Genomic DNA, 72,089 nt, shown 5'->3' on the forward strand with positions numbered 1-72,089 from the left:
TAGTGTTGATTGACACCTTGTGATTTTCTTGGTCTGATAGTTTTTGACTATGCCCATTTTGGAATGATTAGATAGTGGCCTCCAAGGGTTTTTCAATTGGCTTGGGTCATAAGTTATCTCTCATTCTGATTCTGTTTGTGAAATGCAATAGGCAAGATAAACGTCGTTCTTGGACCAACAAGAACTCTGAAAGCTTATACCCATGCAACTAGTTAAAAAAAAAAAAAAGGAAGATTTGAAAAAAAAATGATGAAGCTTTGAAAGATAATGGCATGGTTTACAAGAAAAACTAGTCACTAAGTATAAGTCAAAAGTCAAGAAGTAAAAATTAAATAGGAAAGAAAGTTATGTTGGAAACAAATGTCAGCAAGAAAAGAAAGAGAAGAAAAAAAAAGTTTTTAATTTAAATTTAGAATAAACGTTGCTGAATTCATTTCAAGACTATATCAATTTGAAATTGCTGGCTCTGAACTAAAAGTACAGGAAGCCACAATTTTAAAATTATATGAAGAAATGTTCCCTTCTTTGCCTCAAGTTCTGTGGTTATTGTAAGCTCACATCTACCTTTCACCATTACATATATAAGAACCTCCCTGAAAATCTTACACTATTTTATGCTGAAATATGTAAACATGCTAAAATGCATGTAATAATTTAGTGATAAAAATTTACATTATTCTCTACACGGAAAACATAAACCTACTCCTAGGTAAAGACATAATAAATTAAAGGCAGGTAGAAAGGAGATGGCAACCCACTCCAGTATTCTTGCCTGGAGAATCCCATGGACAGAGGAGCCTGACAGGCTACAGTCTACGGGATCTCAAGAGCTGGACACGACTTAGCGACTAAACCACCACCACCACCACCAGAAATTAATATAGCTCGTCGAATGAATTATAACCATTAAATAGAACTGAGCATTAATTTCTGAGCATTAACTTACATATTAAAGTTGTCATTGGAATAAAGAAAAACCACATACTTAGCAATTGCACTTATTATCAAACAGGATCTCAAAATTAAATGTTCCACCACAGGATAACATCTGCTTTTGAATTTCACGAAGATATAATTTCCTTCATTAAACAAAATTGAAATAAGACATTTCTAAAGACACCACAACTTTAAATCTAAGCAATCATAAATAAATATCATCCAAGATTCTATTTCATAATTTGGGAATCAGTTTTCTACAATATACAGTTCATACAAACAGCTGATAGACTGAACAAAGAAATCATGATATGTTCTATTTTACTGTGATAGGCAGATACCAATGTTTGTAACAAAAGACAGAATGACTGTTGTCTTGGTCTTGCAGCTATCAACAATTTTCCAAATGTTTTCTCAGTATTTGAAAGGCCCATCCACTTGAGTAAAATTTTACCAAGACATCTCCAATGACTAGAAGTTATTACAACTATCTGATAATGAAAAAGTCTGAAAAAAGCTTACAAGGGAAAAGCTGAGCTTCTCTTCCTTTAAATTGTTTTCTCCCAAAAGCACACCTAGTTGACATCTAAATCCTTTTCACTGCCCAACGGTGTCTCATTGTGCCCCTATCTGAAAGGAAGGCTAAAAGGAAGCAAACATTTTATAGGGCACACTGGCAACCCCTCCCTAAAAAATGGGTTCTGTTTGTAAGGTAACAGAGAAAAATGAGTATTGGTTGAGTGACTAACAGTGTCTGTTACTCCTGTGGATGTGCACATATGCTTCACAGGATTGTATAGCTGGAGATAAATGGAAAAAGAATTACGGCAATCTGCTAAGATTGATTACACTACAGGAGTGGGGATGGAGGTTAGAAGAGATTAAATTTTAACACCATGTGTATACTATTTCACTTATTACAATAAGATCACATGTCCCTTTTCTTTCTACAAAATGAGTATAGATAATTTAAAAAAATGGATGAAAACATATCATGAAAGAAAAACTGAAAACAATGAAGTGTTTAAGTGTTTAAGTTTCATTAAAGCCTAGAGTGGAATGGATCTATTCAATTTAATATTCTATATGGAATTTAGAAAGATGGTAACGATAACCTTGTATGCGAGACAACAAAAGAGACACAGATGTATAGAACAGTCTTTTGGACTCTGTGGGAGAGGGCGAGGGTGGGATGATTTGGGAGAATGGCATTGAAACAGGTATATTATCATATGTGAAAATAATCACCAGTCCAGGTTCATGATACAGATGCATGATACAGGGTGCTTGGGGCTGGTGCACTGGGATGACCCAGAGGGATGGGATGGGGAGGGAGGTGGGGGGGGATTCAGGATGGGGAACACATGTACACCCATGGCGGATTCATGTCAATGTATGGCAAAATGACTACAATATTGTAAAGTAATTAGCCTCCAATTAAAATAAATAAATTTATATTAAAAAGGTAAAATGTTATACTGGTCATGATCATCAGAAGACTAAAAACAGATATAGTAAAGAGTAGCATTCTCTTGGTGAATGGATAATGAGCAGAAGGAAAAAATAAATATTAATTTAATCTTATATGGTTCCAAACAATTTTTAAAACCACACATGTAATCTGCTATACAAATAATGAAGACTTAAATTGATAATATTAAAAAATGGATATGAGAGAAGGAACAGTGTATGAATAAAAGCTACCAAAGTCTCGGATGCGTTCGGAGTTGGGGAGTACATCAAGAATGATAGTCTGTGAGGGAGCATATAGTGGGGGAGGGGTTGATGGGCCCTGAAAAGCAGCTTTGACTCCTTATGGAGGAATGTGGACCAATCTTGATCTTGCAGTCAGAGAGATTTATGTTGAATTTGAGATAGGGCTGGAATAATGAAAGTCCAATTTTAGGGAAAACAGCTAAAGACAAGGTGCAAGGTGAAGAAGCTGTTCATTTAGTCATACTGAAGTGGAATTTAATGACTATGTGCTCAGGGTGATGCTGTTATATTTATTGACATGTTTTCCCTAAAAAGTGATATTGTTAACACAGGAAGTATTGTGAACAAAGGTTTGGAAGAATAAATGGTCTTGGCCTCTTATGTGAGCTGTAACTATCTCAGTGTGGTTGAATATGGAGTGAAGGAAGGAAGAAGGCTACGGTCAGGTAGAACATTCCCCACTGGTGTCTCAATAGCAAGAGTTTCTAAATTGTGAAAAAGAGACTGGATGCCATGCTGAGGGCAAAAGGAAGCCAGTGAAATTCTTTAAGAGGGAGGTTTTCATTTGATAAAAGTTGCTCTGAAAACAAGTAAAGGGAAGATCAAGGTATGGCAACTCTTTTAAGAGTTTCAGAAGAGGATGATCAGCACTTGAACTACGCAGGTAGCAGAACTAGAGAAAAGATATGACCCCTGCAAAGGAATCATAAGCAAGAGATTCTCCTTATTTCTAAATTGAAACGTCATTAATGTCATTTGCTTCATCTAATGGATAAAAATAGCATGTATTGATAATGAATTTACTTATTTTGAAATAGATTATCATTTTCCCCCCAGTCTTGTAAGTTACATTTACATGTCATGAAACAAATGTGTGAAGAAATCTGTATTACAAGTAATGAACATATGTTTCAACATTTGATAACACTTTCCATGATAAAAACATTGTACATAAGCTATCGTTTCACACCATAAAGCTGATCAATATGCTTCTAGGTAAAGTTTTAACTTAAATATATCTCTCTGAATAATGCATAATATGAGAGTGCATATGTTGTTGTTGAATGTTTCATTCGACCTAATGTTTAAATGTTAAGTAGGTCACAGAGTTAGACATGGTTTAACAACTGAACACAGTAAACACATATACACACACACACAATACCAATATCTTAGACTTTTCAAAACACCCCAAGTAATAGTGTTAATCAGGCAATCTTGTGGTAATAAACGGTGACCTCAATGGCTTAAAACAAACAAATATATACGTGTACTTCTCATTCTGGTTATAAGTCTGTCTCAAGTTTTTCTCACAAGGTGGCCCAGGTAAATGGAGCTTTCTCTCTATGGAATATGCCTAGTCACCCTGGCAGAAGGAAGGAGACACACTATACGTTGTCTCTTAATGACTTTTGCCTGGAAGTTACAAATGCTCTTTGTAGTCATATTTCATTTGTAAAAGCCAACAGTGAGGACATTTTAAAATTCCACATAGAGCCATAAAATCCTACCGTGTGCCCATGAAAACTTGAGTTAAAGGTCAAGCAAACTAATATCTACCACTGTAATACATTAATTTTCTTTTCAATGAGATTTTGATACACAAAAGAAGAATAGAAAATCCAGGAGGAACAATTTCTATTCATGTTCTTAGCATGAGCACATTTGGGGAAAGTATACTCAGTAACAGAGATTTGAATGAACATTCAATTTAAAGTCATCTTGGCTCTACAGAAATTTTAACTAAGTTAGAAATATAGAAGAGAATAGATCTTTTACTTCAAAAGCCTTAAAATAAAGACTTTAATCCTAGTTGCTAGTGATTTCTTACCCAAGTCAATTACATACATGTTTTGTAAAATGAACAAGCATATGTCATATTTTATTATTTTTACTTGATTTCAAAGAAAAAATTACCTCAAATGATTAAATTTTAAATGAAATCTTAACAATAATTTATATAATATTATCTGAAGAAGTTATTTTTGAAGTTTTAGTTACTATGCTTTTATGAGTCTCTGAAATTAGAATGACTGGTGAGAACAAAACTTTACATAATATGGTGCAGAATACAAATAGGCATCTACTTAATTTTCTTTTATGCAGGCCATAAGTAAGGAAATTGCAAAGAAAATAAAAACAGACACTATCCTTTCTGTTAAGTTAATAAATCCTTTTTTCCAAAAGGCAGGCTTCTCTGGTGACTCAGATCATAAAGAATACACCTGTAATGCAGGAGACCCAGGTTCAATCCCTAGGTCAGGAAGATCCCCTAGAGAAGAGAATGGCAACCCACTCCCAGTATTCTTGCTTGAAGAATTCAATGGACTTCACATTCCAAAAGGCAGATGCATTTTTTAGTGTCAAGACTTTTGGAGCCCTCAAATATGATAAATGTAATAATATAATAATAGCAACTATATACTGAATATATTCTGGCTGCCAAGCATGGAAGGCGTTTTACATACTTAAGTTGTTTAATGTTTAGAAAACATCCCCTGGATTAAGTTTCACATTCCAATTTTTTAATAACAGTTTTTTTGAGATATAATTTATATAACGCAAAATTCATTTTTCTGAGTGTGCAATTCAACAGTTTTAGTAGATTGCTATAACTGTGCAACAATCACCACTACCTAATTTTAAAATATTATCATCATCTCTAAAAGACGCTCCAAACCCATTAGCAGTCACTTTCCATTCCTGCCACAGCCTAGCCCCTGGCAATCATCAATCTATTTTTTGTCGCTAAGGGTTTGCCTATTCTGAACACTTCATATAAATGGATTATTTTTTCCTGGGTCCTTTCACTTAGCATGTTTTTAAGGTTCATCTGTGCTGAAGTGTGTAACAGTATTCTATTCTTTTTTATGGTTGAATAATACTCAATTGTATGGGCAGATCACTGTTTTTTATACATTCATCAGTGATAGACATTTGGACTGTTTTCACTTTTTACTTATCATTGATGTTGATGTGAACATATGTGCTTAAGTTCTTACATGAACATTTAAAAATTTTCTTGGTATATGCCTGAGAATAGAATTGCTGGTAACTATATGTTTAACTTTTGAGGGAGGGGACAAACAATTTTCCATATTGTCAGCACCCTTTATATTCCCATCAATAGGGTATGATGGTTCAAATTTCTTCATAACCTTGGCAACAATTATTCTTTGAATTTTTTTTTATTGGAGTATAGTTGATTTGCAATGTTGAGTTAGTTTTGGCTGTACAGCAAAGTGATTTTGGTATCATATATCCACCCTTTTTTTTAGATTTTCTTTTCCCGTAAAAGTCATTAAAGGGTATTAAGTAGAGTTCTCTGTGGTAGGTTCTTATTAGTTATCATTTTTATATATTGCTGCTGTTCCATTGCCAAGTTGTGCCTGACTCTTTGAGACCCCATGGGAGTCCCATTGCAGCATGCCAGGCTCCTCTGTCCTCCACTATCTCTTGGAGTTTGCTCAAACTCATGTCCATTGAGTCAGTGATGTCATCTAACCATCTCATCCTTTGCCACTCCCTTTTCCGTGTGCCTTCAGTCTTTTCCAGCATCAGGGGCTTTTCCAGCTAGTAGGCTCTTCACATCAGATGGCTGAGTATTGGAGCTTCAGTTTCAGCATTAGTTCTTCCAATAAATATTCAGGGTTGATTTCCTTTAGGATTGACTGGTTTGATCTCCTTGCAGTCCAAGGGACTCTCAAGAATTCTTTGGCATTCAGCCTTCTTTATGGTCCAATTCTCACATCCATACATGACTACTGGAAAAACAAGAGCTTTGACTATACTGACCTGTGTTATACTGTCTTTGCCTTTTAATATGCTGTATAGGTTTGTCAAAGATTTCCTAAAGAGCAAGCATATTTTAATTTCATGGTTACAGTCATCCTCTACAGTGACTTTGGAGCCCAAGAAAATAATATCTGTCACTGTTTCCACTTTTTAAATATTTTATATTTTATATATAGTGGTACATATATGTTAATCCAAATCTCTGATTTTATTCCTCCCCTCCTTTCCTTTTGTTGACCATAAGATCATTTTCTATGTCTGTTTCTGTAAATAAGTTCTGTTCTGTTCTGTTCTGAGTTATTTTTGTAAATAAGTTAATTTTTATAAAATTTTAGGTTCTACATATAAGTAATATCATACATTTGTCTGGGGGCTTCCTTTGTGGTTCAGCTGGTAAAGAATCTGCCTGCAATGCGGGAGACCTGGGTTGGGTCCCTGGGTTGGGAAGATCCCCTGGAGAAGGAAACGGCTATCCACTCCAGTATTCTGGCCTGGAGAATTCCATGGAGTGTATAGTCCATAGAGTCGCAAAGAATTGGACACGACTGAGCAACTTTCACTTTCATATTTGTCTGACTTACTTCACCTTATACGACAATCTCTAGGCCCATCCATTTTGTTGCAAATGGCATGATTTCATTATTTTTATGGCTGAGTAATATTCCATTGATATATGGACCACGTCTTCTTTATCCGTTTCGCAGTTGATGGGCATTTAGGTTGCTTCCATGTCCTGGCTATTGTAAATACTACTGCAATGAATATAGGAGTGCCTGTATCTTTTTAAATCATGGCTTCTGCTGGAGTGGGATTGCTGGATCATATGGTAACATTATTTTTAGTTTTTTGTAAGGAATCTCTATGTTGTTCTCCATAGTGTCTGTACCAATTTACAATTCCACCAACAGTGTTAGAAGATTCCTTTTTCTCCAACCTGTCCAGCATTTATTGTCGTTAGATTTTTTTTAATAGTGGAAATACTTATTATATTGTCTTTTTGATTGTAGCCACCCTAGTCAGTGTGAATCTGTATCTCATTGTCATTTGAGTTACATTTTACAAATGAACTTCTTTTCATGTGCATACTGGCCATTTATATACTTTCTTTGGAGGGAATTCTATTCAAATTTTTTGGCCATTATTTAAATTAGGTTGCCTTTTACTTTTGAATTAAAATTGTTTCTTATATATTCTGGATACAAGTTCCCTTATCATATATATGATCTGCAAAAATTTCCTTCCTATTTGTGGGTGAGAGTTTTCCTTTATTGATGCTATCCATTGGAGCACAAGTTTTTATTTTAAAGAAATTCAGTTTATTTCTTCTTCTGCTGCTTGTGCTTTTGCTGTCATACATAAAAAATCATTGTCTAATCCATGGCAAAGATTACCCCTATCTTTCAAGAGTTTTATGGTTTTAGTTATAACATTTAAATATATGAATACTTTAATTATTTTTTATATATAATGTGAGGTGGGGGTCCAACTTAATTATTTTACATGTTTATATCTAGCTGTCGTTTCAAAATTTGTTGAAAAACTTTTCTTTTCCTAGTCAATTGTCATGGTACCCTTTTTGGATCACATTCTAGTTTTTCAGATAGGCAAATAAGGCCAAAATAATTAAATGTAATATCAAGAATATATAATGTCATAAGTGACACAGATATATGTATCACACCTTGAGTCATTACAGCATCTCTGAACCTACATACACACATTTAACACCTATATAACAAGTCAGGGCTCAAATACAATAACAGAGAATTTATAAGAACTTTTGACAGTCAGAGGGAAATTATATATAAATTTATATATATATGACAAATATGTATATACTTATTTTGTAGTTTATAGCATATATACTAGTACAGATATAGATTTGTACAGCTTGTGTGTGTGTGGAAAAAATATATAGATAGGTAGATAGATAGTGCTATACTAAACCACAGTGTTTTATTTTTTAAAGTAATATTTAGAAATTTCAGGAAACTGAATTCTATAGAATGAGACTTTTCCATTTAACATTTACAATCCTGACACTCTTACTCTTCTTCACAGCACTCTCGACATGTTGGGAGACGTCACATAGGCATATGTTTTAATGAAGGATTGTAAATATTCTCAATAATTTAGATGTATAAAATAAATGAATATTTACTGGCATTTGATAGAAAAATAATTGACCTTTTCATCATAAAAATCAATGTTTACTTGACAGATGTTTAGATATATTTTAACTCAAGAACATATTTGCATAAATTTGGATTATTAATTAGGGTAGATTGCCTATGGATCCTAAAACTCATATGCTAATAAGAAAACAGCAAATTATAATGCTTTCTGGAACAAAGTCAGACTCTTGAGATAAATCTCCAAGAAAGCGTGTAAAAAATAAAGATACCAATATATTTTTAGTGGAGTTTTAAAAGTATCTAGCTAAAAGCTAAAAAAAAGAGAAAGATCTCTGTATTTAGGGTATGAAGTACAAAACACAGAAAAGTAAGCTACTGAAATAATATAGATGATATTAAAACATTTTTCTGTTATAAATGCTTATACTCCACTTATATGGAGCATGAGCATAATGACTTTAAGATAGCAAGTTTAATTTTGTATATAGTTTGGTTGACTTTTCCATTCCAGATGTAAGTTAAATGTTGTGCTTCTATCTCTCTTATCTCCTCTTCCCCTCCTCCTCCTTCTTTCCCTCCCTGCTCTCTTTCTCTCCCCTTCTCTCTCATTCCGCCTACCTCCATGACTATGATCAGTTCTCTATTGTCTTTGAATCCTACATTCCCAGGTATAAATTTATATTATTGTTCACTTCAGTATTAATGTGAATATCAATAAGTTTTATATAAGTGAAGATAATTTGAAAACTGTTTATAGCCATTTAAATGGAATTTGTATAGCACCAATGACTTATCTGAAAATTACCTGGTCCATGGATTTTTAAATTATAAATCTCACTACCATTTTTCTCTGGATTACCACTATTGCTTTGAATAGTGACTTGCACTGAGTAGTGATTCAACGACTAACAGGAGTTCTCACAGGTGTATTCAGAAGTACTGACAATTGTACTAAGTACTATTTTTATTGTTGATGTTGAATGTGTTATTATTACTAGGTAAGAGCCTATGACTTCCCTGGTGGCTCAGAGGTTAAAGCGTCTGCCTCCAATGCGGGAAACCTGGGTTCGATCCCTGGGTCGGGAAGATCCCCTGGAGAAGGAAATGGCAAACCACTCCAGTATTCTTGCCTGGAGAATCCCATGGATGGAGGAGCCTGGTAGGCTACAGTCCACGGGGTCGCAAAGAGTCGGACACGACTGAGCGACTTCCCTTTCCTTAAGAGCCTATGAATGGATCCATTGTGCTCACTTTTGAGTCAACTGCATTATCTTATATTTAAATGTCAGCATACTGACATTTTATATATTACAAAAAGAGAGATATGTAGGAAACAGTAACATTTTCATGGTTGTTCCAAGTGAAATAGCTCTTAACTTGGGTACCAAATACTGCATGATGTAGTAACTTGGTCATATAAAAATATTAATAATTTGAATGTTTGATCATAATTGTTAAATCATTTGGTGGCGAATTCTGTTACCATTATTGTTTTTACCATTAATTCCAGGAGCTATAAATAAACTTAAAACCACTCATTTTTGCCCACTTAGATATCTACAGTAGCTCCTGCACAAGCAGGTGATTCATTAATTTAAAAGACTCATTAGACATAATCAACATGACCGTAGTGCTTTCGCTAGCTCTAAAGTCTTAATATTCAAAGTCTCTGGAAGAATCAAGATTAAGAAAGTTATTTAAACTATATTTACTGGTGGAACTATGCAATTTATCACAAGGTAAACACTGATCTTACTTTAGTCATTTAAACAGTTTTAAAGGTATCATTCTCACCTTAATTTCACAACTTTAAAGCAATGTATATTATTCAAATGATAAGGATATGGAACACAATAGATATTAATTTTATTATTTAAATATATTTCAGTACAAAACTCAATTAACCACAAACAAGAACACTGAATGGTGAGTGATAAAAGTGATTTCTCCTAACTGTTGTAAATATTAAAATGCATCAAAACAACAACAAAAAAAATCCTGGAGTTTTCAGCAATAATATCAATTAGACACATTAAATAAAATAAAATGCATATATGAGTGTCAAAATAAAATGTTAATATAAAAACAAAATCTTAAAATAAATCAAAACACTATCTGATACAACACTTTAAATGAACTGACATAGAAAGCAGTAGCTTCATTAAACCTATGCTTTGAAAATACTTAACCAACATTAGGGTTTATGAGACATTACAGGAAAATCTCTGAGCAAGATTATAAAGCTCTTTACATTCCCAATTTAAAAATTACTGATAAGGAACAAGCCATATACAATTGACTAAACAGTTATCTAATGCATAATCATCTGTAAAACAATTAGCACAAATGAATAACAAGTAGGGTGGCTCTAGTGTCAAAGCTGACTGTGTTACAGGCAGCAGGAAAAATTGATGAAGGGACCTACTTCTGCCCTTGACTTTCTGCTGCTTAAAATTAGGTCACTTTAGTTTTGTATCACTTGCTGATTTTTGTCTGAGTCTTATTCTTTATTAAGTTTAGCAGTCACTTTTCTTGTGTAAGAAAATTTATGCACATTTTCCACATAAAATTGTCACTTAATCCTAAGTCCCTGAGTTTTCAATTGCATCAAATATTAAGAGTTTTAATCAACTGGAGAAAAATAGTAAGAGAAGAGGTCTTAACTTTTTGTGCAGAAGTGCAAAGATGATTCCTCTGTGCAGAAGAAATTGATGTTGTATATTTATTTTGTAGCTCTGGAAAATAGAGCTACTTTTGAATTTATGTTAGAGTGCTAAATCTGTGGCACTCTGTGAAGACATCGCAGCTGACCAACAATATACTTTTTCATATTAGTATGCTCCATTTAATGTATTTTTGTTCATGATAGAGAAGCTCTGAAGGCTATTTATAAAATATGATATTTCAAAGTGTGCTCACACTATTCTTATATTTATTATATATTGTCCATATTGTTTCCTGCTAAATCAGATGATGCTATTTAGGTTATGTTAGCATCACAGAATGTACTGTAAGTTGTCATAATTGTATTACTATGGTCTAGCCTGGGCTTCCCATGTGGTATAAGTGGTAAAGAATTCGCCTGTCAATGCTGAGAGACCTAAGAGACACAGATTCGGTCCCTGGGTAGGGAAGATCCCCTGGACGAGGGCACAGCAACCACTCCAGTCTTGCCTGGAGAATCCCATGGACAGAGAAGCCTAGTGGGCTACAGTCTATAGCGTTGCACAGAGTTGAACATGACTGAAGCAACTTAGCGTGCATGCACACACAAACTATTTTAAATAGCATTGGAATTAATCCCTGATTAAGGTTAGCTAGACCTTAATTATAAAATCACTTGATACTCTTGCAATTTTTAATGGTAGGTCTTTTATTTTCCTTTAGGTTTTTTCTGAGATATAATTCATATATAGTCCTATATAAGTTTAAGGTGAACAATATAATGATCTGATTTACACACATGATGAAATGATTACCACAGTTAGCTTAGTTCATATCCATCATCTCATACAGTTACAAAAGAATAGAAAAGAAAAATAAAATATGTTTTCCTTATGAGAACTCTTAGGATTTACTCCTGCAATAACTTTCATACGTAACATACAGCAGTGTTAATGATATTTATCATGTGCATTTTATCTCTTAAATGTTTTTTATCTTATTAACTGAAAGTTTGCATCTTTGACCATTTTCATCCAATTTCCCCTACTCCTATCCCTCGTCTTTGATAAGAGCAAATCTGATCTCTTTTTGTGAGTTTTTCTGTGTGTGTGTGTGTGTATGTGTGTGTGTTTGAAGTATAATTGACCTAAAACACTATGTGAGTTTCTGTTAACAACATCATGTCTTGATATTTCTATACATTTCAAAATGTCCACTACAATAAGTTTAGTCATGATATATCACCATATGATATTATATTACTATTGACTATATTCCCTATATTGTATATTTAATATCCCTGACTCATCTATTTTGCAAATGTAAGTACGTACCTCTTAGTCTCTCTCACCTATTTCTTTCCTCCTTCCATAACCCCTCCCTTTGAGCAGCCACCTGCTCATTTTCTCTATCTATAACCCTGTTTCTGTTTTGTTATATGTTTGTTCATTTGTTTGTTTCCTAGATTCCACATGTAAGTGAAATCATAGCATATTTGTATTTTATGTGTGACTTATTTCACTTAGCAAAATATCCTGCAGGTCTACCCACTTCATTGGAAATGGCAAGATTTCATTGTTTTTTATATCTGAGTAATGCTATATTATGCATAGAATATTATATTACATATGTAATATTTATATTTATATATGTAGATGTATCACATCTTATTTATCTGTATATTGCTTATTGTAAACAATACTGCAGTGAACATACAGATGCACATATCTTTTTAAATTAGTGCTTTTGCCTTCTTCAGAAAAATATCCGGGAGTAGAATTGATGGGTCATATGGTAGCTATACTTTTTAATTTTTTAAGGAGTCTCTGCATTGTTTTCCATAGTGAAAACATGTTTACAACAAAATAAAATTGAAGAAAAGCTCTTAAAAAGGGGAATCTATAAGTGAACTTTTGCTTTTCTACTTAAATCTTTTGTTAATTTACAACCATAATCTATTCAAATTAACTCAAATAAAACTAGATGGGGTGAATAAATATAAAGATCTCAAGGATTATATAGATTTTTCAACAGTGGATGAATAATCCTTCATTTCATAGGTATAAAGTTCTGGGAGACTAGGAGCCTAAGTCATTTTCTTCACATCTCAGAGCCATATGCCCTCCTCTACTGCCACTTCTTTCTGCATGCTTTTTCTCTTGACTGACATCCTCTTGAACCTATTGTGCCCCCATGCAACATGTCCTAAATCTCCCTTTCATATTATGACTTTTAGGGGTGGTTTCTATCTCAGAAAACATAGATGCTTAGTTTTTTAGATTTGAATTGATTGATCTGCATCATCTGTGTAGCAAGTCTGTATGTTGTAAATCAGAAAACAGTTTATGAATTGTGTGTGTCTTCTCCATTCCAGAGTCAACTTCTGGTCCAGTCAGCTGTGGCTGAGGGTGTTAATTATTTGTTTATTCCAAAGGAGCAACAGGCAGAGATTTTCACAGAAAGGGGTTTCCCAGATAATTGACATGGATTTGCAGCTCCAATCAATGGCTTACTATAAATACTTTGCAGATGACTAAGCAATAAAGTAAACTTAAAGCAGAAGTATTTAACTCTAACAGTGATCATGAGGTTGGAAAGGGTATGCCTACAGAAAGAGAATTGCTCCAGTGTTCTAAATGACCTTGAATTTTCAAGGACCATGAGAAAAGGGAATTCCTTTTTCAGAAGATACACATTTCAACAAAATTCTAGGTGATTTAATTCTTCTTCCAAGAAACAAAACATAAGCTATAAGAGATCACCTTTTCCATGATTTAAACCAAATCTGGCTTCAAAGCCTCTATACTTGAGCTGTGACATAAATGTGTCACTGGGTACATGTTCTGTGAATTATTTTAATTAGTCTTAAGCCCTTACTCAAGTCATTCATGACTTTGGGTAAGATCCTTAGATTTAGTTCTAGACTTTACATTTTACTTAGGTAAATACTTTAAAACATACATACTCAGTACCCACAATACCCCCCAAAAATTACCTATGAGGGTAAACAAACTGTTTAAACCAACATTTTATAGCACAGAAAGTTGTGCTATGTTCTCGTCCCACTCTTTCTTACACTTGGTTCCATAGTTTGATATCCTCAAGTTCTTTTCATTTGGGAGAAAGAAGCAAAACAAAGCAGTTGTTAAGGCTCTGAAAGCAAGTCACCAGAGTTGTATCCTGAATCTTGATTAAGTAAATGTGTGAACTTGGACAATTCACTTTAGCTTCCACTCTCCTGGTTTTGTCTGCCATACAAAGGAAATCAGCTCAGTTCAGTTCAGTTGCTCAGTCGTCTCTGACTCTTTGTGACCCCATGAATCGCAGCATGCCAGGCCTTCCTGTCCATCACCACAGTTACTCTATTTTCCCCTTTCTTTCTCCTTTTTTCTTTTTCTAAAACAATGAAAACATTATAATATTCAATAGAAAAATTATGCTATCTTATGAGCCTTCTAAAACAATTATTTACTTGCTTTTTAGTGATAATTATATATTTTGGCTTGTTCTTGGTTAAGCCCAGAATGTATAGTAGTGCAGCTTAGCCTTACTAGCATCTTTTAACAACCAGACTGGCATAATAATAGATTTTGATTGTTAAATATGATTTCTTAGTACTCCTATGTTAGTCATTAACACAAAAAACAAGTATTACTAATTTCCCCCCAATAACTTAGTAAACTGCAATCTCCTCACCACACTACCAAGTGAGGCATGGCCAGATAACTTGTTTTTTCTGGTATGTATTACTTGACACTACAGCTTTATAAGCCAGATGATACACCAGATTCTTTTCTATCAAAGTGACAGTTTCAGTTGATGGGATTGTCTGTAAGCATGGGTCCAAGATTGAGGACAACATTTAACAGGGCCCCAGTCAACCTTGATGGACATGAAGCATGGAAAAAAATAATTTTTTGTTGAGATTTGTGGATTGATTGTTATAACAGCACAACCTAGATTATTCTAACAGATACATTTTCCATTACTAAAACATATAAACATATGATTCTCCAAAGAAAATATCTGCTTTTACAATAGTACCTTCTTAGTAATATTTTGTCTCTGAATATATTACTGTTTCAATAACTTCTGTTGTTATTTAGTTGCTAAGTCATGTCTGACTCTTTTGCCACCTCATGGACTGTAGGTCACCAGGATCCTCTGTCCATGGATTCTCCTGGCAAGAATACTGGAGTGGGTTGCCATTTCCTTCTCCAAGGGGTCTTCCCAACCTGAGGATTGAACCTTTGTCTCCTGCATTAACAGGCAATGCTGAGCCACCAGAGAAGCCCTTTAATAACTTCTAGATACTAACAAAATAACTTTTTGACTTTATAGAAATCAATTTATAAAGTAAAAATATCTTCTTGTAGAACAAAGAGCAAATAACTCAAATAAATTGTTAAAATAGTTTTATGACAATTTTGTTGTTTAGTCACTAAGCTGTGTCTGAATCCAATCCCATGGACTGAAGCATACCAGGCTTCCCTGTCCTTCACTATCTCCCAGAGTTTGCTCAAATTCATGTTCATTGAGTTGGTGATGCTATGTCTGTCACTCTAGTCTATTATTTCTGTCTTTTCGTATTGTAATGTAGTACTAATGCCACACTGATTTGTTATACAGAAAGACAGAGTTGAGAAATTTTCATGTTTTCACTGTTCTACCTTCTTTTTTTTATCAGGTATTTTTTCTTGAAATGGCTTTGTTTGGTGGCATCTTCTGTCCACTGTAAGGGATTCAAGACACAAATTGATGTTTCAAAAACATCTTCATACATTTCCTAAAACCTGTATTAATGTTAGTTGCTTTTATAATAACAGTACTTTACTGTCTTTATTGCTGTCATTTGTTGAAGAAATGAAGCTCAGAGAAATCACTGACTCGGTAGACAATAGTTTATAGACAACCAAATTCAAAGTAGTTTAACTTGTCCATGCCTAAACAAGTGGGAAAAAATGAGCTTTCATTTTATTAGAAAAAAGTCAGATTACGGTCTAAAACTTTGGGAAAGCATTGTTTTACAAATGCTTTATGTTCTTGGCAGAAAACTTGACTCTAAATAGAAGTTCACCCAAGTAGAATTTAAAGTTGCATATTCTAATGCATTGCAGCAATTTCTACTTCACTAAAACTGAAAAATCACTATATCTTTATTTTATATAAGTGGATCTTATGGTACATGCATAACGTTACTGCCCCAAAACTATACAATATGCAATATTATCTACTTACAACACATTAAGATCCTCCATGCTAATCATATGTCAAGTAATATATCAGATTGCACAGTGGTCACAGTTTTCAAGCATTTAATAGAAAACCATACAGATGTTTTAACACATAAGCAGAAAAGAAATGGAGCTGTAGTTCAGCATGATAGTTTTAATATACAGTTTCTTAGTGTTTATATTTGGAATATTATACAAAGAATGAATGGCTATTTCTTCATATGCATCCTATGTTTTCTATCTTTATCTTACTTCTAACTATACTTATAAGTGACTTTGTGACTGTGTCTGAATTCAACCCTTTCTAATAACCATAATGACACCAAATTCATTCTTGCATTAGCATTTGGCCTATGTAAGTTCTGAAAGTATTAACAGTAAGAATAAAATTGGGGTTGAAAAAGAGTCCTAGAATTTCCATTAAAATGATTATTGAATATAAGGTGACTTCAAAAGTTAAAGAAAGTTCCCAGAAGCATCATCATAGCAGAGGGAGAATGGTATGATTTAACATGGATTTACGTTAATAATTGTTATAGTTTTGGTTTAATATGAACCTGTAAGACTTTTTTTTCAGTATGGAGAAGGATGCATGCATGCTTAGTTACTTTAGTCGTGTCCAATTCTTTGCAACTCTATGGACTGTAGCCCTCCAGACTCCTCTGTCCATGGGATTCTCCAGGCAAGAATACTGGAGTGAGTTGCCATGCCCTGCTCCAAGGGATCTTCCTGACCCAGGATCAAACTGCATTTTCTGCGTCTCCTGTAGGTAGATTCTTTACACACTGAGCCACCTGGGAAGCCCAACAAAGAAGGAAAACACGTATTTACAGTATATTCACCAGGTGTTTTTACATAGGCAACAATTTGCCACTGGCTGCCTGAGTAATTTTAACTACTAACAACATAACTGTTACAAAATGTATCTTTAAAAAAGTGATAAGTTTTGCTAAATAAATTATCTTTTCACTTTTAAGCATAACAATCAAGAGACTGTAACTTGACTGTTACTTTGATGATTTTTCAGGTGAATCTCTATCTAATATTTGACATATAATTCAACAAAATCTTTCTAATCTGAATTTTCATGTAAAAATGGTATGTTGGGTGGCCATCAACAATATTACAATAAAATGATAGGACACAAGTGAAATATAACTATTTGAGCACACATAATTCTTCCTGATGCATTTATTTCCTCCCATGCTCAGCTGTTAGGTCTCTTAAATAGTTTAACACCAGAATCTTAGAATATATACTTATTAGTTTAATGGAAAACTCCAAGATTTTCAGAGACAGGTGATATGAAATAATACTGAAGTACAAATTAAATCAATGTGTTTTGCAGTGATATAAAATAAAATATAATGCGTATTATAAATGTACGCATAAGTATAAATACTATAAAACTATTTCGGAAACTCAACAATGAGGTCCAAAAATAATAAAGAAAAGCAAAACTTATTATTAATAAGTAGCAATTATGCCACTGAAACACTAAAATGAACATCCTGTCCTTATTGCTTTTCTACCCTCCTACTAAATTTTGCCAATTAGATACAGAAGGTTATAGGAAGACTCAAAGCACATTTACAGGGTAATTGTACTGAGAGAAATGCAATTATGTTTAAATGCTTCCGTAATATTATCATTCTTATGGAAACCTCTGCTACACCAGCTTTACTTAGGAGACAGAGAAGATGCTGCTTTCCATTTACCTACTTCCCCTCATTCTACTAAGTCTGGAATGTGGTCCAGTCAGGATATTATTCAGTACAGACTGTCTCGGTACCAGTCTCCGTAAGTGAAATTCACTGACTATATATAGATGTCCAGGATTAATGCATAACAGATTGGAAAATGATGAGCTATTTGAAGTATTTTTACATCACCAACATAAGATGAATAACTCTATGCCTTTGTTATATGATTTCAGCTCTCCAAATAACCTTTTTTGAGGAATAGTATCTGGTAAGCTGTTATGATTTGTTAAATTTACTGAAGAAGATGTTCCTAGTCTAGACTTCCTTGATTCTATGACTGTCATGTGTCCTAACTTATAAAAAAAAGTCCTATGAAAGTAATTGTGTTATATAGAAAAAATGTTCTTATTCTAAAACAATTTAAATAAAAACTATTTTTGTCTCTAATTCTAAAAATACAATTTGGATATTTTATTCTACACATTTCTTCTATGATTCATTCATAGGAAAATATCTGCCTTTTTTTTGTTTTTTCTGATGAGAAATGACAAATATAAACATCCATTAAGGATGGTTGAAAAACAGCAAAAAAAATGCATTACGTTGAGTTTTGTCTGATTTTGTATATTTCAAATGATGTATACTATTACCCCTTTGTACATCTAAGTTTCATTTTCAAGTAACATATTCAATTCAGTTCAGTTGCTCAGTCATATCCGACACTTTGCAACTCCATCGACCGCAGCATGCCAGGCCTCCCTGTCCATCACGAATTCCTGGAGTTTATTCAAACTCATGTCCATTGAGTCAGTGATGCCATCCAACCATCTCATCCTCTATTGTCCCCTTCTCCTCCTGCCTTCAATCTTTCCCAGCATCACATCTTTTCCAATGAGTCAGTACTTCGAATAGGATGGCCCAAAAATTGGAGTTTCAGCTTCAACATCAGTCCTTCCAATAAACACTCAGGACTGATTTCCTTTAGAATGAACTGGTTGGATCCCCTTGCAGTCCAAGGGACTCTCAAGAATCTTCTCCAACACCACAGTTCAAAAGCATCAATTCTTCGGCCCTCAGCTTTCTTTGTAGTTCAACTCTCACCTCTATACATGACTACTGCAAAAACCATAGCCTTGACTAGACGGACCTTTGTTGGCAAAGTAATGTCTCTGCTTTTTAATATGCTGTCTATGTTGGTCATAACTTTCCTTTCAAGGATTAAGTGTCTTTTAATTTCATGGCTGTAGTCACCATCTGCAGTGATAGAGCCCGAAACCATAAAGTCTGTCACTGTTTCCACAGTTTTCCCCATCTATTTGCCAGGAAGTGATTGGTACAGATGCCATGATCTTAGTTTTCTGGATGTTGAGTTTTAAGCCAACTTTTTCACTCTCCTCTTTCACTTTCATCAAGAGGCTCTTTAGTTCTTCTTCATTTTCTGCCATAAAGGTGCTGTCATCTGCATATCTGAGCTTCTTGATATTTCTCCCAGCAATCTTGATTCCAGCTTGTGCTTCAGCCCAGTGTTTCTCATGATGTACTCTGCATATAAGTTAAATAAGCAGGATGACAATATACAGCCTTGACGTACTCCTTTCCCTATTTGGAACCAGTCTGTTTTCCATGTCCAGTTCTAACTGTTGCTTCCTGACCTGCGTACAGATTTCTCAAGAAGCAGGCCAGATGGAGATGGTCTGGTATTCCCATCTCTTTCAGAATTTTCCACAGTTTATTGTGATCCACACAGTCAAAGGCTTTGGCATAGTCAATATAGCAGAAATAGATATTGAATCCTATTTAATATAATGCACACAATGTAACTGAGTATAATACATAGATACATAATTTTATTACCCATGAAACTTCTGGCTATATAATGTTGAAAACATACAAAAATCCAATTTCTCAAAAATCAGAATTTTTATCATTTTTTTCTCTCTAACTGGATTAATGACTTAACATGTGTCTCATAAAAACTGAGTGAACTGTTGCTACTACTCTAGACAACCAAACAATATGCATTCTGAAAAATGTTGATGATAAAATTTTATTATTTGATCCAGTAACACATACTTGTTGTCACAATGAATGATTTAGTATTAACTACTCTAAAACTGAAATCAGTTTTTGACACATATTCTCCAATGTCTAATTGGCCTATATCCAACAACTGAATCCAGCATGCTAACATGTTTAGTTACCTCAGGGTATATTTTACAACTAATTCAGCTTTTAATCATTTACTGGAAAGTCAAATCACTTAAAATGCAATATTTTATGGGCCCTGGTTAATGATTGATAATATTTGTTATGAAAATGGCTCAGGGTAAAATTATCGAAACCATCTAGTACAGAATAAGTCTTTAAGGCTTCAATCACATATTTAATTTTATGTTGGAACAGATGCAGAATTATTTGCCAAGGAAACACCAGGTCCTGAATATTTCCTTCTGCTATCCTCCTGTAAATATGGCCTGGCTACTTTAGACAAAATACCAGGCTTGAAATTGTTTCCTTTACAGATATCAGCTATCCTTAGCTGATTATAAAGCATATGGGCCTGTCTTTTAATCAACAGAATGACTACTGTGTCTCCAGATTCCCACAGACTATAATCTCATACTCTTTGCTCCTGAATATTAAGATAAATGAAAGGGAACAGAAAATATGGTTGCTATTAATGGGGCTGCTCTTAGGGGACATTGGATCATGTATCACCTTTTATGTTGGGAGTAGCACTTGATAGTGAGCCAGAGTCTCAGCATTGCACTTGGATGTCAGCATTTCAACATCTTGGACAATTGCTTTTATTGGACTTCCCTGTGGCATCATGTGCTCAGCTAGGACTGAATAATGCTGTAGGAGCTATCATATAAAGTCTGCATTTGTAGTAATTTTATAAATTTTTAAAGGACCTTGTCTATTATATCACGCAGTGGTTCCTTGAGGCATCAGGGGAAATTATCCAGAATTTTAAATATCACAAAAAAATTTATTTTATGATTATGTTGAATCTTAAGATTATGTTTCTCCCTTCACTTGAGTTTCTGAGAATCATAGAGTTCAATCTTTACCTAGAACTAACAACATATTAAGACTTCTGTTGTGTTTATTTGAGTACTAATCTTATCTCTATTTTTCTTCAAATTAGAATTTTTGTTTGTAATTTATCAGAGAGTTCACTCTTATTAACATCATTCTCTTTTTCTTAATTCACTTTTTTTTTTCATCACATCCTGTGGCATGTGGGATTTTAGTTCTCCAGTGGAGGATTGAGCCCATGCCCCTTGCAGTGGAAGCATGGAGTCTTAACCACTGGACCACCAGGGAAGTCAACTTAAGTAACTTTTTAACATTTACTTAAAAAAAATCATATTAATAATTTATTTATTTAGAATAGCTTTATAGTTACCTTAAAATCGAAGGGATGTACATAGATTTCCTTTATAGCCCCTGACCATACACATGCATAGCCTCCCCAGTTATCAGCATCTACCACCAGAGGGGTACAGCAAGGGAATTCCAGAAAAAAACTAACAAAACAACAACATCTACTACTGTTTCATTGGCTATGCTAAAAGTCTTTGCCTGTGTGGATCACAACAAACTTGGAAAATTCTTAAAGAGTTGAGACTATCAGATCACCTTACCTGCCTCTTGAAAAACCTATATGCAGGTCAAGAAGCAATAATTAGAACCAGACACAGAACAACAGACTGGCTGAAAATTGGGAAAGGAGTACGTCAAGGCTGTATAGTGTCACCCTACTTAACTTCTATGCAGGATGCATCATGTAAAATGTTGGGCATATGTCTTACAAGCTGGAATCAAGTTGAAAGTGAAAGCATTAGTCACTCAGTTGTGTCCCACTCTTTGCAAGCCCATGGACTGTGTAACCCACCAGGCTCCTCCGTCCATTGGATTTTCCAGGCAAGAATACTGGAGTGGGTTGCCATTTCCTTCTTCAGGGAATCTTCCCAACTCATGGATTGAACCTGGTCTCCTTCACTACAGGCAGACTCTTTACCTTCTGAGACACCAGGGAAGCCAGAATCAAGATAGTCAGGAGAAATATCAATAACCTGAGATATACAGATGATAGTACTCTAATGGTAGAAAATGAAGAGAAACTAAAGAGGCTCTTGATAAGGGTGAAAGAGGACAGTGAAAAAGTTGGCTTAAAGATCAACATTCAAAAAACTAAGGTCATGGCATCTGGTCCTATCACTTCATGGCAAATAGAAGAGGAAACAGTGGAAACAGTGGCAGATTTAATTTTCTTGAGCTCCAAAATCACAGCAAATGGTGACTGCAGCCACAGAATTAAAAGCCACTTGTTCCTTGGCTGAAGAGCTATGGCAAACCTAGATAGTGTATTAAAAAGCAGAGACATCACTTTGCTGACAAAGGTCTGTATAGTTTTTCCGGTAGTCATGTATGGATGTGACAGTTGGACCATGAAGAAGGCTTAGTGCTGAAGAATTGATGTTTTTGAACTGTGGTGCTACAGAAGACTCTTGAGAGTCTCTTGGATAGCAAGGAGATCAACCAATCAGTGCTAAAGGAAATCAATCCTGAATATTTATTGGAAGGACTGATGTTGAAGCTCCAGTACTCTGGCCACCTTGTGTGAAGAGCTGACTCATTAGAAAAGACCCTGATACTGGGAAAGATTGACAGCAGGAGGAGAAGGAGACAATGGAGGGTGAGATGGTTGGTTGGCATCACCAACTCAATGGACATAAGTTTGAGCAAACTTCAGGAGAAAGTGAAGGACAGGGAAGCCTGGCATGCTATAGTCCATGGGGTCATAGAGAGTAGGACATGATTTAGCAACTAAAAGCAATAAGAAGTCATTCAAAGTCCATAATTTACACTGCAGTTCACTTTTGGTGTTGTGCATTCTATGGGTTTGGAAAAATATATTATGACATGAATTCATCATTATATTATAATAGACAGTAATATAATAACCGATATAATAACAGATATATCTTCAAATAAGTATGTGTAAAGATACTGTACATTATATGGCATCATTATACATTATCATGTAAGCATGTAAAAACATATACCACATTATGTATCATCAAGGAAAGGTAAATTAAAACAATGATAAGATACTACCACATACCTTATAGAATGACCCCTAATCTAAAACACTGACAACACCAAGTACTGGTGAAGAGATGAAGCAAAAGTCCTCTCATTCATTTCTGGTAGGAATGCAAAATGGTACAGCCAATTTAGAAGACTGTTTGGCAGTCTTCCCAAACTAAATACATTCTTATCATATGATCCAGAAATTCTGCTCTCTGGTATTTACCCAAAGGAGTTGAAAACATATATCTGCACAAAGAACTGACTCACTGGAAAAGACCCTGATGCTGGGAAAGATTGAAGGCAGGAGGAGAAGGGGACACAGAGGATGAGGTGGCTGGATGGTATCACCAACTCAATGGACATGAGTTTGAACATGCTCTGGGAGTTGATGATGGATAGAGAAGCCTAGCATGCTGCAGTCCATGAGGTCACAAAGAGTCAGACAAGACTGAGTAACTGAACTGAACTGAACTGAACTGAACTGGTGATATTATAGTGATGAGACCTAAGTCCAAACTCATATAAAATGTACAACACCAAAACTGAACTGTAATATAAACCAGCGATTTTGATGATTATGGTGCACCAATGTAGGTTCATTCTTGGTAAAAAATGTGTCATCTTGTTGAGCGACATTGATAATGAGGGAGGCTATGCATATGTGGGATTAGTCAAAGAGGACATCCCTGTATCTTCCCCTCAGTTTTTTTTGAACCTGAAACTGGTCTAAAAATATAAAGTCAATAAAAATTAAAATAAAAAAATGGGTAAGACACAATCAATTTCTCTAATGAGTTCACAGTTCAAAGAAGTAGACAGATAAGTGAATGAACATTATCAATAACATGCTGTGAGGTGGCCATAGAAGAGTCAAGGGCTGGGTGCTAATGAACAGAGCAGAGATCTGTAATCCACTCTAACTCCAATAGATCAGGTCAGAGTCAAGAAACAATTTCCTAGAGATTGTGATCCAGCTGAACTTTGTAATCATCATTTTGACAATATTGATAATTCATTAAAATTCATTATAATTTAACTCCCATGATTTTTATCAATAATTGTATTCTACCCCAACTATCCCAAGTCTGGTTACATAGAAAAGGCAAATTAATCAAATCAGAATTAGAAAATCTGCATGTCTTCATTCAGTCATTTTTCCTGCAAATTTGTGTAACAGGAAACAGAAATTGTATCAAAAGCACAGAAATTATTTCTAAGTTTTATTTTAGTTATCTACTATAGAAATGAATGGTGTTATTTAAGACTCATCTCATTCTGGTGTATTTATATTTTAATAAATATATTTTTTTTGGTGAGACATGGTAATGATAAGTCAATCTATCATTAAATTCCAGCTAACTCATCTCTAATACGTTCAATTTATTCCTAAAGTCAACATTCTTTGAGCAAGACTATGCTTGAGAAGCATTAGGTAAATTTTCAGAATTGCTTTTTAGGCTTAAATGACAAACAAAAATCGTGGTTTTTACAGAAGCAAGTAAAATCCTCCAAAATATCAGGCTAAAGATTTTGACTCCACCAGGATAGCTCAGTTGGTAAAGAATCTGCCTGCAATGCAGGAGACCCAGGTTCAATCCCTGGGTCAGGAAGATCCCCTGGAGAAGGGAATGGCAACCCACTCCAGTACTCTTGCCTGGAAAATTCCATGGACTGAGGAGCCTGGTAGGCTACAGTCCATGGGGTTGCAAAGAGTCGGACATGACTGAGCAAATCCACTTTCACTTAATAGCCTGAAGGAAACATTTAGGGATTGCTTCTTTTAAATGCATACAAAGGTCATTTCTTCTATTACTTGAAAATTATTGTTGTTATATTGTATAGCAGCAGCCTAGAGGCAAAATAATGAGTAGTTACTGAAACATGTTTTATCTATAAATTTTTGCTATAATAATTCATTGTTTTATTGATATGAAATATCTATAAATATAATTATAAAATTATAAGCACATTGAATTTTAATCAATAGCTCCAACTATTCAACTATATTATAACCAGATCAGTTATTAAGACTTTAAAATATCATTATATTTGCATAATGCTTAAATTTTGTTTCTTTAAATATTTAATAATCTTTCAGCTTGAGTTGGATACCTACTCAAAGATAACAAAAATAGGGTAGCTTGAACAAAATATTACAAATATGAATTATCCACTATTTAACTACCTTAGAGTTGCTTGCCATATTTTGCCTTACTGACATTTTAAATCCATGTAATATCTTTGTACAATTTCTTCAGCTTAAAGTAAACCATAGACTGTAAACCAATGGTTTCTTGACACAGCATTTTATTTAACTTACTTTTCTTGTATTATATGCCTTTTATTCTGTTGTAATTGCTTATTGCTTCCATTACAGTAATTACCATTCTTCATTGTTTCTCTCACAGAAAATTTCCTGCACTTCCTATTACTTAGAACATAATTTTATAAACGACAATAACCAAAGAGGAAAGGAGAAGGTACAGAGTTTTTATTTCTGGTCATAAAAGTACCACTTGTTGGTTTTCTGCTCAATTGATTGTGTTCATTATAACAAATTCAGGATCACTCCTGAAGAGATGGGCATAAGAAGAATGAAATCCCTGGTAAATGGGACATGTTACAGGAAGCACATAACTGAAATCAGCACTTGCTGAGCTTGTGCTGTTTCACGAGCTAGATAAAATGTAAGAGCCACCATCTCCCAATCTAGTGACTTTTCTTTATGACTATTTCTCAAAATAGTAGCATCAGCTTCATCTCAGAAGTAAAGTTCAAAATCAAACTCTAGAGTTAGGGTCTAGTAATCTGTGTTTTAAAAAGCCCCCTGCCCCCACCACTGCCCTAAGGATCATGATGTGTGCCAAATCTTGAGAACAACTGCTTTAGGAGATGTTCTTACAGATCACTTCTCTTCCTCACACAACTCTTATCTTTGTAAGGGAAATTATACATGTTCATTAAAATACAGGACTGCTTCATGACCTTTCCCATGTAGTCTGCAAGCTTCCCTGGAACAGGGACCTCTCCTCTGCGCTTGCTCATGATGAATCTCCAGAGTCCTGCAGTGGAATGGATGGGTCACTTAGCTCTCTGCAACATTATTTTTGGTGAATGCCATCACACTTTTGAAGTTGAAAGTTGACTCTAACAGGTAAGTAGTATACAAATACACAAATAATTACAATGAAGATTATATAAAATATTAAAATAAAATGTGAGGGTAAAAATTGATATGGCCTTTCAGTTACTATGGCTTAGACATGTCTTATGATTACTTGGTAAGACACAACAATGAACTCAAAGACATTTTCATAAATGTTTACTATAATTAGGTTAACATTTATATTTATATAGTATGGTTTCACTGTATATAATATATGCATATATTATGCCATTTATTTATTCATGATAACATAAAAATGTTTACACTTACACAATACAGTTTAAAATGCTTTCATATCAATTGTCTCTTTTAATCATTATATGATCAGTTTTTGAGGCAAAATATAGAAGTCACCAACAAAAGAAGTCAATTGAGAAATATTAGCTCACACTTTTTCTGAGTTGCTTTTCAAAACTTATTGTCAAGATATTTTAAAATTTTGCACTTTGCATGAGTTATATCCATATTGCTAACTCATATGCTTCATTCTTTAACCTATCTTTAAAAAGGTTCATGCAGCTACCTTTGCAAATGTTTTCTCCCTTGGCTCCTGGTCTGTTCACTTTTCTTATCCTTGATGACAGTATGCATAGAAAGCCCAAAGCAATTTCACAAGAATAAGATTCATCATGTTAATTCTGTATTTACTGATTTTCTGAGTAATACTTAGAAATAATAGGTGTAGGTTACTATTCAGCCTTACCTTTAAAGCATTTACAGAAAAAAAGGACTATCAACACAAGTATAAGTGCGATTATCTATAACATGTAGAATCAGGTCTGCCCTTGACATTTGCAAAATTAAGACAAGAGCAGAAATGGAGGCTCAAAGCCCTATGTCTAAAGATATAAATGTTACATTAAACTCTAAGCAACAAAGAGTTAAACATGCTCTAATCTCTTCATTTGGAAAAGGCACTCCTCAAAATTAAGTGGAAGGACAGAGTTTAGTGCCTAAATGTAGCCATGCAATGTGCCCCTGCTCCTCCAGTCCTGGCTCAGTCCTGTACTGTAGAGAAGAGCCCTTCCACCTGGACTAACACAGGAGTCCAAAGTCTCTACGAACAACCTCCCCTTGGCCAACATTTAAGCCTGGCGGTACCCATGACAGTGATATAATCCACCCTAGAGAGAACCCAGGCAGGCTGTGGACAGAGTAGGGGCCATTTGGATACAAAAGTCCAGCACATAGGATTTGTTCAATACCATGGTCCAGAAGGTGTATGGGGTCTGAGTGCACACATCCCGGCAGGCCCAGGGATACCTCAGTTCACGGAGAGAGGCAGCTGGAAGGAAACCAGAGTGTGGGTCCTCAAGCATATGGCAAAGCAGATCGGGTTTCTATTTGCCTTGGTCCAAGCGTGAACCTGTGCAGCGCACAAATAAAGGCCTTTGAAGGTAACACATTCTACTTGTCTTTGTCCAAATCAGTGAATTTCGTCATGATTTCACTTCTATTGAAACAAATAGCTTTCAAATCCCCCACCCCCTACCATGTATTTCCAAGTTGGATTGAGATCTGCCCTCTAATTGCTTTTCACATCATTTTTGTTCATTTGTTTTTTTTTCTCATTATAATGGTATTATTGTAAGAAAGGAGTCATGTTGCCAGGGTAACCAGAGTGGAGAAGAGGCATTGCTGTCGCTACAGAAAACTTCACTCCTTTTGAATAAGTTTCCATTGTAATATTAGATCCACTCAACTTGTGTGAAAAGTTTACAGTTTCTGCCTATTTCTCACCTCCCTCCCTCCTTCTATCTCTCCCCCGACCCAAGCATGGCTCTCCTTTTGATTTCCTCTTGAGCCTACTCTTTCTGCTGCTGCTGCTGCTGCTAAGTCACTTCAGTCGTGTCCAACTCTGTGCGACCCCATAGACGGCAGCCCACCAGGCTCCCCCGTCCCTGGGACTCTCCAGGAAAGAACACTGGAGTGGGTTGCCATTTCCTTCTCCAATGCATGAAAGTGAAAAGTGAAAGTGAAGTCACTCAGTTATGTCCGAGTCTTAGCGACCCCATAGACTGCAGCCTACCAGGCTCCTCTGTCCATGGGATTCTCCAGGCAAGAGTACTGGAGTGGGATGCCATTGCCTACTCTTTCTACCAAGTATTTAATACGGGTACTGTCTCCTTTATTCAATAGATTTTCTCTTCTGTTAGTTATTGCACACTCAACACTGCCAAATGACAGCACTGGCAGCTCATTTAAACTTAGAGAACTGTGTTCTGGTGGTAACTCTTCAAGCTGGCCTTGAATTAGAACATCTGCAGCAGCCTGTGCTAGATGGTTTCTCTGCCATTATTACTGCCCCACAGGACAGAACTGGGCTGCCCAAAGTTGGCAGTGAGACTAGAACAGAAAGCCAATGTCAATCTCATTTCAAAGTTATTTACTATTTTCACTTAACATTTTCTGTGCCTTATTCTATAATTAAACTTCTATCTCAAAAATTGTTTCATTGAAAGGAAGATGTAATGTCACTACCATAGGCCAATCATTAAAATTGGAAGCAGAATCACAAATGACTTACTAATTTATATCAAACAAACAGGCCAACAATTAAGCTGGTTTGCATACATTTAGTGGTTTTTCATATTTGACATTTTTTTATATTCTTGTTTATTTGATAATATTTTACCTAATATTTTGAGTCATATTAGTTTACTGTGAATAAAAAAATAACACACTTTTACACGTTTTCTTGGGCTTTTCTTCCTTGGGATTTAAACTTAACTAGGAAATATATCCTTATGTCCTATCAGGCTGTGTGCTCTAAAAGTTCTGAGTAACACTACTGGGTGGATCAAAAGGTTTATTCGGTTAGTAAATATGTTGTTCAATATAGTTCTCCATGAAAATGAAAAATATGCCTTTCACTTTCTGCACTTTCTGGCCAACCCAATATATTAGCATATTTTTCATGAACCCACAGTGGTTAAATTGAAAAAAAGCTTCATACTCTAGTGCTTTCCAAAAAGGATCCTGGTTATTTCCACCTCATTCTAAGGGGAAACGATCTCAAATCTTGTGACTACTAATTTGTCTTTATTGTTGCAACTAGTTGTCACTGAAAGCAAAAGAAACAGATTTTGATTAAGACATCATTTTGCTCAAGGAGACATTTGCAAAGAGATGATGTTAGAGCATAGCAAAAAACATAAAAGTCAAGAAAATACTGGAAAAGAGGAAGAAGTAGAAGATGTACATAGGAAAGTAAACAAATACCAGGGAAGTAAAGAAAGCAAGATCTACTGGTACAATGAATAGTGAACAAGCACAACTGGTGGGATGCAATCAAAACCATGTTTAACATATTACCACTCTGTCCATTTAACTTTGTTCAGTGGAGCTAATTTTCACTTGTCATTAGACAAAAATTTAGCCACTCATAGCTTTTCTGCCAACTCTCAGCTAAGTCAAGTTGCTGTCACCTTGTATTCAAAGCAGAGCCTAAGTCAGTACAATGAATACAGCCAGAGTACTGACTGTACAATGCCTAGTCACACATCTTAAAATGCAAAGTTTTCAACTTTACACAAAATGATAGTTACTCCCCTTTTCCCAGTAGGTTCTGTCTTAAATGAAAAGACATGACTTGAATGCTTGCAGTCATGGGCAAATGCCAGTCAAGCTGCCGTGTTCAGGGCTTGGCTGAGGTAGAAAGCAGAGTACTTCCCGAGGGCAGGCATTTCTTTTTTTGTTTGTTTGGTTTTTTTTGGTAATCCGTCCCCTTCCCCCATTGCTGAGGGATATACCCTCTTTCTCAATTCTGAGGGATACACCCTCTTTCTATTACAGCTTTCACAGCTCAGATTTGATCAGAGGAGCAAAACTGCTAAAGGGAGATATAGAGTAAGCAATGTACGGCAGGGGGGTCCTTCACAGGTAGCACAGTGGTAAATAATCAGCCTGCCACAAGACGCAGTTCATTCCCTGGGTCGGGAAGATTCCCTGGAGAAGAGAAGAGTTACCCCCTCCAGTATTCTTGCCTGGGGAATCCCATGGACAGAGGGCCCTGGCAGGCTACCGTCCATGGTGTTGGAAAGAGTCTAACATGAATGAGCGTGCTCACACACATTTGCACACACAATTTACTGCAGGAAGCATAGGATTGCAGGAGATGGTAAAGCAGTCTGTTGTCCTGAATCTGGTGATGACCCTAGAGTTCCTACAGGTCAGTCAGACTGTCCATCAGAAAGAAAGCTGGACATAGATGAGAACAGAGACAAACTGCACCTTGCAAGGACATAAAGGTACCCTCAAGGCAAACTATAAGTCAGGGAAGGTTCATAAACCAAAACGATGTCTCTATTGGTAATTTTCAGGATAAAAAGGCATTCTTTGATTTGGAGTTGCACACACACATTGGGCCAACAGGCTAAAGGAGAGATCTAAGAAATAGGAATTATGACTTCAAGTACAGCATTATGCTAATTAGGTGAGTCAGTGAAATAGCAACTATGGATACAAAATCTGCTGGACCTCTGCATTGTCTTTCAGAGTTTAATGGTTAAGATTTACTTCAACCTTCCAGGTCCCTTTCAAGTTTCCCCGCCTCAATCACTTTCTCCCATCAGGGAGCTTTCATAAGCCTTTTATCCTTCTCCATCAGAGGGCTGACAGATTGAAAACCACAGTCACAGGAAACTAACCAACCTGATCACATGGACCACAGCCTTGTCTAATTCAATGAAACTATGAGCCATGTTGTGTAGGGCCACCCAAGATGGACGGATCATGGTAGAGAGTTCTGAAAAGACATGGTCCACTAGAGAAGGGAATGGCAAACTACTTCAGTATTCTTGCCTTGAGAACTCATGAACAGTATGAAAAGACAAAAAGATAGACACTGAAAGATGATCTCCCCAGGTCAGTGGTGCAAAATATGCTACTAGAGATCAGTGGAGAAATAACTCCAGAAAGAATGAAGAGACAGAGCCAAAGCAAAAACAACACCCAGTTGTGGATGTGACTGGTGATGGAAGTAAAGTCTGATGCTATAAAGAGCAACACTGCAAAGGAACCTGGAATGTTAGGTCCATGAATCAAAGCAAATTGCAAGTGGTTAAACAGGAGATGGCAAGAGTAAACATTGACATTTTAGGAATCAGAGACCGAAAATGGACTAGAATGGATGAATTTAACTCATATGACCATTATATCTACTACTGTGGGAAAGATACCCTTAGAAGAAATGGAGTAGTCATCATACCATTTCTGTCCTTTATCGAGCCCATCTTTGCATGAAATGTTCCCTTGGTGTCTCTAATTTTCTTGAAGAGATCTCTAGTCTTTCCCATTCTGTTGTTTTCCTCTATTTCTTTGCATTGATTGCTGAGGAATGCTTTCTTATCTCTCCTTACTATTCTTTGGAACTCTGCATTCAAATGGGAATATCTTTCCTTTTCTACTTTGTTCTTCGCTTCTCTTTTTTTCACAGCTATTTGTAAGGCCTTCAAACAACCATTTTGCTTTTTTGCATTTCTTTTCCATGGGGATTCTCTTGATCTCTGTCTCCTGTACAATGTCACAAACCTCAGTCCATAGTTCATCAGGCACTCTGTCTATCAGATCTAGTCCCTTAAATCTATTTCTCACTTTCACTGTATAATCATAAGGGATTTGATTTAGGTCATACCTGAATGAATGGTCTAGTGGTTTTCCCTACTTTCTTGAAGATATTAAGAAGAGGTGGCAAGAATACACAGAAGAACTGTACAAAAAAGATCTTCACAACCCAGATAATCATGATGGTGTGGTCACTCACCTAGAGCCAGACATCCTGGAATGTGAAATCAAGCAGTCCTTAGGAAGCATTACTATGAACAAAGCTAGTGGAGGTGATGGAACTCCAGTTGAGCTATTTCAAATCCTAAAAGATGATACTGAGAAAGTGCTGCACTCAATACACCAGCAAGTTTGGAAAACTCAGCAGTGGCCACAGGACTGGAAAAGGCCAGTTTTCATTCCAATCTCAAAGAAAGGCAATGTCAAAGAATGCTCAAACTACCACACAATTGCATTCATCTCACACGCTAGTAAAGTAATACTCAAAATTCTCCAAGCTAGGCTTCAGCAATACATGAACCCTGAACTTCCAGATGTTCAAGCTGGATTTAGACGAGGCAGAGGAACCAGAAATAAAATTGCCAAAATCTTCTGGGTCATCGAAAAAGCAAGAGAGTTCCAGAAAAATATCTATCTCTGCTTTATTGACTATGCCAAAGCCTTTAACTATGTGGATCACAATAAGTTGTGGAAAATTCTGAAAGAGATGGGAATACCAGACCACCTGACCTGTCTCTTCAGTAACCTGTATTCAGGCCAGGAAGCAACTCTTAGAACTGGACATGGAACAACAGACTGGTTCCAAATAGGAAAAGGAGTACATCAAGGCTTCTTTAACTTATATTCAGAGTACATCATGAGAAACGCTGGGCTGGAAGAAGCAAAAGCTGGAATCAAGTTTTCCGGGAGAAATATCAATAACCTCAGATATGCAGATGACACCACCCTTATAGTAGAAAGTGAAGAAGAACTAAAAAGCCTCTTGATGAAAGTGAAAGAGGAGAGTGAAAAAGATGGCTTAAAGATCAATATTCAGAAAACTAAGATCATGGCATCTGGTCCCATCACTTCATGGGAAATAGATGGGGAAACAGTGGAATCAGTGTCAGACTTCAATTTTTGACTCCAAAATCACTGCAGATGGTAACTGCAGCCATGAAATTAAAAGATGCTTACTCCTTGGAAGGAAAGTTATGACCAACCTAGACAGCATATTAAAAAGCAGAGACATTACTTTGCCAACCAAGGTCCATCTAGTCAAGGCTATGGTTTTTCCAGGAGTCGTGTATGGATGTGAGAGTTGGACTGTGAAGAAAGCTGAGGGCCAAAGAATTGATGCTTTTGAACTGTGGTGTTGGAGAAGACTCTTGAGAGTCCCTTGGACTGCAAGGAGATCCAACCAGTCCATCCTAAAGGAGATCAGTCCTGGGTGTTCATTGGAAGGACTGATGTTGACGCTGAAACTCCAATATTTTGGCCACTTGATGCGAAGAGTTGACTCATTGGAAAATTCCCTGATGCTGGGAAGGATTGGGGGCAGGAGGAGAAGGGGGCGACAGAGCATGAGATCGCTGGATGGCATCATCGACTCGATGGACATGAATTTGGGTAAACTCCGGGAGTTTTTGACAGACAGGGAGGCCTGCCGTACTGCGACTCATGGGGTCACAAAGAGTCGGACATGACTGAGCGACTGAACTGAAGTGAACTGAATCATCATAGTCAACAAAAGAGTCTGAAATTCAGTACTGTGATGCAATCTCAAAAACGACAGAATGATCTCTGTTTGTTTCCAAGGCAAACCATTCAATATCACAATAATCCAAGTCTATGCCCCAACCAGTAATGCTGAAAAAGCTGAAGTTGAACGGGTGTATGAAGACCTACAAGACCTTCTAGAACTAACACCCAAAAAAGATGTCCTTTTCATTATAGGGGATTGGAATGCAAAAGTAGGAAGTCAAGAAACACCTGGAGTAACAGGCAAATTTGGCCTTGGAGTACAGAATGAAGCAGGGCAAAAGCTAATAGAGTTTTCCCAAGAAAATACACTGGTCATAGCAAACACCCCCTTCCAACACATGAGAAGAACCTACACATGGACATCACCAGATAGCCAACACCGAAATCAGATTTGTTATATTCTTTGCAGCCAAACATGGAGAAGCTCTGTACATTCAGCAAAAACAAGACCAGGAGCTGACTGTGGCTCAGATCATCATCTCCTTATTGCCAAATTCAGACTTTCATTGAAGAAAATAGGGAAAACCACTAGACCGTTAAGGTATGACCTAAATCAAATCCCTTATGATTATACAGGGGAAGTGATAAATAGATTCAAAGGATTAGGTCTGACAGACAGAGTGCCTGAAAAACAATGGATGAAGGTTTGTGACATTGTACAGGGGCAAGGATCAAGACCATCCCCAAGAAAAAGAAATGCAAAAAGGCAAAATGGTTGTCTGAGGAGGCCTGACAAAATAACTGAGTAAAGAAAAGAAGCAAAAAGCAAGGAGAAAAGGAAAGATATACCCATCAGAATGCAGAATTCCACAGAATTGCAAGAAGAGATAAGAAAGCCTTCCTCAGGGATCAATGCAAAGAAATAGGGGAAAACAATAGAAGGGGATAGAATAGAGATCTCTTCAAAAAAATTAGAGATATCAATGGAACATTTCATGCAAAGATGGGCACAACAAAGGACAGAAATGGTATGGACCAAAGAGAAGCAGAAGATACTAAGAAAAGGTGACAAGAATACACAGAAGAACCATACAAAAAAGATCTTCATGACCCAGATAATCATGATGCTGTGATCACTCACCTAGAGCCAGACATCCTGGAATGTGAAGTCAGTGGGCCTTAGGAAGCATCACTACGAACAAAGCTAGTGGAGGTGATGGAATTCCAGTTGAGCTATTTCAAATCCTGAAAGATGATGCTGTGAAAGTGTTGCACTCAATATGCCAGCAAATTTGGAAAACTCAGCAGTGGCCACAGGACTGGAAAAGGTCAGTTTTCATTCTAATCCCAAAGAAAGGCAATGCCAAAGAATGCTCAAATGACCACATGATTGCACTCATTTCACACGCTAGTAAGGTAAAGCTTAACATTCTCCAAGCCAGGCTTCAGCAATACGTGAACTGTGAACTTCCAGATGATCAAGCTGGTTTTAGAAAAGGAAAAGGAACAAGAGATCAAGTTGCCAACACTCAATGGATCATCAAAGAAGCAAGAGATTTCCAGAAAAACATCTACTTCTGCTTTTTTGACTGTGCCAAAGCCTTTGACTGTGTGGATCACAACAAGCTCTGGAAAATTCTGAAAGAGATGGGAATACCAGACCACCTGATCTTCCTCTTGAGAAATCTGTATGCTGGTCAGAAAGCACCATTTAGAGCTGGATATAGAACAATAGACTCTTTCCAGATCGTGATAGAAGTACATCAAGGTTGTATATTGTCACTCTGCTTATTTAACTTATATGCGGAGCACATCATGTGAAATGTTGGGCTGGATGAAGCACAAGCTGGAATCAAGTTTGACAGGAGAAATATCAATAACCTCAGAAATGCAGATGATACCACCCTTGTGGCAGAAAGCGAAGAATAACTAAAGAGCCTCTTGATGAAAGTGAAAAAGGAGAATTAATAGTTGGCTTAAAGCTCAACATTCAGAAAACTAAGATCATGGCATCTGGACCCTTCACTTCACGGCAAATAGATGGGAAAACAGTGGAACAGTGACAGGCTTTATTATTATGGGGCTCCAAAATCACTGCAGATGGTGACTGCAGCCATGAAATTAAAGGACGCTTACTCCTTGGAAGAAAAGTTATGACCAATCTAGACAGCATATTAAAAAGCAGAGACATTACTTTGCCCCCAGTGGTCTAGTCAAAGTCATGGTCTTTCCAATAGTCATGTATGGATGTGAGAGATGGAGTATAAAGAAATCTGAGCGCCAAAGAATTGATGCTTTTGAAGTGTGCTGTTGGGGTACCTTTAAGAGTCTCTTGGATTGCAAGGAGATCCAACCAGTCCATCCTAAAGGAAATCAGTCCCGAATATTTATTGGAAGGACTCATGCTGAAGCTGAAACTCTAGTGTTTTGGCCACTTGATGTGAAGAACTGACTCATTTGAATAGACAACGATGCTTGGAAAGATTCAAGGTGGGAGGAGAAGTGGACAACAGAGGGTGAGATGGCTGGATGGCATCAAAGACTCAATGGACATGCGTTTGAGTAAACTCTGGGAGTTGGTGATAGGGAGGCCTGACGTGCTGCAGTCCATGGGGTCTCAAAGTGTTGGATATGACTGAGCAACTGAACTGAACTGAACTTTAAGGCCTCTTGAACATTTCTCCCATGGCTACCATGGCCTGAAACCATATACGTAGGGAATTACTAGGAAATGCAGATTCAGATTAATTAAGGTGTAACAATGTAGGGCCACTGCAAAACTCACCATTTATCTGCTGGTGCAGATAAGAATCACAAGAAAACTCATCTTGTCTCTTCACAGAATTGTTCAGACAACAAATGGCAAATTTTTTGGACAAAATATTAATTTTAATCTCAATCAATCACTCTCTCCCTTTGCACAAATCAGGTCTATGGGAAATATATATCCAACACACCTGTAAGGACTTCCCAAGCAAAATGCCTTCTTCTCCTTTACTTCTGCCTTCAATCTAGGTTCAATGATCCCACTCTGCTTCAGAGAATAGATGTCAAACTGAAAGACCTCACTGGAGCCTTTCTCTTTAGATTTGAGGGAAGGGCAGGAATTCCTGTTCCTGAGGGTGGGTGGTGTAGTCTAAGGCCAGATCAGCTATCTCTAGAGAAATCCTCTTTCTCCAAATACCCATTCCTAAATACCCTCAATGAGGGTGAGAGTTTTTGAAATCATGTAACTATCTTGTAATACCTCTGAAGTAAATTCACATCTTGTTCTAACACTGAGGTTTATTCTGGTCATTCTTTGTGACACTTCAATGACAGCATCCAATTTAACTCTACTTTAAAGAAAAAAAAAATCATACTTAAAAGTTTTATACATCCTTATGCATTTAGCCAATGCCTAAAATTCTTATTTAAGTTTACAATCAGCATGGCATAATGGCTTATGGACAACCTTCATTTTCCTGTAAGTATATGGAGAATACTAACCATGATTTATGTTTCAGTCTTACAAGAAGGATGTTAACGTTAATTATTTAAATATTAACTATCAATCTTCTTAGGACACAAAACCATTGCATGTATCCTACTTACTGTTTCATTTGTACTTTTAAAGACAATTTTATAGCAGCTCTGAATTCTGCATCCTCTTCTACTGGTAGCATAATCCTACAATTTTTCAGTGAAACTAATAGTAAAGTGAACTCTAGCTTGAGAATCATAAAAAAAGCCTGCTGCCTCTTCAATATTGATGGTCTGATAATTAAAATGAGAACTGCTACTAAGCACAATCATTTCTGATCCTGTGGAAAGAGGTGTACATTGAAATTCTTCAAACCATATTTTTCTATACACAGAATTGATAAGTAAAAATGAGTTGGGAAGATTCACAATCAGTGGTGATCTCACACAAAGTTAGAAGACATGAGGTGGTGTGGTGAGGACAGACCTAAATAGGCAGCATCTGATGCCACAGGAACTGAAAAAGGTACTGGGAGGCACTTTCTCATTACTTTAATCTGTTAATAAAGAATATAAAATAATAATACAAGAGAATATTTTAAAACTACAGAAAATAAAAATAACCAGTTTACATAAACTTGAAGGAAAAGTCTCAAGACTTAAATAGCAATTTAGCAATTCCTTTTTGATAGGGCAAAAAAGTTTCAGTGAGTAGAAAAGAGAAGCCAAGTGTTTCTCTTTTGAAAATATTTGAGAGTCATTTCTCAAACCTTCATTTTATTAGGTTAACTTTGGAATCTCCTTAGAAAATGTTAGAGCAATTTAGTTATATGGCATGTAGTACAGTGAAATAATAAATTAATTATGTTAGTACTAAAGATTGCTATACAAATTTATCTAAATAAATTAGTCTAAACAAATTTATCTAAATAAAATTACTATACATATTTATCTAAATACAAACTGTAATATTATTTATTTTATATAGGTAAGTGATAAACGAAGTATTTAATTATGTTAAATTAATTATGTAAGAAAAAACTTAAAATGTGAAGTTTGAAAGTATATCTCAAGATCAATCTGGGGCATTGAGTTAATACTAAATTTATAGATTGTATATTTACTTAAGAAGAAACAGAATGCCTGGATTTGAATTCCAGTGGTCATATAGCTTTTAACACAGACTGCCTACTGTTGGGCAATTGCTTAACCTTTTCACTCGAGTTTCCTCTGTTGGATCATGGAAGTAAAAGTATCAAGTATATCATATAATGTTTTAAGAACTAAATAGGTGGAGCTTATAATGGTGCCTAGAACACGTACAAATTCAATAAATATTGCCAATGCTGTGTGGCACACACACACATTAATCATGCAATCTTAAAATATTTAAAACATATAGAAGAATATCATTATGATTTTGAGATAGAAAAAGATTTCTTAGTTAAAACATAAGAAATAATGTCCATAAGGAAAAAGAAGACACTTTCATTATTTGATGATTTAAAAGCTTTATATAAATAAAGTAACATATAAAATTAATTAACCCACAAGTTAGGAAGATGTAGTATTTATTTTTATATTATATATATATAGAAATATAATACTGAAAAAAATCAGTATTTGAAAAGTGTTCATACCTATCAATTTAACACAATGGTCAACAGAAAAATATATAAAGAATTAGAATATCAACTCGTAGATAGGAAAACTTGAATAACAATAAAATACAAAAAGATGATCCATCTCATTAAAGCTCAGAAGCAGGCAAATGAAAAATAAAAGGAGATATACAGTATTTTATACACAAGAGATTGAAAAAAATAACACAGGCTCTGTCAAGTGAGGGTATGGAAATAAGATGACTCTCCTATATTACTAGTAAAATAAAAACTGACAAACTGTGAAATGTACCATACTACATAGTAATTCTACAACAATTCTTATTCTAAAGAGTTCTTGGGCATGTGCTGGTGGAGAGAAATACATGAGTATTGATTCAATTCTGCTCATAATTAGAAATACTCAGAAACACTTTATACATCCATTAGCAAGATTAGGGATAAATAAATTGAGGGTTATTAAGTCAATACACTATATTGGAGTTAAAATGAATGAGTTACAGATATGTGCCAAAATGTTATCATTTATATATTAAAAAAACAATTGATAATGTTGTGTATCATTTATGAATGTGCAAGTACATGGTATAGACACATACATGAGAATAATGACACAAATGATAAAAACTGTTATCTCTAAGATGGGAGGTAAAGAACTTATTTTAAAAGTATTCCATAGGTGGCCCTATTAGGTTTAGTTTTCACTTGATTAAAAGTATATGACAAAAACTAACTAACTAACTAACTACATATATGTGTATATATATATATATATTTGATATGGCTTAAAATTTGTTATTATTATCCAGGTATTCATTATATTAAATTTTTCTTGGTTCTCATGTTTAAGCTGTTTCATAACAAAAATCAACCAGAGAGGTTAAGGAAACAATCCCATATACCACTGCAACAAAAATAATAAGATATCTAAGGATAAAAACATCTAAGGAGACAAAAGAACTATATGCAGAAAACTATAAGAACGTATACCAAGGACATATACCATGTTCTTGGACTGAAAGAATCAATATTGTTAAAATGACTATATTACCCAAGGTTATCTACAGGTTCAAAGCAATCCATATCAAAACCAATGCCATTTGTCGCAGAACTAGAACAAAAATTTCACAAATGGTATGGAAACACAAAAGACCCCAGATAGCCAAAGAAATCTCAAAAAAGAAGAACAGGGCTGGAGGAATCAATCTTCCTGACTTCAGACTATACTACAAAGCTATAGTCATTAAGACAGTGTGGTTTTGATACAAAAACACAAATATATACAAATGGAACAAGACAGAAAGTCCAAAGATAATCCCATGTATCTATGGACACCTTGTCTTTGAAATAATAAGGCAAGAATATACAGTGGAGAAAAGACAGCCCCTTCAATAAGTGGTACTGGGAAAACTGGACAGCTACATGTAAAAGAACAAAACTCAAACACTTTCTAAACACCACACACAAAAAAGAAACTCAAAATGGATTAAAGATTTAAATGTAAGGCCAGAAACTATAAAACTCTTAGAGTAAAAAAACATAGGCAGTACACACTTTAAATATATAACAGCAAAATCATCTTTGACTCACCTCCTAGAGTAATGGAAATAAATGGGATTTAGTTAAATTTAAAACCTTTTGCACAGCAAAGGAAACTATAAACAGGATTAAAAGACAACCCTCAGAATAGGAAGAAGTAACTGCAAATGAAGTGATGGACAAAGGATTAATCTCCAAAATACACAAGCCATTCATGAAGCTCAGTACCAGAAAAACAAACAATCAATAAATGAGGTATCACCTCACACTGGTCAGAATGACTATCATTAAACAAACAATAAATGCTGGAGAGAATGTGAAGGAAAAAGAACCCTCTTGCCCTATTGGTGGGAATATAAACTGATACAGCAATGATGGAGAACAGTACGGAGAATCCTTAAAAAAATAGGATAGAACTACTATATGACCCAACAATCCCACTCCTGAGCATACAATCTGAGAAAGACTGAAAGAGACACATGCACCTCAATGTTCTTGACAGCACCTTTTACAATATCTAGGGCATAGAAGTCAAGTAGGCCTTAGGAAGCATTACAATGAAAAAAGCTAGTGGAGGTGATGGAATTCTAACTGAGCTATTTTGTATCCTAAAAGATGATACTGTTAAAGTGTTGCACTCAATATACTAGCAAGTTTGGAAAACTCATCAGTGGCTATAGAACTGGAAAAGGTCGGTTTTCATTCCATTTGCAAAGCATGGCAATGCCAAGAATGTCCAAACTAATGCACAATTGCACTCATTTCACATGCTAGCAAGGTAGTGCTCAAAAATCTTCAAGACAGACTTCAACAGTACATGAACAAAGAACTTCCAAATATACAAGCTGGGTTTAGAAAAGGCAGAGGAACCAGAGATCAAATTGCCAGTATCTGATGGATCATAGAAAAAGCAAGGTAATTCCAGAAAAAAAAAGTACTTCTGCTTCACTGACTACACTAAAGTCTTTGACTGTGTGGATCACAACAAACTGTGAAAAATTTAAAGAGATAGGAATACCACACCACTTAACCTGCCTCCTGTAAAACCTGTATGCAGGTCAAGAAGCAACAGTTAGAACTGGACATGGAACAACAAACTGGTTCAAAACTGTGAAAGGAGTACATCAAGGCTGTATATTGTCATCTACTTATTTAACTTAAATGCAGAGTACATCCTGGGAAATACCAGGTTGGATGAATCACAAACTGGAATCAAGATTGCTGGGAGAAATATCAATAAACAGAGCTATGCAAATGATACCATCCTAATGGCAGGAAGTGAAGAGGAACCAAAGAGCCTACTGACGAAGATGAAAGAGGAGAGTGAAAAAACTGGCTTAAAACTCAACATTAAAAAAACTAAAATCATGGCATCTGACCCCATCACTTCATGGCAAATAGATGGGGAAACAATGGAAACAGTGACAGACTATTTTATTGGGCTCCACAGTTACTGGTAAATGTGGCCATGAATGTAAAAGACTTCCAAGCTTGCTCCTTGGAAGGAAAGCTATGATAAGCCTAGACAGTGTATTAAAAAGCAGAGACATCACTTTGCTGACAAACATCTGTATAGCCAAAGGTATGGTTCTTCCAGTAGTCATTTATGGATGTATGAATTGGAGTTGGGCCATAGAAAACGGTGAAAGCCAAAGAATTGATGCTTTCAAATTGTGGTTTTATAGAAGACTCTTAAGAGTCCCTTGGAGAGCAAGGAGATCAAACCAGTCAATCCTAAACGATATCAATCTTGAATATTCATTGGAAGTACTGATGCTGAAGCTGAAGCTCCAATACTTTGGCCACCTGTTGCAAAAAAATGAATCACTGGAAAACACCTTGGTGCTGGGAAAGAGGTAAGGCAGGAGGACAAGGGGCCAGCAGAGGATGAGATGGTTGAATGGCATCACCAACTCAATGAACATGAGCTTAAGCAAACTCCAGAAGAGTGAGGGACAAGGAAGCCTGGTCTGCTGCAGTCCGTGGGGGTCACAAAGAGTTGGACACAACTGAAAGACTGAACAACAACAGCAACAATGGCTGTATAATTTTGTGAATATTTTAGGAAATGTGAATAAAAATCCCAGTTATTAGCTGACTATTTACTTTTCATGCTGGCTACATTAACCAGTTTTCAAGATTACCTTTAATCATTCTCTGTCTCAGTTCAGTTCAGTTGCTAGGTCGTGTCCGACTCTTTGTGACCCCATGAATCGCATCACGCCAGGCCTCCCTGTCCATCACTAACTCCCCTAGTTTACCCAAACTCATGTCCATCGAGTTGGTGATGCCATCCAGCTATCTCATCCTCTGTCATCCCCTTCTCCACCTGCTCTCAATCTTTCCCAGCATCAGAGTCTTCTCCAATGAGTCAACTCTCCACATGAGGTGGCCAAAGTATTGGAGTTTCAGCGTCAACATCAGTCCTTCCAATGAACACTCAGGACTGATCTCCTTTAGGATGGAGTGATTGGATCTCCTTGCAGTCCAAGGGACTCTCAAGAGTCTTCTCCAACACCACAGTTCAAAAGCATCAATTCTTTGGCCTTCAGCTTTCTTCACAGTCCAACTCTCACATCCATACATGACTACTGGAAAAACCATAGCCTTGACTAGATGGACCTTTGTTGGCAAAGTAATGTCTCTGCTTTTTAATATGCTGTCTAGGTTGGTCATAACTTTCCTTCCAAGCAGTAAGCGTCTTTTAATTTCATGGCTGCAGTCACCATCTGCAGTGATTTTGGAGCTCTCCAAAATAAAGTCTGACACTGATTCCACTGTTTCCCCATCTATTTCCCATGAAGTGATGGGATCAGATTCCATGACCTTAGTTTTCTGAATCTTGAGCTTTAAGCCATCTTTTTCACTCTCCTCTCTCACTTTCATCAAGAGGCTTTTTAGTTCCTCTTCACTTTCTGCCATAAGGGTGGTGTCATCTGCATATCTGAGGTTATTGATGTTTCTCCTGGCAATCTTGATTCCAGCTTGTGCTTCTTTCAGCCCAGCGTTTCTGATGATGTACTCTGCATATAAGTTAAATAGACAGGGTGACAATATACAGCCTTGATGTACTCCTTTTCCTATTTGGAACCAGTCTGTTGTTCCATGTCCAGTTCTCACTGTTGCTTTCTGACCTGCATACAGGTTTCTCAAGAGATAGGTCAGGTGGTCTGGTATTCCCATCTCTTTCAGAATTTTCCACAGTTTATTGTGATCCACACAGTCAAAAGCCTTTATGTATATCACTTGCACATAATTTGGTCTATATGACCAGTGCAATTCTGTAGAAGTAATGATATGCATCTTCCTAGATTAGAGTATGAAGGCACTGTGTCTTCCACCCTGGGCACTTCCTTGTGTCAGTGTGTCTGTGAAAACCAGTCATGCAGTTCATGGTATGAAGAGTCCAAGAGGTAAGAAGCTAAAGCCTCCTCTCAATAGCCAGATGAATGAGCTGAGATGAGGTCAAGCCTTTAGAGTAAAGCAGCATGGGCTAACAGCCTGATTGTGACCTCATGGGAAAATGTGACCTAGAACTATATCACCAAGCTGCTGCCAGAATCCTGACCCTCAGAAACCATGTGAGAGAGTTAATTGGTTGATTCAAGCTGCTAATATTTGAGGCAGTTTGTTACACAGCAACAGATATTATACACAGGCCAACTTGTAAACATATAGATGTTGGGTGACAGGTATATAAATACATATTTACCTATTTTATTAAATATATAAAATGTGCATAATATGCAGATATTTAGAATATATAAATGCAATTACATATATATTAAGCATAGAAAATGTGTTTATATACATATATAAAATATATAAATATATTTACATATTTTATTATAATATTCAGTATATTTTGTATATTATTAAATATATATTATTACCTTTATACATGTCCTTTAGAAAAAGAGTTATAAGAGATGAAGAGAAAAATTCCAAAGGAGATAAAAATGAGGAAAAAATAAAAAGTATTGTGGGAGAGTCATGTTTTCTTTAAACTTAAAAACAGAAAAAAAGTTATGATGCAGTTTCTTAACAAAAATAGTAGACCGATGATGAATATATTAAGGACCATTCTCCATGAAAACCCTAGAGCATTATATGCATTTTCTGCCAAGTGATCTAGTGCACTAAAAAAATATAATGTCACAAGCAATCTTAAACATATAAACTCCTTGAGAAGCAAAATCACCATTAGATGAAATTTTAATGCAATTTTTGTGGTTCTTACTTTGAAAGCTTTAGAACAGTGCTGAACAGAGTGTTGAGAGTGAAGTTGAAATAACTCCTAATGCTAAGATTATGGATCTAATAGTCTTGTGTTGAAAAATCCCTTAAAATTCAGATCTAGAGAGAAATAAAATTATGAAATAAGGATTACTGAAATTTCAGAGTAGAGAATACAAAGAGCATTTTAAGTCAATGCAAAGATTATGTTTGCTCAGAGAAAAAGAATATATTAATCATATTATTATGTGTCTTGTAACATTCATATAAAACATCTGAAGTGTGACTTCATAAGCAAGTATGCCTTAACTAATAGTGAATTGAGTCAGTCTACAAAAATTTAGGGGAGAGGGATATTCAGACTACCCTTAAATCAAAGGTGCTCCTAACAGAGCAATTTTTTTTGTCTTCCATTATGTATATACAAAGGCTACGCTTTCCACACCTTTCAGTGCTACTAATTATCATCTATGAATTGATTTTTCTTCAGAAATAATCATACAATGTTTAGAATCAAAGTTAAGGGCTTCCCTGGTGGATCAGCTGGTAAAGAATCTGCCTGAAATTTGGGAGACCTGGGTTTGATCCCTGAGTTGGGAAGATCCCCTGGAGAAGGGAACAGTTACCCATTCCATTATTTTGGCCTGAAGAATTCCATGGACTGTATAGTCCATGGGATCACAAAGAGTCAGACACAACCTAAAGATTTTCACTATCACTTTAAGGGTATGAGAACAAAAGTGACAAATAATATAATAGTTAAATAATTTTATAATTATTCCATAATTAAAACATTTTATCCTCACAACTTTGTATCCCTATTTCATAGGTGCATAAATAGCAATAGAGTAGTTAAGTAACTTGTCCAAATTCACAGATATATTTAATGTTTATGTCTGGTCATGCATTTTTTTTCATTCTAATGTCATTCAATAGCAGGCTAGTGACTTTCCAATGTATTCTGGCACCTCTGAAGTATCTCATAACCTTTTGAAGACTAACAGACAGATCTGTTGGCCTTAGCACATGTTATCTCTGACTTTCTCTCATATTCACAATCAGTACACCACTAATCTTTGTAAGGAAAAAAGAAAAAAAGAAAAGTTCCTTATTTCTGCTATGTTGTGGTCTTGGAGGAAGAAAGAAATAACAAAATCAAAATTAGGCAGGGACTTCCCTGGCTGTCCAGTGGTTAACACTCTTGCTCTCAACACAGAGAGCCGGAGTTGGTTCCCTAGTCAGGAAACTAGATCCTGCATGCTGCAACTAAGTCCCAGAGCAGTACAATAAAAATTTTAAAAAATATATAAGTCTAAGAAAAGCAAATAAGATCCAAATACCAAACTTCATCAGACTTTACAATCAAAATGATTGAAAATTTGCCTAAATATTTCAGAACAAATTTGATTAAAATTCGGCCTTCTCAGTAAAATTCTCTCAACATATAAAGGGATAGGAAAAAAAAAAGAAAACTGATGCTCATTGATCAAAAGTCAATCTGTTGCTAGAGCCATTCAGTTCAGTTCAGTACAGTCACTCAGTCGTGTCCGACTATTTGTGACCCCCTGAATCTCAGTACACCAGGCCTCCCTGTCCATCACCAACTCATGGAGTTTACCTAACCCATGCCCATCAAGGCGGTGATGCCATCCAGCCATCCCAACCTCTGCCATCCCCTTCTCCTCCTGCCCCCAATCCTTCCCAGCATCAGGGTCATCTCCAGTGAGTCAACTCTTCGCATGAGGTGGCCAAATATTGGAGTTGCAGCTTCAACATTAGTCCTTTCAATGAACAACCAGGGCTTATCTCCATTAGGATGGACTGGTTGGGTCTCCTTGCAGTCCAAGGGACTCTCAAGAGTCTTCTCCAACACCACAGTTCAAAAGCATCAATTCTTCGGCCCTCAGCATTCGTCAAAGTACAACTCTCACATCCATACATGACTACTGGAAAAACCATAGCCTTGACTAGATGGATCTTTGATGGCAAAGTAATGTCTCTGCTTTTTAATATGCTGTCTAGGTTGGTCATAACTTTCCTTCCAAGGAGTAAGCGTCTTTTAATTTCATGGCTGCAATCACCATCAGCAGCGATTTGGAGCTCTCCAAAATAAAGTCTGTCACTGTTTCCACTGTTTCCCCATCTATTTCCCATGAAGTGATGGGACCAGATGCCATGATCTTAGTTTTCTGAATGTTGAGCTTTAAGCCATCTTTTTCATTCTCCTCATTCACTTTCATCAAGAGGCTTTTTATTTCCTCTTCACTTTCTCCCATAAGGGTGGTGTCATCTGCATATCTGAGGTTATTATTGATATTTCTCCTGGCAAACTTGATTCCAGTTTGTGCTTCATCCAGCCCAGCGTTTCTCATGATGTACACTGCATATAAGTTAAAAAGGCAGGGTGACAAAATACATCCTTGACATACTCCTTTTCCTATTTGGAACCAGTCTGTTGTGCTATGCCCAGTTCTAACTGTTGCTTCCTGACCTGCATACAGGTTTCACGAAAGACAGGTCAGGTGGTCTGGTATTCCCATCTCTTTTAGAATTTTTCAGTTTATTGTGAGCCACACAGTCAAAGGCTTTGGCTAGTCAATAAAGCAGAAATAGATGCTTTTCTGGAAATCTCTTTCTTTTTCGATGATCCAGCAGATGTTGGCAATTTGATATCTGGTTCCTCTGCCTTTTCTAAAACCAGCTTGAACATCTGGAAGTTCACAGTTCACGCATTGCTGAAGCCTGGCTTGGAGAATTTTGAGCATTACTTTACTAGCGTGTGAGATGAGTGCAATTGTGCGGTAGTTTGAGCATTCTTTGGCATTGCCTTTCTTTGGGATTGGAATGAAAACTGACCTTTTCCAGTCTTGTGGCCACTGCTGAGTTTTCCAAATTTGCTGCATATTGAGTGCAACACTTTCCCAGTATCATCTTTCAGGATTTGAAATAGCTCAACTGGAATTCCATCACCTCCACTAGCTTTGTTCATAGTGATGCTTTCTAAGGCTCACTTGACTTCACATTCCAGGATGTCTGGCTCTAGCTGAGTGATCACACCATCGTGATGATCTGGGTCATGAAGATCTTTTTTGTACAGTTCTTCTGTGTATTCTTGCCACCTCTTCTTAATATCTTCTGCTTCTGTTAGGTCCCTCCCATTTCTGTCCTTTACTGAGCCCATCTTTGCATGAAATGTTCCCTTGGTATCTCTAATTTTCTTGAAGAGATATCTAGTCTTTCCCATTTGGTGGTTTTCCTCTATTTCTTTGCATTGATCGCTGAAGAAGGCTTTCTTATCTCTCCTTGCTATTCTTTGGAACTCTGCATTCAGATGGGAACATCTTTCCTTTTCTCCTTTGCTTTTCTCTTCTCTTCTTTTCCCAGCTATTTGTAAGGACTCCTCAGATAGCCATTTTGCTTTTTTACATTCCTTTTTCATGGGGATTGTCTTGATCCCTGTCTCCTGTACAATGTCACAAACCTCTGTCCATAGTTCATCAGGCACTCTGTCTATCAGATCTAGTCCCTTAAGTCTATTTGTCACTACCACTGTATAATCATAAGGGATTTGATTTAGGTCATACCTGAATGGTCTTGTGGTTTTCCCTACTTTCTTCAATTTAAGTCTGAATTTGGCAATAAAGAGTTCATGATCTGAGCCACAGACTGCTTCTGGTCTTGTTTTTGCTGACTGTACAGAGCTTCTCCATCTTTGGCTGCAAAGAATATAATCAATCTGATTTCAGTGTTGACCATCTGGTGATGTCCATGTGTAGAGTCTTCTCTTGTGTTGTTGGAAGAGGGTGTTTGCTATGACCATTGTGTTCTCTTGGCAAAACGCTATTAGCCTTTGCCCTGCTTCATTCTGTACTTCAAGGCCAAATTTGCCTGTTACTCCAGGTGTTTCCTGACTTCCTACTTTTGCATTCCAGTCCCCTATAATGAAAAGGACATCTTTTTTGGGTGTTAGTTCTAAAAGGTCTTGTAGGTCTTCATAGAACCGTTCAAGTTCAGCCTCTTCAGCGTTACTGCTCGGGGCATAGACTTGGATTACCGTGATATTGAATGGTTTGCCTTGGAAACAAACAGAGATCATTTTGTCGTTTTTGAGATTGCATCCAAGTATTGCATTTTGGACTCTTTTGTTGACCATGATGGCTACTCCATTTCTTCTAAGGGATTCCTGCCCACAGTAGTAGATATAACGGTCATCTGAGTTAAATTCACCCATTCCAGTCCATCTTAGTTCGCTGATTCCTAGAAAGTCAACGTTCACTCTTGCCATCTCCTGTTTGACCACTTCCAATTTGCCTTCATTCATGGATCTAACAATCCAGGTTCCTGTGCAATATTGCTCTTTACAGCATCGGAATTTGCTTCTATCTCCAGTCACAGCCACAGCTGGGTATTATTTTTGCTTTGGCTCCATCCCATCATTCTTTCTGGAGTTATTTCTCTACCTATCTCCAGTAGCATATTGGGCACCTACCGACCTAGGGAGTTCATCTTTCAGTGTCCTATCTTTTTGCCTTTTCATACTGTTCATGGGGTTCTCAAGGCAAGAATACTGAAGTGGTTTGTCATGTCCTTCAGTGGACCACATTCTGCCAGACCTCTCCACCATGACCCATCCGTCTTGGGTGGCCCCACACGGCATGGCTTAGTTTCATTGAGATAGACAAGGCTGTGGTCCTTGTGATCAGATTGGCTAGTTTTCTGTGATTTTAGTTTCAGTGTGTCTGCCCTCTTATGCCCTCTCGCAACACCTACCGTCTTACTTGGGTTTCTCTTACCTTGGACATGGGATATCTCTTCATGGCTGCTCCAGGAAAGTGCAGCCGCTGCTCCTTACCTTGGACAAGGGGTATCTACTCACGATGGCCCCTCCTGTCCTTAAATGTGCAGTAACTTCTCTTGGCCCTCCTGTGCCCACACCACTGCTCCTTGCACCTGGGTTAACTCCTCTCTGCCTCCCCCGGCCTCGGGTGTGGGCTAGCTCCTCCCGGCCACCGCCCCCGTCCTTGGGCATGGGGTAGCTCCGCCCAGCTGCCACCAGCCTCCGGCCCAGGGTAGCTCCTCTCAGCCGCTGCCCCGACCTCCTGCCCTGGGTAGCTCCTCTTGGCCGCCGCCCCTGGCCTCAGCCATGGGGTAGCTCCTCTCGGCCATGCTTCTGCGTGGTCCTTGACAGCCACTGCACTTCTGCGTGGTCCTTCGCAGCCGCTGTGCTTCTGCACGGTCTGTCACAGCCACCGCGCTTCTGACAGTGTATTAAGTGGTCAAACAGGAGATGGTAAGAGAGAATGTCGACATTCTAGGAATCAGTGAACTAAAATGGACTGGACTGGGTGAATTTAACTCAGATGACCATTATATCTACTACTGTGGGCAGGAATCCCTTAGAAGAAACGGAGTAGCCATCATGGTCAACAAGAGAGTCTGAAATGCAGAACTTGGGTGCAATCTCAAAAACGATAGAATGATCTCTGTTCATTTCCAAGGCAAACCTTTCAATATCATGGTAATCCAAGTCTATGTGCCAACCAGTAACGCGAGAGCCATAAGCAGCCTCATTTTACACATGAAGACAATGAGGCCTAGAAAATCTGTATGTAATCCAAGGTCGTATCTTTGGGATCAGAGAGTAAATCTCTTTTTTCCTATTACACATTTTTTTCCTATTCATTTTGCAATTTTTATAAATACTGTTCTTCAAGGTTCATATTCAGTGGAGCTTTGTCCAATATATTAAGTTCAAGTTCCTATCCTCACCATTTTCTTTCTTGCATAAAATGATGAATACATAGCTAAAATTATATATTTAAAAGAACATTTCAGATTATATTAGGTTTTAGTATAAATATTAGGTACTTCTAGTTGAACTAGTAAGAAGTACTAGTGTACTTCTAGGCACACATTAATATGTATAGTTACATATTATTATACAATATAGTTGCTAAGTCGCTTCAGTCGTGTTCGACTCTGCACAACCTCATAGACGGCAGCCCACAAGGCTGCGCCGTCCCCGGGATTCTCCAGGCAAGAATACTGGAGTGGGTTGCCATTTCCTTCTCCAGTGCATGAAAGGGAAAAGTGAAAGTAAAATCGCTCAGTCGTGTCCGACTCCTAGCGACCCCATAGACTGTAGCCCACCAGGCTCCTTCATCCATGGGATTTTCCAGGCAAGAGTACTGGAGTGGGGTGCCATTGCCTTCTCCGATACAATATAGTTACATATTGCCTAAAAACTAACGTAATTTCTAGATCATTGACTCAATCTCATTTTGACAGAAAAAAAAATGAGTACATATGTATGTTCTTACACAGGTATATTCATATACATGCAGGCACATTCACAAACCTGTTGAGTTAATGTCAGAGATTCATGGGTTTCCTCAAAGTCCAGGATTCTTGGACCTCATTTTAGATCACTGTTGAAATATATTTCTTTTTTACTGCTTATAATGAGTATTTTCCTCCACGATCATGTAAATTCCTGAAAGTTGGTAAAGATAATACTATTTTTAGTTATTATCGACTTGAGACATGTTAATATGTCTTTTGTTACCCGAACGTTATTGACTGGAGATGTTATCAATAGGTTTTTAGAGAGTAATACAATTAACATCACCATGAAAAGATAGAGCTTACAACTGAACAATGGTTCATTATTAAACTTATGATTGTTGTTATTATTCACATTTTGCCCTATAAGGTTTTTGTTCCAACCTTGTGTATATTATAAACATAAAATCTTCAAAAATCATGCACCATGAAATTTGGAGTAAAGAATTTTTCAGTAAATTTTATGCAGATATTTTCTCTGATTGTCTGAACAACAAATATACTAGTGCCTCAGAAGATGACAGTTCTTTAGACTAAAGCTCTGATTCAGATGATGTGAATATCGGATCAACAAAAAGACAAAAAAAACCTTAAGATTGATTCCGAAAGGTAAAAAGAAAATGAAACTCACAGCGCTGGAGAATGCTCCTGCACTTCTATACAAGAGCTGACTGAAGACAACATCTCATGGAAATCAGAAGACTTTACAGGTGTATCAGGTAACTACTGAGTGTGATAACCTGCAAAGTGTTAGTGAGATAAAAGAATTAATCTGGGGCTGGCCAAAATAAAAATCACTGGCCACAGACATTAGTTTCTACAAAAGTCTCCTGGTCAATAATAAGTTCAGTTTATTTGTTGGTCTGAATGATTCATAGTGAGAGCTGCTGGAAAGGAAAGAAGCAGACTACTGTTTTGATGAAATTTAGGAATTTATTGGGAACTGTATTTATTCAGATCATCCCTATTTCCCATTTTCATCGATGATTGACATTCAACTAGATTCATTATGATAGAAAGAAAGAAAACTTTGAGTTTAGGAGATTACCACCTTTTGTGATTATATTCTATATAGTTAATAAATTGGGCCTTGAATTTGAGAGTTGTCACAACATTCATAAAGGAGGTAAATAAAAGTCTTTAGAGGAAAAAAAAAACTTACAAAAAATCACCTGTTGTGGATTTTTAAAAAATAATGAGCAAAGCAAAATACTCCTGGCTTGAGAATACTTATGCCAATTTTACCTGAAAGCAAGTATTTTACTTTTGTAACAGAAATCTTCAGGAGCATGGTCTATAATGGAACTGCTGACAAATCTGTAACTATCGAGTTGCTACTGGATTGCACAACAATGCCTTACATGTTTCTTTGTGAAAAAATTGAAAGCAGCAGTAATAAAGCATAGATTTATAATACTGAAATTCTCTCTCTCCCTCCCGCAACCTCTCTGTTTTTTTAACCTCCAGGGAGAACACCAATTAGAGAAAGACAATCTAGCTAAATAGACTGGGAAACAGCCTCGCTCTCTCTATGCTTCATTACGCTTCCTCTTTCTCCTCTCACATTTTCCACAAACGGCTTTATTATGTTTACCTGACATCCTCACACTTCCCTGCTGACTGGCTGTGGGTGCTTTGAAGCCAAGAGAGACAATGTTTTCCACAAACATTTATACTCCCTTGTAGAGAGGCCAGTCTTTATGAATATGTAGCTGTAACTTTAATATGTCTGTGACAGTAGTTCCCAGAATTCAAAAATACTTGCTGAAACTATCCTTGCACAACAGACATAAGTGGAAGCAGGATTGCACTAGGGGTTCCACATTAACTAAACAAACACAGAATCAGAGGTTAGGAGTCCATGCTCCCTAAAAGGCTGATCAAATGTTGAACTCCTTTATATTTCCAGAAGCCAGGTCTTTAGAAATATGGCTGCCATGTTTTGATGCCCTTTAGTCCCAAATAAAGCAGGATAATGGCCTCTAACTGTTGCACTGAAATAAATGCTTTTTTCCAAGATGAAGTCTTTGCAAACACTGTCTGGGATGAGAGTTGCAGGGAAATAACAAGAGGCAGAGCTGATTTTCCTGAGCTCTCTTTGTGGATTGAGCCATAAATCTATAATAATGTGAAAGCTTCAGAGATTTTGTAGTTGTCCTCATAAGAAATAGACATCATTCTAATTTCTTACAGTTCAGGTTGTAGAAGTAGGCACATTTTCCCCATAGTCACCAGGCTTTGAATCTGAGTAACTAATCTACTGATAATTACATGTGATGCCTCAAATTAGAAACCAATATTACATGTGTGAATTAATGGCATTTCATTATGTGTTACTGTCTCCATCAATAAACTGTGACCAGATTTAAGCTTTGCAGGTCTGAGTAACTCAGGAGAGTTCTGTTCAAGTGCAGTTTCAATCAAGGGTAGTATGAAATGATGAATGGAGGAAACAAAACACACTGAATACATCAGAGGCAAAATCAGCTAGAGTTTCCCAGTGTGTGTGAGTCGAATTTCTCTCATGCTGGAGCATTGCGGGAACGGAAAGTAAATGATTTAAAATCTTGAGTGACTCTCAATCTACACCACGGATTAAACAAGTCATATTTATGAATTTTAAGTTAGACTTACAAACTGACCCAGCTCACTGAGTAGAAAGAATTTGGTCTGAATTTGTGAACCCTAAATCGCTGAAATCCAAGCTTTGTTTAGCAAGTGATAAAACTGAATCAAGAACAGAAACTGAATTTAATAGAGGCCCCTGTGATTCTCCTCTCTCATTTGCAACCTCCAACTTCACTGGCTTGTTACAGCTGAATAGGCAGCACTTATTTACTGAATAAAACGCTGCCTTCCATATCTCCTCACCCCTCTTCTTAAATTATGCAGTTTTCTTCCCAAACCCAGCATGTTATTTTAAATAAAAAGAAAAGCTGCAGCCCTATCTCTGCATTAGTGGAACATGGAGGACACTAAAGTTAGTTCAAAATGATGAATCAGTGAAGAAGCCCTCCTTCTCTGCCCTTACTGAGGGCTAGCCCTGGCCTGTTAGTTCAAGGCAAAATTTGCATTTATTTGTATGTGTGGATAGGGTTACATATCATTAATTTGCACTCATAAGGGTACACCCCAATATCTGTCTCAGTAAGGGCTGGGAAAGCAATTCATTTTTCAGATTTGGAAGATTGCCACTTCTAAATAGATTTTATTATATTCACCTCAAATACATTTACACACATGTATGAGTCTCTAATATGTATTAATATTACATTTACTTTTTGTATACATATTCAGGTGAAGAAATATAAAAGGAATTTTAATGCTTTTTGCTATATTCCAAATCCTTGTAGAAGAATTGATGCTTTTGAACTGTGATGTTGGAGAAGACTCTTGAGAGTCCCTTGGACTGCAAGGAGATCCAACCAGTCAATACTAAAGGAAATCAGTCTTGAATATTCACTGGAAGGACTGATGCTGAAGCTGAAACTCTGATACTCTGGCCACCTAATGAGAAGAATTCACTCACTGGAAAAGACCCTGATGCTGGGGAAGATTGGAAGCAGGAGGAGAAGGGGACAGCTGAGGATGAGATGGTTGGATGGCATCACCGACTCAATGGACGTGAGTTTGAGTAAGCTCCAGGAGTTGGTGATGGACAGGGAAGCCTGGAGTGCTGTAGTCCATGGGGTTGCAAAGAGTCGGACATGACTGCAACTGAACTGAACTGAAATCCTTGTATCAATCTTTCTTTTTTTTCCAGAATTATCTCTCTGCCATCCTAATTTCTTCTGACTCTCTCTAGGCTAGCTGTCTAATAAATTAACAATATAATAAAAGGCTTAAATACATGGGTTTCTATTGGAATACATCATGATTTCAGATACTGCCCCACTACCTGACTACTTCACTGAAATTGATCATGACTCCTGTGTCTCTTAGCTGTATCTAGATTAGGCATTCTTCCAGTTTACTCACACTAACATTTGTAGCCTTGAATTATGTAAACTAATTATGTAAACATAATTATGTAAATTATGTAAACTTTTTTTTCTCTTCTGAAAAACAATGTAACTTTTGAGAAAGTCAGTGTATCCTTAATTGTGCCAATGCTGCTGCAAGCTCCATAGTTTGTTAGTCAGATTTACAACCCCAAAGCAGTATTCTCTTTCCTTTTTCTCTATCTTTTAAAAACTGTAATTAGTTTGTTCCAAAGCATTTCTAAAACATATATTTAATCTATAATTTTGGGGACATCATAATCCATAAATGCCATACAATCGGTCTCTGCAACTATGGAGACCTATGTCCTGATTTTACACTCATTGTTTTGAAGTCTCTAATCTTCCATGTGATTCTATTCTTTTCAGTAAGAATCACCTTCATCACGTATCAATTTCTCTTTCAGAGGCCAACGTATCCTTGTAATTGCATCTCAAATTAAATTTATAGTTAAGGGATTCTCTTGTGACTGTTAATTACTAGGTTCAACAAAATGAGAAAGGAGGAGAATTACATTTGTCTATTCTGTATACATTGTACTCATCCTCTCATTTTAGACTCAAGGCAAACCTGAAAAGAAAGGAGTATTTTTTTTCCTTTATACAGGAAAGAAACTGAGACTTCCACATACTAGAGGATGTTCTTAAATCCCCGAAACTGACAAAACTTTAGGTAAAAACTTCCCTAATCTAAAGAGGGATAGGGAGATAAGGAGAGTGAGACAGCAGGAATGCCATTTGCCACTGCCAGGAAAAAAGGATGCTATATTTGAGATTAACTGACAGGGTAATAGTGACCTTCTTCATTCATTAATTCACACATGTCCTGTATAGTCTCTAAATATACTTATCCAATAGGTGATACATAACTGCTTGAGATATAAAAGAGTATTACAGAATAAAACAGAGAAAAACAGTGCCCAAATTAACCCACAGACCAGAGTACATACTAATTGTGTCCACGTACTTTTGTTGAAAAATAAATAACATAAATGATAGAGCCACAATATCAACATTTAATTCATGGATAGATTTGATTAAAAATCACTGAAATTATAAACTGCATCATCATGGTCAAGCACATCCTGCTGGCTGTTTTAATTTGAGCAGATATATTTGTCAATTTCAATTAAAGTGCACATTGCATGTAGTATGCATGCTTCCTTTCAAGGTCTTGTTAGGACGATATGCAATAACAATAATAAACAATAAACAACTCATGCACATATTGGGAAAGAAATACTTTGTTAAATAATATAAAGACTAAAGCAGTAAAACATAACAGGTTATTTTTTTAGGAATATATACATATATATATTTAAAGGATTTGATAGTTCCTTGTTAAGCAAAATCAAAGTTTGACTACAAAGTGACATGGAGTATCTAAGTTAGAGTCAGCACAGGTTGCTTACCTAAAGACTTATATCCATTTTAACATAAACAGCATATCACAGCATAAAAGCACACCCCAATTTGACGCTCTTAAGGTACAAGTTAAACATCTATCTGCTGAGTGGTATCATCTCCAGAAGTCTGTATATTGAGTTCAGGTGTGGATTCAAGGTGTTCTTTGGTCTCTCAAGGGCTCTCCTCTTCACTATTTCTCCCTATTCCCATTTTCCTTCTACTTACATGGAATTGCCATTCTTAAATTTAAATTAATTAACTAATTAATTTATTTGGCTGCACCGGGTTTTAGTTGCACATGTGCAGAATCTTCAATCTTCATTTCCGTGTGCTGGGTCTTTAGCTGTGGCAGGCAAACTCTAGCTGCAGCATGCAGGATCTAGTTCCCCAGCCAGGGATTGAACCTAGGCCCCCAGCACTGGGATTGCAGAGTCTTAGCCACTTGACCACTAAGGAAGTGCCTGACATTTTTAAATTTAACACCTCATTTTCATCACTTGCTCATGTCAGTTCCTTGAAATGTTATTGTCCGTAAACCTTGACATATATTTTTATAACAGAAGCAGAAGCTAAAAGATGTAGACACCACACAATTTAATCCAATGGGTATTTAAAAAGTATAAAGTAAGAACTCAGTTGCCAACTTACTGGATATTATACATTATTAAATGTCTATTTTATTTCCATGATCTGAAACTGACTTATCACCCAAGGAAAGGGATTCATTTCTAAGCATTTATGTCTTTCTTTGATGGAAACAGAAGAAAAGCTTCCTCTTTGAGAAAACTGTCCCCGGGGGAAAAAAAACAAATGCTTTCCAAATTAGAGTAAAAGTCTTCCTTAAATGTCAGTGTGTGGTAAATAAGATATGGTAGCAGGCTTTTAAATTTCATAAAAGCTAGTCAAGATGGGGGTTTTTGCCATTTTGCAGATGATCCATCTAAGTTAGTTCTGTTATCAGTGTTATTTTCATCTTCTGAATCATCTTCATTGTCACCGTCGAAGACCTCATCGGGAGCCACGGTCACCCGGTCCTGTGCTTCCTGCTGTACCTGAGAGCAGAAGAGCTCAGTCACCAGCTCCCTCATCTGAGCCACACCCGACAACAAGCTCTGGAAAGGGTCGGTGACGCCCCCGGCGCCTCACAATGCACCCATAGCTGCTGTCGCTGCACTTCCAGTCCGATGTACTCGATGTACTCGCCCTGTAACAGCTCCATAGCACTGCTAAGCTTCAGGAGCATGCCACAGTCAATAGGTTATTTTTAAGTTCAGAAAATAACATGTCTCTCTTACTGCCTCCTTCCCCAAAATTATAGAAAATATCACCTGCTGTAATAATCAATTATCTTTAGTATGACTTTAGATGGCAATACAAATTCCAATCTTTGTAATCACTTCATTCATGCAAGAGTATGAAATATATGTTTAATTAATGAAGGATACAATGCAATAGTAGAGAAAGGCCCATGAAACATATGAAAATAATAAAATGCTGAGATTTGGAGATGAAAAAGATAATAACATCTACCAAACAGGCTTTAGTACTCTCACTTGAAGATGAATTTGTTTTGTAGTAAGATGGATAGGTATGAATATGATTGTTGTGTACTAAGAGCAATCTCTATACATCACTGGACACTGACTCATTTCCCTGTACTCATCCCCAGGCTGTCCTTAGAACCTCTGGGATGTGCCTGTTGATGCTGTGCAGTGATTAGTACAAGTGGCAGAAATACTGGCAAGAGAGGGCTCGAGTCCAGCAGAATTATCATCCTGCTCACGCTCAGTCATGTCTGACTCTTTGCAACCCCATGGACTATAGCATACCAGGCTCCTCTGTCCATGAGATTTTCCAGGCAAGAATACTGGAGTGGATTGCCATTTCATCCTCCAGGAGAACTTTCCCACCCAGGGATCAAACTCAAGTCTCCTGTGGCTCCTGCATTGGCAGGCAGGTTTTTTACCACTGAGCCACCAGGGAAGCCCCAGCAGAATCATCAAGTGCTAGAGTTTATATCCAAGGGTTTCCAGGGAGGCATACCCCTCAAAGCAATAGCATGTTTGTTTTGACAATAGAAATAATTTTCAAACGTTTTGCTTCCTATATACATTTTATATTACCCCTTGCTAAGAACAATTTTCTTCTGTGTATTTCAATGCATATGTCTCTAGTGAACAGTATGGTCCTGGTGAAACATGTGAGGTAAAGCAACAATTTTCCCATTGATCATCATTTCATCCATAAGGTGATTTTTGTCTTGAGGCTGAAAACAGAAGTGCAGTGTTTTACCTACTTAGTTTCAAATAAATTTAGTAACTGATTTAAGAGAAAATATGACAATGCCCATATATAAAGAAATAATTTTTTCTCATAAGCTTTTGTTTGTGCCTCCAAATTTTATTGAGATATAACTGACCTACAGCATGTATGTTTAAAGTGTACAGCATGATTTCACTCACACACATCATAAAATGATTAAGACAATAAGTTTACTAAACATCTATCATCTCAGATATGAAATAAAAGAAAAATAATTTTTGTTTTGATGAGAACTTGGGATTTACTCTCTTAAAAACTTTATACTCTATGTATACCATACAGTAGTGTTAATTATATTTATCATTTTGTACATTACATTCTTAGTACATAGTTACAACTTGAGTTTATACTATCTGGCTGCCTTTATTCAGTACTCTCTTCCCCACACCTTTTGGTCTTTGGTAACCACAAATCTGACTTCTTTTTCTATGAGTTTGTTTTTGAATTACAATTGACTTACAACATTATGTTAGTTTCTGGTGTACAACACAGTGATTCAACACTTCTGTATATTACAAAGATATCACTACAATAAGTTACCATCTTTCACCATACAGAGATACTACATTATTATTGGCTATATTCCTAACACTGTATATTCCATCCCCTTGACCTCTTCTTTTACCTGAAAGTTAGTACCTCTTAATCTCGCTCACCTACTTTGCTCTTTGCCCCCACACTTCTCGGGCCGCTGTCAAGTACCTATTGGTTCTATCTATGACTCTGTTTTGTGTTTTGTTTTGTTTTGTTTGGATTCCACATATAAGTAAAATCATACAGTATTTTTCTTTCTCTAACTTATTTCACTTAGCATAATACCCTCTAGGTCTAAGTTGTCAAAAATGGCAAGATTTCATTCTTTTTATGGCTGAGTATTATTCCATTATATATATAGCACATCTTCTTTATCCATTCATATATCATGGACACAAGTGGCTTCCACATTTTGGCTATTGTAAACAATGCTACAATAAACATAGGGTTGTGTTATCTTTTGTAATCAATGTTTTTATTTTCTTTGGGAAAATATCTAGGAGTGGAATTGCTGGATTATATGGTAGCTCTATTTTTAATTTTTTGAGGACCCTCCATACTGTTATCCATACTGGCTCTACCAATTTACATTCCTACTGACAGTGCACAACGGCTCCCTTTCTGCAACACTTGCTATTTGTTGCTTAAGGGAAAAAATGATGATGATGATGATGATGATGTCTGTGTGTGTGTGTGTGTAATTAAATTTATGTAAGAAAATTCACTGAAAACATAAAGGAGTATAAAAGAAAGAATAAGAACAATTAAATAAAAAAACATTCAATCTTAATTCACAGATTAAAATCTATTTAGTGGGAAATCAAGTGATTATCATGTTATCAAATAGTTATGGAGAGGTTACCATGTGCTACCCGGTTCTAAACACCTGGCATACTCCATCTCATTTATTCCCAAGATATCAGAACAAAATAGGTAATATTACTATAACTATTTACAGACGAGTGACAGCTGTTCAGAAAGGTTAAGTGACTTCCCTCAGATAACAGCAAATTTCAGTGCTGATGGTTGACAATAAGATAACTAAATGATTAATAAAGCTAATTGTCCATAATCAGACATATACTTAATTTTATATAATAATAGGAGTTAACAAGCACCAGATACATAATACTCCACATGCTTCAGCTGGTTCAACTCTGGTAATAACTTTTCAGATTAGAAACTTTAATTATCACTTTACATTTAACAAAAGTGAGGTTTAGAAGGGGTAAATGATTTTCTCAGAATCACTCAAATAGTGCTCAAAGTGAGTGCCTGTATTAAAACCACTCACTTTAACTCCAGAATTATTTCCCTTATCTACTATTTTAAATTCCCAGTCTAAGAAGCTATGCCATACAATATACCACACAATATACCCAAGCACACAAACACACAAACTTAAGATGCTATTTTTCATTATTCCAATGAGGTAATCATACATACAGAAAACAGAAATACAAGTCTCATAGGAAAAAACAAAATCTTTGTGTACTCTAATATTAATAGATTACTTGCCTTCTGCTTATGCCACAAAAAGATTCCAAATTTTATGTTGCAATAAAAAGGACCAGCATGTTTCAGACCATTGACTCAGGCTGCTTCAAGATTTTAGTGTGAAAAATGGAACATCAAAAATAGACTTCTACATGAAATACATCCTATAATTTGCCTCCAGATAAACACACAATCGGATTCTATACAGTATAAATATATACCGTTGAAGTAATTCAGAATAGCTAAGGGGGTTGAAATAAATGAAAAGGAAGACTGCAAGTTTTAAAAATAGTTGCTACAGTATGACAGTTTTTTTTAAAACTGATATTGCTCATATTTATTTCTTCTTTTTTTTCTATGTAGTGTTCAAGAACTTGTTATAGTGAATAATTTTTAGTTTCTTATATATTTATATGAGGTAATTCTGGCATATATACCACCATGGGCTCTAACAAATGTGACAAATGCAGAAAATAAAAACATGTTTCATTTATTAAGTTGCACAGGAGTGCTGTTAATTTGTAACCAATTTCTGTAAATAATATATTTTTGATGAAAGGTGCATAGTTCTCCTCAGAGCTTGAAAAAAAGATGGGAATGTAGATATAAGCTACAAGATATTAATGGCACTGTGTGTTTTCACTGGCTTCGGCCACTCTACTGAATCAGGGTTTAAGAGTCACGTTATATTACAATATGATCCACCACTGAACCACACTGACTCCATATTGTTAGCGTCAACTTAGGCCTGCAGTCCTATTCCATTCTATGTCTGTGGGAATGGCTGAGCTTTAGCCTACTCAGAAGGATTATGCCCAAGCCAGATAAGTTGCCTAGTACTCTTGCCTGGAAAATCCCATGGATGGAGGAGCCTGGTAGGCTACAGTCCATGGGGTCGCTAAGAGTTGGACACGACTGAGCGACTTCACTTTCACTTTTCCCTTTCATGCACTGGAGAAAGAAGTGGCAACCCACTCCAGTATTCTTGCCTGGAGAATCCTAGGGACGGCGGAGCCTGGTGAGCTGCCGTCTATGGGGTCGCACAGAGTCGGACATGACTGAAGCGACTTAGCATAGCATAGCATAGCATAACTTTTACCCTTGCCTTCATCTGATATGAAACTGGAAGATAAGTCTTTTGCTGATGTAGATGGTTAATGGTCATGAGACACCCAGGGAGAGGGAAGAGCCTCAGTTCCAGGTGGTTCTAATATACTTTTCACTTGGTAATCAAATTCTTTTTTAGCTTTGGCCCCTTTTAAATCTCCCTATAACCTTTTCAGCAGAGTGGAGTGCAGCTCTTAATGTCTCTGGATCTTGTCCACGAAATCATGTCTATATGTGTGTTATTCATGATAAACTTCATAAATGTACTTTATGGAGTTGCATCCTTCAATTTTAAAGTTCTTTCTCTGTTTAGAGAATATTATTCAATATCTCCACCTCTCAACAAACCATAAAGGCTAATTAATTCTCAGATTGCTGGCCTCCTCCCTTGGAAGCCACAAAATAAAATGGCACATAGCCTTGCGATAGTAATTTTAATATTCTTCAAAATATTTTATGTGCAAATAAATAAATATATGTCTGAAGTGAAGTGAAGTGAAGTGAAAGTGGCTCAGTCGTGTCTACCTCTTTGAGACCCCCATGGGCTATAAAGTCCATGGAATTCTCCAGGCCAGAATACAGGAGTGGGTAGCCTTTCCCCTCTCCAGGGGATCTTCCCAACCCAGGGATCGAACCGGGTTCTCCTGCATTCCAGGAAGATTCTTTAGCAATTGAGCTGTCAGGGAATCCCAAGACATGTCATGGAAGAGGTAACAATACCCAAATTATTTTAAATGAAAAGACAAGAGTTAAAGCTTACTTGTACGGAAATCACCTTAAGAGTCTATGCCCAACTCCCCATTTTTCTACTATTTGTTGTTGTTCAGTCACTAAGCCATATCCAAGTCTTTGCAACCCCATGGACTGCAGTTCACCAGGCTTCCCTGTCTTTCACTATCTCCTAGAGTTGGCTCAAACTCATATCCCTTGAGTCAGTGATGCCATCCAGCCATCTCATCCTCTGTTGTCCCCTTCTCCTACTGCCTTCAGTCTTTCTCAGCATCAGGGTCTTTTCCAATGAGTTGGCTGTTTGCATCAGGTGGCCACAGTATTGGAGCTTCAGATTTAGCATCAGTCCTTCCAATGAATATTCAGGGTTGATTTTCTTTGGGATTGATTAGTTTGATCTCCTTGCTGTCTGTGGGACTCTCAAGAGTCTTCGCCAGCACCACCATTCAAAAACATTTTCTACTATAGGTACCTTCCACTTAGGGCTTCTTGAGCAGAAACATCTGAATACCTCAGATGATATTCTGATGGAATATGAAGTAGGAAGAAATCATCTCACCACTGGTACTGATCTGGATGATGATTTATTTCCTTCCCTGGCTACCAAGCACAGCACACTTGTATTTAGGTCCCTGCCTTTATGTTTTTATGGCAAAATTAGTCTCCAACCAAGGGTAGAGTTTTACCGGAACTTTTGCCACTCATAGCCTAGGATGTAAGCTCATATAAATGAGTTTACAAAGATACCTTATATGTCATAAGATTATAAATACACACAGATTGTATTGAAGTCAATATCTGAATGTTTTTTTATCATTATTAAAAAGAAAGAAGGCTTATTATAGGTCTAGGATTTTGATCTGGGACACACACACACACACAAACACACATACATGATTTATTTTGGTAACTCATTTTCCTTAAAAATAGAGATTTTTAGATCCAAACAAAAGTCTGTATTATCAACTTCTTTTAAAACAGGAAGATCTGGCAATAATTTGCTTACATTCTTGTGTAGCAGCAATCTTCAGTACCTAAATAGGGAATAACACTTCATACATATTATTTGTTCTTTGGTTGACCACAGTCCCCACCACTCCCTATTATTTATTGCTTTCATCCATCTTCTGTTATTTATTTCACCTCTCCGGCATTTGAGCATCAAGACAATTAAAACAAGTACATACTAATTCACCATTTTGACTACTAAGTCATCCATTAAGTAAAGCATTTTAGTAAATATGACTGCACTGCATATGAGTTGAAACAGCCTAACTATGATATATGCATCTTACAGTAGCATTGATCCATTGCTTGCCAAATGTCAATGTATGTACATTATTTTAAATTAATGATAAATTTTCAGGTCAAAAAAAGTAAAGAATGAAGGAAGAAAGAAATTACTTAGAGAAGTTGAAATTGATTGTCTTCCTCACCGAAGTACAAGACCATAATAATGTTTTTGTGAGGGAAAAAGGATGTCAACAATTTAACTAGCTTATGAACATAAGTGATTCAGTCTTCAATTATGGGATGCTTACAAGTAAGGTTAGCCATTAACTCTACTATAACCTAAACAATCTTGGCTTACTTTCAAAAATGGAAGGTAGGCGTAATGATTGTAATTTGATTGGATTTAGTTTTGTATTACTTGACTTTACAGAATTTTCGGTCAAAACTCAAATATATTTTACCTAGTTAGTGAAGCCTGATATATTTATCTATAAATCTCCTATTCTTAAATAACAAGTTCAGAATGTTAATCATAATTATGGATGAACTAACGCTTATTAGTAAGTTTAATCTATCCTGATCAAGATTTGTTAGAGATGAGAAAAACAAAATAAAAACACAAAGGTCATAATTACTTGTGATTATAATCAAATGTAAGGCAACCTGAAAAGAAATTTACCTATTTACTTAGGTTTTTAGAGGCTTTTCTTTGTGAAGTAGCTAAAAGTAGAGCTCAAAATAAGAAAACACTCTTGTGCAATGAAAAATTTTCAGAAATTTTCAAAAGATATTCAGAGAAGAAAATGAAATAGATCTGTATATGTAATGTTCTATTTGTTTTGACTGATAGGTGTATGCACACATTGGATGCTAAAGTCTATTTTGGACCAAGAAAAAAGGGGGTTAACAAAATATTTCAAAAGAATCAGCATTGTTTTAAAGATAATTAAAATATTTTTGTCAAAATATATGCATTTAATTCATACTAAATTAATTGTTTTTATTATCAAATAACTTTGCAATAAATTTTATCTCAGTATCAACTTGTGGATAGAAGTCAGACCCTTACCTTGATTAATCCTGTGATCTTTAGAAACAAACTTTTATTTTCAGGCCTTAGTTTCCTCAGAGTGTAACCCCTCTAACTCAGAAATTCTGATATAGATTACTTTGATCTTAATATACATTTATAGAAATAAAAATTCCAATTTCTAAACAATTTATTTCAACTCTTTATGGAAAACACCATAATAACTATTAAAATGGTTGTAATTCTCCTCTCTCCTCTTTTGCATCACCTAACACCTTGTCAGAATACCATCAAAGATAAACACCTAATTTTTTATTTTTCAGTCAGCCATCCAATTATTCAGACTGATTCTGAAAAAAATTACATTGGATCCCTAATAAAAATTCCATAAAATATGTATTATTTTTATGAACAGAGTGGAGAATACAATCAGAAAGAAAAAAAAGAAATAAGAATTTGGAAGTAGAAAGCTTTGATAGAGAAAGAAAATTATCACAATTCCCAGATAATAGAATTTGAAACCTACAAGCACAAGAAAAACAACTACAAAATGTGCTTTATAAGAGAATGTGCTTTAAGTAGCTACTTACAAGACTGATTTCTTTATAAAAAGAAGCTCTCCCATATTCCAAGGAGAAAAACACTATGAACATCAATTAAACTGAAGAACCCATCTACTAGAGCAATAATAAGATAAAATATTGAGAAGCAAATTTGGAAGAAATAAGAAAAAACCCTGTAAAAATTGAGGAACATAAAACCAAAAAAAAACAAAAATCAAAAAATGAACAAATGGTAATTAATACAAATTCTAACGTTTGCTAGACAAACTAAGCATTAATTCATTGAGATCTAATTTGAAAAAATAACCAGAGTAAAATGTCATTTTTTTATGTTACTGAAATAGTGATGCTAATTCCAAACATTCTAAAAATAAAATTATTTAGCATCTGTACATGCATGTTATCACAAATCAATGGAAAATACAGAATTCAAAGATGGACATTACTGTAACAGTGATGTAGTATGTGAGCAAAATGCACTTTGCAATTTTTTAAAATCTTAATTTAACTTTTAAATGCCCACTGAATTACAGTACAGTATGTATGGAAACTATAAACAGTTCAACGATCCTTTACAAAATGAAAGGACAGCCATAATCCAGATGAAGATACAGAATATTACTATCATCCCAGAAGTCTCTATGTCATTCTCCCCCAGTTAATTAACATTTCCAAAGGAATTTACTCACTTGGTATGCCTATGGTTGAGCTTTACATAAAGGAAAACAAATAGTACGTATTATTTTGTATCTCGTTTCTTTCACTCACCATTAGGAGTGTGAGGTTTATCACTTTGTTGCTTATAGCCATAGTATACTATTTAATTGTTGATGAACATCTGATGTGTCATTTAATTTTTTTTGGAAAAATTGACATTCATGGGCTGCATTTAATGGGTCAGAGAGTATTACAAGCTCAGATTTAGTAAATTTTGAGAAAGTGTTTTCTAAAGCAGTATTCTCATTCTCATCAACTCTTGAAATCTCTTTTAAAAAGTTTTTTTGTTGTGTTGTTCTTGTTTTTTTTCCCCAACTGTTGTGGTAGGTACATGGGTGACATTTAATTATGGCTTTATTCTTTATTTCCTTTGTGACAGTTGATGTTGAAATTCTTTACACATGCTATTTCATCATTTCGATATCATCTTTCTTTTTAAAGTCTTTACTGAATTTATTACAATATTGCTTCAGTTTTTATGTTTTGGTCATGAGGCATGTAGGACCTAAGCTCCCAGACCAGGGATAGAATCCACACCCTCTGCAATGGAAGGTGAAGTCTTACCCAGAGGACCACCAGGGCCATCCCTGAATATCATCTTTGTAAAGAGTTAGTTTAAGTTTTATCTATTTTATAAGATGCAGATTGTCTTTTTTTCTTACTGATATTTAGGGTTTCTTTGTTTATTCTGGATACAAATTCTTTTTGTATATAAATATGTTTTCTCATTCTGTGGCTGGACTTCTTCTTTCCTAATGGTTTCTCTTGAAGATCAAAACTTTCCAATTTTAATGGAGTTCAATTATCAATACTTTTAATCATGATTATTTCTTTTTGAAGCCAGTTTAAAAAAAAATTCTTTGTCTCCTCTGGTATCACATAGATAGTACACATTTTATTGTGGAAGTATTTTTGTTTTGTCATCCAAATAGTTCTAAATCCACCTGGAATTGATTTTATGTATGGTATGAAGTAGATGGGTTTATATTTTCTTATGCAGGTATATAATTAACCCAGTCTCATTTATTAGAAAGAGCATCCTTCCTTACCAAATTGCAGAGGCATCTTTGTCTTAAATCAGGCCATTTTCTGTACTATCTGTTCTATTTCATTAGTCTATTTGTCCATTCATGAGTAAATATAGCACTGCTTTAATGAGTTTCTTATTTGTCTTGATGATAATTATATCATCCAACAATGTTCATTTCTTCAAGACTGTCTTAACCATTCTCGATTATATCATTTCTACATGAGTTGAAATCAGCTCCTCAACTTACATGCTGAAATTTTTATTGAGATTGCACTGAATCTAGTTTTACTCAGGGAAAAATGACAAGTTTAAAATATAAGATTTTTTTCTATTGATTAATCTTCTTTACTTTATCTCATAAATATTTTTATTGGTATAGAACTCTCATACAAGTTTCTTATTTGATAAATAACATATTTTAGAAATTATATTTCTTAAATATTGTTTCTAAGTGAAAAATACAATTGATTTTTGTATATTGATATTTAATCTAGTAGCCTTTTCATAGTCACATTAATTTTAATGGTCTCTGTAGCATTCTTTTGGATGTACTATACAATGTCATCTATGGATAATGACAGTGTTACTTCATCAATCCCAATCCTTATTTCATTTTCTTCTATCACTGAACTCCTTCCAATGAAATACTGAATAGAAATATTGCTAGAAATCATCTCCATCTCTATCTCATTCCTAGTTTCACAGCGAAATTTTATAATATATCACCATTAAACAGGATATTTACTGTAGAATTGTTGTCAATACACTATTGTATTAAGTAAGCTTCCTTCTGTCCTTGGTCTGCTAATTATTTTTAAAATTCAGGAAAAATTGATGGATTTTGTTAAATATATTTTAGCATATATTGGTATGGCTATATAATTTTTTTCCCACATCATGTTAATGTGGAGCATTACACTGATTCATTTCTAAGCATTAAACCTAACTTGAAATTGTAGAATAAATCAAATTTTAAAGCATGTATTTTTTATATGCCTGAATTCAATTGTTTAATGACTTTTCCTCTCTTTTTAGGAGTTGTCCCATTCTCTCTCCATTTCTAGGACTCTAGTTGTATGAGTATTACATATTTTGACCATACACCTTATCTCTTATAGACTTTTTCTACATTTTCAATTACTTTTTTTTCTCTCCAAACTTCAGTTTGATATTTTCTACTAAACTATCTTTTCCTTCACTAATTATCTTTCCTGCTCTGTCAAGTATATGGCTAACGCCTATAGAATTATAATATCAATTATTTTATTTTTAATTTGGAACATGTATTTGACTGTGTGTGTGTAGATTTCAGTGAAGTTTGCTAAAATTCTCCATCTTTTCTATATTTTGGCCATATAAATTAACATTATTTAACAATATTATCTGTTATCCCAATGGTCTATTTCCATTTTCTATGTATTTCTATAGATTTTTAGTGATTTTATTGTTTTTTGATAACTGGGTCAATATCATTAAGAGGCCTTTAACATTAGTTAAGTATCTGGATATTAAGGTTTTCCTGAAGAGATTTTCTTCTGGCAGTTAATTAATGCTACCTTTACTTACTGTGGGATTGAGATATTTACTGATATCCTTCCTTACTGTCAAACCCAAGCAAAAGTAAAAACATTAAAATTTTTGTATTTCCAACATGATTTTTCAAAAATTCCATTTCCTTTTAAAGTGTAATAGTCTTGTCACTTCAGAGCCTGGCAAAGACTTATTCAACTAATTCAAGTGAAGAAACAATGCCTGTCAATTAGGTTAGTTTGAACAGCCATTTATCATTTTCAAAGCAGTAACAAAATTTGGATTAATGTTTTCTTAAATGTACTACTGAAATTCATCTCCCAGCTCAAACACTTTGCTGAGAAGTCTCTACAATGAATCCAGATTTTTGTATGTATTAAATGATTTATGTGCTCTTTGTTGAGTTTTACATGTTCAAGGAAACGGATCATCATTTAATAAAGTTAATCATTTTATAGTATCATTCAGACACTTTAGTTTTCATTTACTATCCACATTTCTGAGCCCAGCATATATCTGTGAATGTGTTTTATGACAATATCAAGATTTTATTTTATAACAGGAGACAAGCCCCTCCTAGAGCTAACCACCTATGGGATAACGTCAGTAAGGAATTCATCACAATTCCTCCTAGACAGCACTATCCAAATATGAAGACAAAAAATTAAATATATTATGAACTTCTTTTCTTTAGACAGAAGCTTGTAGCAAGAAAATGTCATTCATGAATTTTGTCAACATTCACAATGTTTATAAATGCTAGAGCTTGATAGCTAATGATGAATCATGTTTACTCACCACTATGGAAGGAGAAGTTATTTTTCCACTTATTGCTCTCAGATCTCTTCATTTTCAAGGATACTTTTTCAGTTTTTCAACTTATCTTGATAGAGAGTGGTGTCTTTGATTTATCTAGTTACATCTTGACCCAGCATTTTCTCACTATACACTTACATGGTTCCATCATTATGTTATCACCAACCATGTGAAACTTTTCTTTTTTTTGGGAGGGTGGTGGGAGGTGATAATTCCTGTTACTAAATAACTAGATTCTTGAAATGTTTCAGTTAATGCAGCTAATTTTTTTTAAAATGAAACCTTTACTGACTTTAAGATTCCAAGAACTATTTCTCAGTGCTTTCCTTGTCCAGTGACTGTGGTTTGTAATTGTGTCCTTTTGATTTTGTTGCTTCACTTAGAGATTATTTGCAACAAACTATGTAAAATGGGATTAAATAATGGATTGTCAGCTCCTATAAAAATGATTGCCTTTCCTGGTAAATATGTTAACAGGAAGCTTTTATTGTTGCTGTTGTTACGGTTTTATTTTTTTTCCTTTTTTGCTCTGGTTCAGTTACTTTGAAATGACTTTGAACACTGCAATTGTTTGCTTTCAATCCTACCCAAAGTATCTGTAGACTCAAACCTTGAATCACCCTCTTTCATTTCACGCCTTATGTTCAGAAAACACCATACTGGATCCTCAAACGTGTTTGCAAACAGAAACATTAATAAAACATATGTTTAATAATTTAAAAAGAAAATCACAAAAGTATTAAAACTTCACAATTCTTCCAACCTACATATCCACATTTTGTAACAGCTGCAGGAGGACTCCTGACTTGTGGTGCATAAAAATCTAGTCTTAGAATCAAGGTAGAAGCTTTCTCTACTGTCCTCACTTTCTTCTGAGAGGTCACCAGAAGCACTTTTAAAGTCCATATTTCTGTTAACATTCTGTTCAAGGTAATGTAGCCTTCTTCTCTGAAGTGCTTCAAATTTCTCCCATTCTTCGCCATTTCCCCCATTCTTCACTCAATTCCAAGGTCACTTTTACAATAGTCAGGGTAGGCTGGAAACTTTCAGGCAGAAGCTGATACTGCAGTCTACAGTCAAGATTTCTGCTCCCGGGAGAAACCTCCATTCCACTTTTAAGGCCTTTCTGCTGATTAGATCAGCCACATACAGATTATAAAGGATAATCTCCTTTAAATAAAGTTAAGTGATTGTAGACATTAATCACATCCACAATATAGCATCACAGCACCACTTAAAAGACTTGTGCTTGTTTGAAAAACTGAGTCCTATAGCCTAGTCAAGTTAACGCATAAAACTGATCATCACAGGTAATTTTAGCAGTATTAAAATCAAGTTCAATATTAAAATTGCTATATTAACCTCAGTTATAATACAGCATTTGTTGTTTTATTATATGTAATATTTTAACAAGAAAGTGCTTTGGAAAACTAGAAAGGATAAGGTTCATTCTTCTAATCTTATGTTACACAAACCTTGAAATGCACATTCAGTGTGATGCATGGGATAAATACACCTGATCACCATGGGCACATATCTTACTGTGGGTAAGATGATCAGGAATTTATCCTAGGCATGGTAGAAAGGTAAAGTGAACAGTAATGGGCCAGATAAAATTTGTTGTGTACACTGATAGAGCAACTTTGTCTTAGTTTTTCTTATAATTAGCATCTTTTTGAATAGAGACCTAATCACATTTGCTTTACAATGCAAAATGTCTTGGAAAGAAATCCACTGAAATTATAAAAAGATTTGAAAAACCCTCATATTGGAAACTGAATTCAAAGCAGGTTTATAATATAGAGAAGAAGTAAAGCAAACCAATCAAAAAGTGTAAAAGATGTTATTTCCTGGTCTAAAATTCTGATTCAATATTAATATCATATAATGACAGACTCCAGCATTAACAATGGGAGTTGTTTCTAACTTAATATGGGAAAATGGATTCATAAACTAAATGATTAAAATGTAGGGTCACAGAAATTAAAGATAATAAAATAGGTCTGTGCAACTGATATTTACAGATACATGCATTCCTGTTTAATTCCATGAAACAGACTTTGAATATTTTATTTTTTAAGTCACAAGTATTGATCTGATGGATATATTTTCCTTTTATAAAACTCAACATGCAAATAAATTCTATATCAACTACTGCTCCCAATCCTAGTTCATTCCTTACAGAATACCACTGTTATCAATTTGATTTCATAAATTATTCTATTATATATACAACAAATATGCATACCAAGATCAATACATTCTTTTTTAATTGCTTTGTTTTTACATAAATCATGATACATTGTCTATTTCAACTCCTCCACACACATTATCTGTCTTAGACATCTTTCCATGACAGCTAATGTGTCTTACTTGTTTTTTGTTAACTATCACATAGTATCCCAAAAGCAAATTCAGCTACAAATTACTCACCTAGTTTCTTTAAGATGGGTATTTTGGTTGTTTCCAAGTTCCTGCTATCATGTACAATACATTCTTCCTCATGCATATGTACAAGTGATTTTACAGCACATTTTCCAGTTCATCTGGAGGGCGTGTTACAAGAAATATACCCATCCTTAGGACTTCTGCTTTAATATATCTGAGGAAAACCATGAAACTTTGTATTTCTGACAAGTCCCCAAGAAATAATGATGGTGAAAGTGCTGGTC

At 35.9% G+C, this 72,089-nt stretch overlaps 1 pseudogene across 1 annotated transcript; it reads right to left on the bottom strand.

Moving 5' to 3' along the window:
* Positions 1 to 14,419: 14,419 nt before the first annotated feature.
* Positions 14,420 to 57,528, bottom strand: LOC145547079 (EKC/KEOPS complex subunit GON7 pseudogene; annotated as a pseudogene). The gene is made up of 5 exons (XR_014083520.1): positions 56,315 to 57,528; positions 51,533 to 51,641; positions 50,918 to 51,052; positions 17,089 to 17,274; positions 14,420 to 14,642 (listed from the first exon to the last, which is right to left on the bottom strand). The product of XR_014083520.1 is annotated as an EKC/KEOPS complex subunit GON7 pseudogene (transcript).
* Between the last annotated feature and the right edge of the window lie 14,561 nt (positions 57,529 to 72,089).

Source organism: Giraffa tippelskirchi, chromosome 1, assembly GCF_054371585.1.
Source record: "Giraffa tippelskirchi isolate mGirTip1 chromosome 1, T2T-mGirTip1v1.2.pri, whole genome shotgun sequence".
Taxonomy (NCBI): domain Eukaryota; kingdom Metazoa; phylum Chordata; class Mammalia; order Artiodactyla; family Giraffidae; genus Giraffa; species Giraffa tippelskirchi.